Genomic DNA, 71,537 nt, shown 5'->3' with positions numbered 1-71,537 from the left:
CATGTTCTTTAAAAACTTAAAACAGGTATTTGCCCATTAAATTAAAAAAAAAAAAAAAGTCAAGTCAACGATTCCGGAAAAATACAACTGAAAGACTCGGTGTTGAATATTCACAAATCCCCTTTGTTAGCGATTGCCTTCACAATGGGCTTGGGGAGGGGGTGCGCTTAGACCAGACACATTTTTTACTGTCTTACATGCTGCGGAGGAAGGCACCCGAAGTCTGCATTTGTTACCACTCACAATTACAGTGCGACTCTCGCTTTTTTTTCTTTGAAGAGTAAAATTTTTTTTTCTCATAGTGAATAACTCGAAAGCTATTGTCATTCTAACCAGAGGAAGAAACATTCTCATCAGATGGACGCGCGCCCTGATGCGCTTCGGGAGGGGTTGGAGAGCCCTGGCCTTCTCCCTGTACTACTTACTGTCCAGGCTCTGGATTTGGAGCCGGGCCCCAGAGCTCCCTGGCTGCCCACGCTTCCCGGGACTGGCAGCAGCAGCCCCCCGGAGTGAAGTGGCCTCTTTCTGGGCTGTGCGCTCAGGGCGTCTCTGGCACGGGTGCTGTCGCCACCGCGACCACCCTTGTTCTTCTCAGTTTGGCCCTGAGCTCTCTCTGGCTGGCGATCCTCGAACGAAAGGGGGCAGCTGCACGCCCTGAGATTGCATGGACCCCTGTCGAGGCCAGAAGGTGTGCCGCGGGCTAGGGGTGTCATCCAGCGATCGCAGAGTGGGTTTTCGACTTCTAAAACTGGAAGTCCAAACGCCGCGGCAATCCATAGCCTCACCTCCCTGCTGACATCCATCTCATTTTCCATTTTCTAACTCTCTTTTCCAACAATTGGACTGGAACAAAGGGTGAAGAACTGTGACCCCCGGGGACAGTAGTGCATCTATGTACTTTTCCGAAAAAGAACCAGTTTTATTGTGGCGCGCGCGGGGCGGGTGGGGGGGGTATTCTCTGGAAATCTGGCTGTTCTGTTTACCATGGTCAGTGACTCGTACTATCAAGGCAAACAGGAATTTTGGGGGACCCAGTTTCTTAATCTACGAAGAGAAAACTAATGCCTGATCTGTCCCCTCATGGGACCTTTTCTATCTTCTTTAGGAATGTCCATCTTTGGTAGAGTGTTGCCATTTGTTAGAAATCAGGAGTTATACATAAACCTTCAGGAGAAGCTCTTTGGAAAAACAAAACAAAACAGAAAATCAGAAAATCAGAGCCCTGAACACTTTGGTTCCTCTTTTCCTCGCTCTTACACGGAAACCACTCCTTAACAAAACTAAAACCAAGAGGTGCTCTTAACTGCCTCATTATGCAAAGAGGGGCTGGCCCAAGGGAGTGACCTCAGCAGAACTCAGCCAACACAGCCCATTTGGTGTGTTCCTGTGCCCACACGCAAGGGGACTCGCCACTAAATTGATCATTTCATCTTTCGTAGAGGACATATCCTGCTGGCATCGACGACCACGTTGGGAAGATTAATTAATGAAGCCGGATTCGTAAATTAGGAAAGTGAGTTTCTTTGGCAAAAAGCCGTGGCTTTGTAGAATGTCCTAGGCGTGAGGAGGGGAAAGTGGAAGCCAGGTGCGCTGGCCTTGGTGCTGAAGATAAAGTCTCCTAGACCAAGTCCTTCCAACCGTTGGCCACCTGCTTTATAAAGCAAAGGGATTTTGCCTTCTCATCCTTCCTGCCCGGGGTTTGTGCTTGTTCTATTCCATCCGCCTCCCCGCCCCCACCGTGTGTGTGTGTGTGTGTGTGTGTGTGTGTGTGTGTGTGTGTGTGTGTGTGTTCAGTGTGGGGGAAGCTTCTAAAGGACGGCCTTACGGTTTCTTTTTTTTTTTTTTTAAGATTTATTTATTTATTATATATACAGGAGAGGATGCCAGATCTCATTATAGATGGGTGTGAGTCACCATGTGGGTGCTGGGAATTGAACTCAGGACCTCTGGAAGAGCAATCGGTGCTCTTAACCTCTGAGCCATCTCTCCAGTCCCATATGGTATCTTAATAGTACTTGAATTCTTTCTAGATTTCTTTGACTATTCAATGTAAGCAGCACTGTGAGAAAGTTGGGTGAAGGACACAATCTATCAAAGATAAGAACTGTCCACCCAGGTCTACTTCCTGGTGATAGTCGGGGGGCTTCACTGTCTTTGGGCCCAGATGGAGCTGATGGCATCTCGGGAAAGGAGACGGATGTTTCCTGTTCAGACTGCTATAGATGTAGGTGCTGCAAGTATCCTTGTCCATGTCGATGGGTACACATGTGCAGAGATTTTCCAGTGTGGACCTAGGAGTGTGAATTCTGGGTTACAACATGAGCGGTTGTAATGCCAACATGTTTCCCACAGCATTTCCCACGGTTTACTCTCCCCTGAGCAGGAAGCCTGGGCTCTGTTTGGAGCAGAAACACAAGGCCCCTGAAAGAGCTTCTAAGACACTCGTGCTTAGTCATTTCCTTCTGCAAGAAAGACTAAAGGAAACCTCTGTGCTGAAGTCTAGACTTCCTAAAGTTCACAGTGAACCCTGCCATCACTTCCTGGGTCAGAGGCTACACTGACTGGAAGACAGGAAATGAGGACAGCAGCATTTGAACCTGCTCTTCAACTGTGTAAAGGTACAGCAGGTTGACATCATCTCGGAAACCGAATGACCATCCAAGTCTGCTAGTGACTTGACCTTCAATTTTCCACCTCCGGAATTGTAAAAAACAAATTTGGGGTTTTTTTTTCCTTATAAATTACTCAGTTTAAGGCATGTCATTACAGCAGCAGGAACAGATTAAGATAGACCCTCTTCTGTCACCAAAGCTAGTGACAGCACATCCTTCTGACTACCTTTCCCGACCATATCTCCTCTGTCTCCCTACCCTGTTCTAAGACCTCTCCCTGCACAGTGCTACCAGGAACACACCATTGTAGTGGGTGGCTGTGTGAGCCATGCCCTGAAGCCCCACCCCTAGTGAGGAGCTGTAGCTGTTACATCTGCCTATGACCTTGAGGTACCTGCCCCTGGGGCGTGGCCACCTTAAGACCTGGGATGCACTACCCCTGCTCCTCTCTTGGCTACCTCATGATTTTGATGCTGAGATCTTGGGCCAATCCATTCAGTGTAGGACATAGCTCAGCTTTCCCGGACCCTACGATAAATCTCCCATGGTTGTGAGTTCACTCCCAAATAAATCCCTTTGATCATTAAGCTGATTCTGTGGATTGCTAGCAATTTAATCACATTACCCCATATTATGTTGAGCTGATTAGCAACTTGTTTTCTATCAGCACCTTTAATTGCCCCTGCAACCTAGCCAATTCACACGGGAGTTGATTAGGTGTGCACATATTAAGAGGGCATTATTCTAAACTTGGATGAAAATGGTTTACCTGTCAGCCTTGAGCTGCAGAGGTGGGAGAAGGCTCTGGCTGTTAGTGGAACTGGAGGCTGAGCTGCAGTGTGGTACAAACTGCTCCCTCAATTTCCTGCTTCTCCCCGCTAGGGTAGAGTATAAGTGATGTGACTGTACACTCCAGTCCGCAAGCTGAATCCCTGAGTTTACTGACCCAAGTCTGTGAATTTCCAGAAAGTTTCAAGCAACAGCTTGATTGGTTGTCAAGACAATGATGTTATGGAGCGTTTCTTCACACGTGTATCTGAGCTTTTCTCACCTTACATCCCAGATGAGATGTGCTAGCTTAATGTCACTTCGAACAACTTAAAAAGAGGAAAAACGTTCTTGCTGGTTCATGATTTCAGGAGCCTCAGTTCCTGGTTGCCTGACCCCATTGCTTTGGGTAGGTGGTGGCTTGGGGTGCCATGTCAGGGTGTGTGACAGAGGAGGCTTCTCAACTGGCTGTGGCTAGTGTTATTTGCGGCGCTATTTCCTGGGCAGGAGAGAACACGAGATACAACGAAACCCACTACAAGAGTTTTATTAGGGGAGGGAAAGGGGGAACATGCAATAGGCCTACTGAAAATGAATAGCTCCGAACGGGTGGAATCTGCTTTTATAGGTCTCCCCCATCCCCCCAAACCCCACCCCTGCACTCGCATGCGCATATGGGTTTATGCATGCACATGGATTACGTGACCACCCTGACCATGTAGTGCACAAGTTACACAGGATGTAAGGCCCTGGGGTGACTATATTATTTTGCCTGACTGCTAGGACAGTGCATGCACAGTCATGTAGCTAGGAAGTGGCTACGAATTATGACAGCTAGAAAGCTGAAACCAAAAGAAGGAGCTGGGTTCAAGTGCTCCCTAATGACCAAACTTCCTTCCGCTAGACCCCATTTCTTAGTGGGTCCACCATCACCAATAGTACTTCCTTGGGGACCAAATCTTTATCACACATGCCTTAGGGAGACATCTAAGGTCCAAACCATAATGAGAGATGCCTAGATGTTGCTTCAAGGAATGGAAGACTCCTGGGGGAGGGATTGAAACACTACTAGCAAGGTCATTGTCATCACTACTAACACAGGTCCATATCCAGACACCAAGAATAAGCTCTGGACACACATCTACCCACTCAGCAACAGTCGATGCTGTTTATTATTAAGTTGAAGGGAATAGATGCATGGGATGGACCTTCGGGGCTGACCCACAGAAGGGAGCCAAAAAGACCTGGGCACCTCAGAGGTCTCCCAGTCAGAGATCATCATTCCTTTCAGCTGTGTTAAGCCCCACAGAGCATATGTTCTGTCTGCATCTTCTCCCCACCAAAAGCAAGTCTGGCAAAAGGAAACAAGAAGTCCTCACATTCCTGACTGAGCAGATTGAAGATGCCCGTTCCCAGACCCTGATGGCATCACTGTCCTAGGTGCCACCTGGCCCCTTTGAGGCCCCAGCCATGCTGGGGAAGGGCAGGGGGTTGGGAGTGGCTGAGGGATTTAGCTCTCCTTTGTCCCCAAACTCTCTTGTTTGGGTGGGGCTGCATCTGTTGTGGGGGATGGCTGTCCTGTAATGAGGCCAGTTTCCTAGCTGCTTCTGCCTCTGGCCTCGTTGGCACCATACCAGCCTTGCTTGGGTGGTGTGCACTCTGTGCCCTCTTTATGAAGCAGGCTGGGCTGAATTCTTGAGAAGGGCCTTCTCTGGGCCATCACTCTGACTCTTTTTTATTTCCAGTTGCGGTTCTCTCCTTCTGGGACTCTCATGCAGTGAAGGTAAAATGAAACCCTAAGTGTGCCTTCTGCATCAACACTGACATTTGTTGAACACGTTTAAATTATTTCACGTGTGTTGCTTCTTAACTAGTTTCCAGAAACCGGACACCCTGCTCCTTTACTTCAGATGACATCCCTGAGCCCTGCAAAAAGATACACTGTTGCCAGCTTACTATTGTTGTTGCCGTCGTCATCGAGATATCAGAAATTAGGTCAGAAATTAGGTAATTTAAACTGACTTCTAATGTATATGGGCCTCTGATAGAAACTGCCCAAAGATCAGAAATACAGGAGCAGTGTTCGTAAATACATGCGGAAAACTTTGCCTCCTTTGTTGAGGACTGACTTCCTCCCCAATTTATCATTAAAGCAAAACTTCATATCAGAAAATTTCTCAGCTGTTCTGAGAGTCAATCCTTCATGACTTTTTGAACTAGAACTATTCTTTTAACTAATTACAATGAAGTCAAGAACAATAAAATGCTTGCTCAAATCATTCTGTAGTCTTTCTCCCAAGGAGAAGGAGCACAGGCAGCCAGTCTCTCTCATGGCTCTGATTTTCATGCTGCCCTCAGGTTATTTTTGGAAAGGAAAAAGGCAAAAGAAAGTGGGATTTGTAGGTGTTGCAGGACTGACTGACAGAGAACCACCGTGACCAGCTTCTCAGAACCACCGTATCTGCACTTTCGGATTCTCTGCTTCTCAAACTCACTTTCTCCCTGGCTGCCTCCACCTCACTTCCTCTCTTGGTATTGTGCCCACACAGCTGCCGTTAACTGCTAAAGCAGATCCCCTTCACATCCAACAGCTCTCTACCTGGCATCAGTAACCAATGTGGATGTCCCAAGAATAGGAGTCACCCAGGCCTGATACCCTGGCATCCACATTACAGGACTGAGGCCATCCAGATAATTGCTCCATCTAAGTGTGCAAGGCGAGGGCATCTGGTGTATTTAGTACACTCACTACATACTATAGCCATCCACAATCTTTCTTTTTACACTATCTCATCACCTCCAGTAAAACCCTGCAATTCTTGATTGCCGTTCCCAGAGGACATCACTCCTATTTCCAGGCAAACATGGTTCCGCCTGGTCTGCATATATGCTGGGGAGTTCATGTCAATGGACCCATGTGGTATGTCTCTCTATGTGACTGGATCCTTCCACTTAGTCTCATCCGGCCACACAAGTATCAATACATGATTCCTTTTCTTTGCCAAATTATCTCTTTATATGAATATATTTGAGTTTGTTTCTACATTTTGACAGAAATAATAATACTATAAAACGTTTGTATATGTTTTTATGTGAGCATGTATAACTTAGTTAGGGTTGGTTTCTTTTATGTTAAGATTTATTTATTTATTATGTATACAATATTCTGCCTCCAAGTACACCTGCATGCCAGAAGAGGGCCCCAAATCTCATTATAGATGGCTGTGAGCCACCATGTGGTTGCTGGAAATTGAACTCAGCACCTCTGGATGAACAGCCAGTGCTCATAACCTCTGAGCCATCTCTCCAGCTCCTAGTTAGGGTTTCTTTTGCTGTGACAAAACACCATGACCAGGAAGCAAGTTGGAGATGAAAGGGTTTAATTGACCTACACATCCACATCACTGTTCATCACTGAAGGAAGTCAGAACAGGAACTCAAACAGGGCAGGAATGGAGGCAGGAGCTGATGCAGAGGCCATGGAGGGGTGCTGCTTACTGGCTTATTCCCTATGACTTGCTCAACCTGCTTTCATATAGACCCAGGACCACCAGCCAAGGATGGCACCACCCAAAATGGGCTGAGACCTCCCCTATCTAATTACGAAAATGCCTTACAGCCTAAATTTTTAAAAATTTTTAACTATACATTGCATCTTTTTCATTTTTTTATTACGAAAATTTCTACTCACTCCACATACTATCCACAAACCCCCCCTCCTCCCTCCTCCCACCCCCAACCCTCTTTCCCAAGCCACCCCGCAACCCCACATCCCCCAAATCGAGGTCTCCTGTGGGGAGTCATCAGAGCCCAGCACACTGAGCCTAGGCAGGTCCAAGCCCCTTCCCACTGCACCAAGACTGTGCAACAGCCTAATTTTTTTTTTTAGCTTGTATTTATTCTTTGTGGATTTCACATCATGAATTCTGATGCCATATGTCCCCATCCCCTCATATCTGCCCTTTGCCCTTGCATCCCCTGCTGCCCCAAAAAACAAAATACAGAACAAAAACCAAACCAAAGCAAATAAAACAAAAAAGGAGAAGGGTCTTGCTTGGAAGCTGTAGTATGGCCCATTGAGCCACACAGCTTACCCTTTAGTCCGTCTTTACATGCAAGTGTTCATTACCAGAAGTCATCGGCTTCTGCTACATCACCAGTAATGGGCTCTCTCTGGAGTTCCTCTTGGCTATCCTGTTGCCCTGCTATAGCTGAATCTTATGGAGGCATTTTCTCAGTTAAGGTACCTCCTTTCAGATGACTCTAGTTTGTGCGTCTGTGGGAAGAATTCCCCCAGAGCTCCACCTGGTCTGGCTCCAGAGGGTTAGCACCCAGCCTTAATCCATCTTTTGTTTCTCTTGGTGCCCGCTCTGAAGTCACTGGAGATGCAAAGCCTATGCAAATTTGGCCGAAGAAGAACCAGTACAACACAGGTATTCTTGAGCTGTCAATTTTCATTTGACTTTTTTCCTTTGGGAAGCTTAGATGAGGGATGAAGATTGACTTGCTAAAAGGTGTAAATTGGAGAACAATAAAAAGGGCCCCTTGCTAAGCTACAGTGGACCAATCCATAGGGAAAGGCTAAAGATTCATCCTCTCTTTCCTTCTCCATCTCTGTCTCTGTCTCTTGGTTCCATGGACCCCTGAGAACCTACACTCACACCGGGTATACAACATACTGCCCCCCAAGTTGACATAAGACTAGCCAGCACAATGTATTTCTGTGGGGGCATAAATCAAAGGATAGGGCATGATAAATCTCTGTTAAACTTTTTCTAAGAACCAGTACCATTTGGATCTCACTGCCAGTGTGCGGGGTTTCAGGTTTTCCATATCCAGCATTTCTTATGATCTAATCTCCTCCTCTCTCTCTGCCCCCTTCTCTCCTCTTCTTCTGAGACAAGGTTTTCCTGAGTATTCCAGGTTGGCCTCGAACTAATCCTTGAGCCTCCAGAGTATTTGAATTACAGCTGTGCACTAATATGCCTGGTTTAATTCTTTTTTATTTTTTTCACCTATTCATCGTGTGTGTGTGTGTGTGTGTGTGTGTGTGTGTGTGTGTGTGTGTGTTCACACGTGCCTGTGCATGTTTTTTGTATTCAGGTCAAAGGTTGACTTTGAGTATATTCCTTCCTCTATCATTCTCTGCTTTAGTTTTTGAATCAGGGTCTGTCCTTGAGCCAGGAGTTCTCTGATTGGCTAGACTAGCTGGCCAGTGAGCCTCGGGAATCTACAGGTCCCTGTCCTGAGGTCACAGGTGTGTATCACAGTTCACTTGTGCAGTGGGTGTTTCTCCCACTGAGTTTCTCCAGCCCAGTATCCGGTTAACTCTTTTCTTAATAGGCCCCACTCCCCAACATTGGTGTGAAGGGTTCACTCATAACGGGCCATCTGCATTTCTGCCTGGCTCATGATGATGAGCATCTTCTGTATTGATTGGCCATTTGAATATGAACATTAGAGATCTATTCAGACAGCATAGGGATTAGTTTAGATAGCCATCCTGATTGGATACTCCTAGGCTGTGAGTGGGGCACGTCTTTGGGTGTGCCTTCAAAGGCTTTTGCAGATTAACCAAATGGATCAGACCTGCCCTGACTATGGGTGGCACCATCACCAGGCTGGGATCTCTGAAAGAATAAAAAGGGAGAAAGGAGAATGGCAGCTCATCACACGTACTCCCCTTCTCTGTCTTCTGGCCCAAGGAGATGCGAGACATCCAAGCCACATACTCCCTTCTCCACCATGTTTTCTCTGCCATGAAGGACTGTCGTCTCTTGGACTGTGAGCCAAGTAAATCCTCCTCCCCTTAATCTGCTTCTTGGCAGGCATTTGTTCACAGCAAGGGAGAAAGAGCTGTTGCGGACAGTCTACCCACTTGAAAATTAAGCTATTTATTAGTGAGCCACTGATCGTACATATAAAGAGTCCCCTTCCCTTAAGCAGCTTGTTTTTTTACTTTTCTTTCTTTCTTTTTTTCTTTTTTTTTTTTTTTTTATTTTTTTGGTGTTTTTGTTTGTTTGTGTTTTTTTGTTTGTTTGTTTTTCAAGACGGGGTTTCTCTGTGTAGCTTTGGTGCCCTTCCTGGATCTTGCTCTGTAGACCAGGCTGGCCTTGAACTCACAGAGATCCACCTGCCTCTTCTTCCCACGTGCTGGGATTAGAGGCATGAACCACCACCGCCCGACTTGTTTTTTTTTTTTTTTTTTTTTTTTTTTTACTTTTTTGATGATGCCCTTGGGAACACACACAGTTTGAGTGTGGCTGAGTTTTGCCTGGTTTTTCTCTTGTTGCTTATACATGTATCCTTTCTGAGAAACCATTGCCTAGAGTTATGAGTTAAAAAATAAAAGTGTCCTTGATCCTCTAAGACATTTTCATGTCTACTCTACAGTGTTTCTCTAATATGATGGTCAAATGACATGTGTCCCATCAAAACGCTGAGTAAAAGTTTGACTATCACACAGATGAGTAGAGGGTCCATTTGTTCATTTGTGAAACCTACTCATCTCAGTAATTGGGTTACTTAATGTTTGCGTGCTTTCTCCCCCCTCCCCCCCCCACCACTTTGAGTTCTAAAGCAAAATTCTTTTCACAAGACAGTGAGAATTCTTAGAAGGAAGGCAGAGTTAGAACAGTCATGTAGTGGAGTTGGAGCTACAGTAGCTTAGAGTGAAGGATTCCCTTGACCAGGTTGAGGTTAGATAAACAAGGGTGGGAATCAGAAACAAGGAGGGCCTTTGGGGAATTCGGCTGCATTCACATGCCACTAGAGCTGTGTCTCCAACTGGGTTTTCAAATGTCTTGGGTGGGAGGGGAGGAGATGGGGCTGGAAGGAGCGCCTCTGAATGGATTTGAGGCTGGTCTTAGGAAAGCCGGTGAAACATTCTAAAGCAGTCTTTTGGCTCCCTCTGGTGGGATAGTCCGGAATTACTCATACAGAATTACCCAGAATCAGGTAGCACGGAACTCACCTTGCTTGGAAAACAGAAAAGTAATCTTAAATTAGTTAGCCAGAACCCTTTGCTGTAGGATAAGGATGGAAGACATAGCTAAGGACTTTAAATAAACCTCGTTAGACCTAATTTAAGTGATTAAAATGACTAAGCTCTTTGCTAAAAGGATGTGACATTTTGGCAATATTCCAGCTAGCTTTGATAGTTATCACTTCCTATCCCCCTATGCCTTAGCATTAAACAAAATCCTCACACAGTAAAACTTTCAGGAACGCCTATCCCCTCTCCCACACGGCGTTAAGAGACTTGTGAAGGTGAGGTACGCCCTCCATCGGTTTCGATAAAGCCCCACAAGTGAATCTTCCCTTTGTTCGGAAGCCATGCCCACGCAGGGGCTGTTTCTCCGCCTTTTCGAGTTGGAAACCTTCCTCCCTCCACGAGATATTAGTTACACACCTATAACGGGTTTATTAATAACAACAGTTAAGCTGACGCACATTTTACCCTTCCTCCTTCCCTCTGGGGTCCACGGAGCCCGCCGCCTGGAGGTCAGAGCCAGTACTGCAGAATTGTTCCACGCGGGCTTCTTTTCCCTTCACTGGCATAGGCTGTCGGGCTCCCAGTGCCCTGGTGATTCTTCTTCCCCTCCCGCCTTCCTTTTCATGATTCTGCACCATTAGTTATTAAATGGGGCTACATGGTGCCTTGAGCTCACTCCTCGCTGCAATGTCGCAGGAAAAGGGACATTAGTCACAGGTCGCTGGGGATGCGTTTTGCTTTGGTTGCCTGGGGGGTTGGGGGTGTTCCACGGGGAAGGCATCAGAGCTGCTTTCTTTTTCTTCCCTCTCTCCTTCTCCCCTCCCTCTATCCTTCCCTCTCCCTTTCCTCTTCCTTCCTTCCTTCCTTTTCCTTCCTTCCCCTTCCTTCCTTCCTTCCCCTTCTTTCCTTACCCTCCCTTCCTTCCTTCCTCCCTCCCTTCCTTCTCCTTCCTTCCTTCCCCTTCCTTCCTTCCTTCCTTCCTTCCTTCCTTCCTTCCATTCTTTCTTTTAACCAGGCTGTCCTCGAACTCACAGAGATCCTCCTGCCTCTGCCTCTGGAGTCCTGGGATTAAAGGTGTGTGCCACTAAGTCTGGCTTTACAGATGGTTTCTCGCACTCTCCCAGCACATCTGAACACTTTCATGCATCTCAGCACCCAAGAGGCCGGTTCCAACCTGACGACGGGCAGGTGGGAGATACACATCTGCTCAAAGTCACCTCAAGGGTGGCTTCAGAAATGACCTCTCTGAGGGTTTGTCTCTTTGGCTTGATTCAACCCCTTGTTATTTTTTAAAATTGTATTGAAATGAAAATAAAGAGTTACAGAAAAACCAGGTCCATGCTCCACAGACCTCATTCCTGTTTCTTAGCTATATTGTTTAAAGAAAATCTTTACTCATACTGCTTTTTTTTAAATCACCTTTTTGTTTAAAACCTGGTGTTTATGTCTTTATGTATCAGGCATCTTTTGCTGGATCCTGAACACTCTGTCAACAGGGGCTTTTCTTTACCGTGGTGTAGAAAAGGTAGGAGGCCAGAAAAAGGCAACCTGTGTGACCTGCACAAAAGCGGCACGCACTGGAGACGGGACTCACCGGGTTATAAAGCAGCTACTTGTTTCACAGACCTGTTGCCTAGGTGCCCTCCTGTCCTGTGTCGCTGTCTGTCGCTGTGGTCACACCATGCGCGTCTTCGTCACTGATCGATTGCTGTGAAGAGACACGATGACCAAGGCAACTTAGAGAAGAAAGCGTTTAGTTGGAGGATTGACGACAGTTTCAGAGGGTTAGTTCGTGAACGTCATGGTGGGGAGCATGGCGGTGGGCAGGCATGGTGCTGGCGCTCACACACACACACACACACACACACACACACACACATCTGATTCTGGCAAGTCGCTGGCAGAGAGCCAGTCTGAGCCTAGCACAGGCTTCTGAAACCTTATGGTCCATACCCAGCAACACACCTCCAACAAAGCCACACCTCCTAATCCTCCCCAAACAGTTCCACTAACTGGGGACCAGGCATTCACATATATGAGTCAATGGGGCTATTCTCATTCAAACCACCAGGATGAGTAAAAACAACTTGGGGAGGAAAGGGTTTATTTCATCTCATGGATCTCAGTCCTTCACTTAGGAAAGCCAAGGCAGGAACTCAAGGCAGAAATAGGAAGGCAGGAACTGAAGCAGAGACCACAGAGGAGTGCTGCTTACTGGCTTGCTCCTCGTGGCTTGCTCAGACAGCTTTCTTGTGCAACCCAGAACCACCAACCCAGGGATGGCATTATCCAAGGTGGTCTGAGAACCCACACCAATCATTTCACCAACAAAATGCCTCCCAGACTTGCCCACAGGACAATCTGGTTGAGGTTCCGCTGCTCGGCTGTGTCAAGCCAACAGGGACTAGCCAGGATGCCCCTTCCTTCCTCTGTACCTTTTATTCTCTCTCCTTCCTGTTTGCTCTCTTTTCTTTCATCCAACACAGTGCCCACATAATGTGGGCCTGCGATAGTTTTAAAAATATGCATGAGCGAGGTGAAGAGCAGGGCTGGCGGGCATGGGCCCAGGGAGGTGGAAGGAGGGAGGTGGGCAGTGGATGCCTCCTCTTTCCAGTGGGCACTAGTCTGTGGCAGTGGGTGACATCCTCGTTCATGCACGGCCATGAATAGATCATAAACAGCCTTTCTGATTCTCCCCAGCTGGGTCTAGCAGGCAGGAAGTCTTCATCTTGTCTGCCTTGGGGTTGTTTCTCATGGGGCTTGTTACCCAAGCAGCACACCTCTGGCCTTCTCTGCGTGGGTCTCTTGAGGCACATAAAGACACATTTTTATGAGATGTTTATTCAGTGTGACAGTGATGGGACATAGGATGTTCAGCTCCAGGGACGGGACGTGATCTAGTAATGGGCTGCTACTTAGAAAATTAGCCCAAATTTTAGTAGTTTAAAGCAACCCCCTTTAGGTGTTCTCGCCATGTGAAATAAGACTGCTGCTTTAAAAAAAAAAAAAAAAAAAAAAAAAAGACTTTTTGAGATTTTACTCACTTTGATTTCATGGGTATGGATGGGTTTATGTCTATGCACCACGTGCATGCAGTACCCAGAGAGGCCAGAAGAGGGCATCAGATGCTTTGGAATGGGAGTTACTGGTGATTGCTAGCTGCCATGTGGGTGCTGGAAACTGAACCTAGGTCCTCGGGAAAACTAATCAGATCTCTTAGTTCTGAGTCATTTCTCCAGCACCAAGACTACTGCTTTTTGGTTGTTGTCTTGGTGGTGTTTGCTTGCTGTTTGTTTTGAGACCAAATCTTGTTCCCTGTCTGGGGTTGGCCCTGAACTTGTGATCCTCTTGCTTTTACCTTGGGGGAAACTGAGATTACAGGACCACAGCCCCATACAGAGCAAGAGTCCAGTCACTGTAGTGGTAACTGGCACATGGAGTGAAGAGCTCCAGACAGCATCCCTCACGTATCTGGTGCTTCAGCAAGGTAGTGTAAGGCTTCTCTGAGCTGGGGCTGAGCATATTGCCCTTATGTGGCAGTCCAGCCTCGCCATCTCAGGGTAGTACTTGTTTCACATGGCAGCTGGCCTCCCCCAGAGAACAGACGCAGCACCATCACAAGCCATGGAATGTGGCTTCTACCATGTCCTGCTAGTCCCTTGGGCTTACCTAGGTTCTAGAAGGAGAACTGAGCTCTCTAATTCTGAATGGAATTGTGGCCGCTGTAATCCACCGTCATGTCTAATGTATCCACCCTCCCAGCTGATTATGGGGCTGTGTGGTGAGGTTACTCTTCCAGACTTGTGTTCTGATGGGCAAAGCCTGATTGCAGGGGTCCACGAGCCACCTTCCTCCTTATCTGTACTTGTTACAGAGCAGCTGCAAGCCTGCTTCCCGTTCCCCACAATTCCCTGTCCCCCACAGTTCCCTGTCCCCCACAGTTCCCTGTCCCCCACAGTTCCCTGTCCCCCACAATTCCCTGTCCCCCACAGTTCCATGTCCCCCACAGTTCCATGTCCCCTACAATGCCCTGTCCCCCACAAGCCTGTCCCAGTCTCCTCAGGGTAAAACACTAGATGACAAGTTGCCCTGCTCACCTCCTCCTCTTTCTTCACTTCAGTCTACTCTTCTCTCTTCATTCAGGTGAATCCGAGTCTCTCATCCCTTCAGGCTAGTTCCCTTTCTATTTTCTGCCCTTTGCTGTTCTGGCCTCTCCCATGCAGACCCAGAAACACACCCCATCTCCCCTAAGTCACAGTCTCTCCCCTTTCTCAGATGCAGCTCGCTTTCAAAGAGTTAGTATGCGCGTGTGTGTGTGTGTGTGTGTGTGTGTGTGTGTGTGTGTGTGTGTGTGTAACAAGTGTACAGGTGCCAGTGGGGGACAGGAGAGGGCATTAGATCTAGAGCTGTAGTTACAGGAGGTTGTGAGCCCTGAAACAGATGCCGGGAACCAAACCCTGGTCCTCCGCAAGAGCAGCCAGTGCTCTAACCACTGAGCGATCACTCTAGCCCTACAAATACAAGTCTTATCTAAGCCACTATTGTTTAAAAAAAAAAACACTAAAAAATTAATTGGACACATTAAGCATTTTACTCATTTCCTGTATTTTTAGTGATTGACTTTGAATTGTAAAAATGGATCTCAACAGAGAGACAGAAGGATCTGAGAGGAGAACAGAGGTGAGGAGTAATTAATACATACAATCCATATCCATATTTCACCAAAAAGGTCAGAAGGGAGACTTTAGAAATTATTATTATTATTGTTATATGGGTTAGTTGTTTACATGTGTGTGTGCAAGAAAGAGATTGAGAGACAGACAGACAGACACACATACATACATACACACACACACACATACACACACACACACACACACACACACACACACACACACAGTGGGGGAACATGCATGTGGACATCACAGGAGAGTCTGTGCTGTCTTCCTACCCTGTGATCCTGGGGTCAGCTCAGGTTATCAGGCATTCTCGGTGAGTACTCTACCTGCTGAGCCGTCTGCAGATTGGAGTTTTTAATGCATGACATCATGGGTTCTAGTACCTATTACTATCATGTCATAAAGGACGGTGCAGGCAGGTTTATGTGTCATAATTATAGCTTTCTAGAATGCTCTCCTAGATGGTCTAGATAGCTGTGGAGAGTTGAGAAGATGCTCCTGGGATCTCAGTCATTGGCCATTTTTCCTAAATGTCCTCGTTAGGGTTACCATTGCTGTGACAAACACCATGACCAAAAGCAAGTTGGGGGTGAAATGGTTTATTCGCCTTACACTTCCACACCATAGTCCATCATTGAGGAAGTCAGGACAGGAACTCAAACAGGGCAGGAACCTGGAGGCAGGAGCTGATGCAGAGGCCATGGAAGGGTGCCACTTACTGGCTTGCTCCCCTTGGCTGGCTCAGCCTGCTTTGCTATAGAACCCAGTCCACAGCCCAGGAACAGCATCTCCCACAATGTGCTGGGCCCTCTCCGACCAGTCACTCAATTAAGAAAACGCCCCACAGGCTTGCTTGCAGCCTGATCTTATGGAGGCATTTTTTTCAATTGAGGTTCCCTCTTCTCAGATAAGTTGACATAAAACTAACCAGAACACCAAACATGGCTGTTTTTCTGGAAAAACTTGCGCCCCCCCCCCAACTGTATTCATTATGCTTTGGAAAATACCTTGTGAGACTGGTCCAAAATAGATCAGTGAGTCGAAGGCATAGGAGAAAGTTTCTGGACTCTTGACGGGCCCTGACAGAGAGCCCTCTGCCGACACTGGCTGTTGGGCCCGGCCAAGGCTTAGAGGTTAGGTGTGCCTCGGCTTGCCCTAGATGAGAGGCATATCCAGGATTAGGTACAGGGCGTCTGGGTCAGAAAGTGTTGCCCGCTTCTGAGCATCAGCCCTCCACCGCCCCTGAGAAGTTGCTGACAGACAATTAGAGCTGTTGATTTATTAGTGGCTACCGTCTCTGAAGGGAATTGAAGACAGGCTGGCCTGGCAGCAGGATCCAGTTTTCTACCCAGAGCAGAAGGATAACACAGTGCGTCTCAGCACTGGCTCCCAGGCTTGGCGGCGAATTCCGGGCACCGAGAGGAGCACCTATCTTGTGCTCTGAGCACATCAGCATCCAGCTTAGTATTTGCTGACTGACAGATGATGCCAGGCCTCGCTGGGAACACACTGGGAGTGTGAAGGAGGCCTGCGGATGGATGGTACTTCTGGGTATGCGTTCTTGCCGATTTATTTGGTCCTTATGGCTCACATACTGGCCCTTATGAACCAGCTGTCCTTGGTTCATTTCTACTCCTTAAACTGACAGGAACCAGCTGTGGGGAACCACAGGCCAAATCCCAGCTCCTGTGGGTTTTGTTTTCCCCATCTGGGCAAGTTGGAATTAATTACAAAGATCCTGTTTGGTACCCAAATTCAATTTTATTTCAACTACACTCCAATAGCATGCAAATAGCAATTCCGACTTATTCTTTCGTACCAGGCAGTGTGAGAACCATCTGTTTTACGTCACTCATTCAGCAACGTTCTAAGGTAAGTCTTGGTTTTCGTCATCCATGAGTTTACATACTGGGAACCTGAGGTACAGAGAAGTTTTTTCAAAACTCCCTGAGATCGCACAGCTATTCAGTGTGAAGCAGGATTCACTCAGTAGCAGCTTCAGAGGTTCAGTTTTCAGCCACACTGTGGAGCCACACTATGAGACCCTGGTGTGGGGATGAGAGTCGTGTTTTCCTCCGAGAGACTTGTTTAGGGTTGCAGAGAGGGGGTAGGGATCTCAGAGAAAGCCAGGGTTTGTCTCTAAAATTTGTCTTCCTACCCTGTACTGGAGTAGTCTCCAGTGCAGTTTGTAATGGCAGACTCTTGGAAGCAGAAGTGGGCATGTCCAATGGAGGAATATTGGTTAGCCCGGCATGGAACAGCCATATGGGGTGACAGGCCTGAAAAGCACAAGGCAGAGTCCTTATGTGGAAGGTGTTCAAGATATAGTGAATGTGGAAAGTCTCTTCAAAACATCGAACATTTCCACAGAGTTACGTCTCTATGGATATTGATAATGAGGCAGAAGAGTGAACAGAACTTGCAGCCTTTGAGGCTGAGCATAAGAGTGTAAATAATCTAATAATGTCAATGTGCTGGGCTGGGCTGGGCTGGAAGCTGTTATCTACTGCTGGAAGGAATGTGCAGAGGAAATGAACCTGGCAGCTTTGAAATGTGTGTGCCCCTCAGCCCAATAAATACACATCTTGAGCAACCCTGATGATGCCTCATTGGTAGAGCATGCTCTTATATACAGGAAGCCCTGGGTTTATTCCCCAGGATTAGAGAGACACACACAAAGAAACTCAAGAAAGGAGTCTCTATACTACATTCGCTATAACAATAAAACATCAGAGACGATCTGAATTTTGACAATGGAGGAGTAAATAGACTGTAATATACTGGCCTAGCAGATAGCACCCAGAGAGTTAAGCAAATCTGTTAATGCCACATATACCTTTAAAAATTTTAATTTAATGTGTCTTCCTGTATGCATGTCTGTGTATCACATGTGTGCAGTGCCCCCAGAGGCCAGAAGAGGCCCTGAAGTGGAGTTATAGATAGTTGTGAGATGCCACGTGGGTGCTGGGAATTGAACTTGGGACCTTTGGAAGAGCAGCCAGCACTCTTAACTACTGAGCCACCTCTCCAGCTTCACACTGCATGTATCAACATGCAGAGACATGAAAAATGCATGTGTGGGTGTAGGAAGTTGTAGACCAATATGCACAGTAATTACTGCTTATGTAAATAATATAAAGGCAGCCACGGTTCTGTCCTGGTTGCTTAAGGAGAAGAAGAGAAGAGATTAGAACATCAGAGAGGAATAAAGGGGCAGAATTTAACTTACAGAGAGAGAGAGAGAGAGAGAGAGAGAGAGAGAGAGAGAGAGAGAGAGAGAGAGAGAGGGAGGGAGAGAACATATTAGTACCTTCTTCTTTACTAATTCTATTGGTAACTGGTACAGGCTACTTTAAGCTACACATTTCTGTGTCAAAATTGTTTAAGCCATTACCTATGTACTCCTATTGCTCTTGTATGTACACATGTGTGTATGCGTGCTACATGTATGTATGTGTTCTACACGTGTGCAAATGTAGGTTACATGTACGTATGTGTGTGCTACATGTATGTATGTATGCATGTGATGAATCATGCCTCAGCCTACTGAGTGCTGATATTCCAGGTCTGTACCACCATGCCTGGCTAAGATGCTTGTTTACTTCAGCTCCAAATGTGCCTCTGTCCTGCTGGTCCGCTCCACAAGCTGGGTCCCATCAAGCGGCTACCCCCCACTGGATCCCTGCCTTTCCACTCCCACCGTACAGAATTTCTAAGCCTGACCCAGGAACAGCAAGAGGGAGTTGGCGATATCAAAACTAGCAAGCTCATAAAAATGCACCAGGGGACCCTTGATGGACCGCAGCTGCCAGCCGAGAGGACTCAGCCTGAGGGGACCCTCAAAACACAGCTCACGAGCGCTCTGGTGTTTCCCAGCAAAAGTAGTTTTTTCTCTGTCACCCTCTCAGGAAAGAACTCACCAGGTGTGTTCCTGGCTGCCATGCCTTCTCTGCCCCTGAAGCAAAATGCAACAAAACTATTTTTCTTAAAAACCTTCAGAAAAAACTTTGGTGCTGTGTATGATGCTCTAAGCAAAATGTGTTTGGCGTGAACGGGATATGATGTTTCCTTTGGAAAAAGACACAGGACGGCAGAGAAACAAACCTCGTTTATTGGCTTCTCCTCATCTTTATTCTATAGCTCCACGGCCTCTTCCACATGTGAGTGCCCTTGACCCCTGCTCGAACCCAGCAGGGTCTCTGCAAGGTCCTTCCCTCCCTCTGCCATGCTCACTCTTGTTACCCCTCAGCTCTCAGCTCAGCTCCATCCTTCAGGGCCTCCATGGTCGTGGACGATTCGACAGCAGATATAAATGGCAGGTCTCATGTGTGTAGCCAAGAAGTCGCTCAGCTCTGTGGCATGGGCCCCTGGTCCTAGCTACTATGGAGGATGATGAGTGCAAATCCAGCCTAGGCTATAGAAAGAGACCCTGGCCGGGCGTTGGTGGCGCACGCCTTTAATCCCAGCACTCGGGAGGCAGAGCCAGGTGGATCTCTGTGAGTTCGAGGCCAGCCTGGGCTACCAAGTGAGTTCCAGGAAAGGCGCAAAGCTACACAGAGAAACCCTGTCTCGAAAAACCAAAAAAAAAAAAAAGAAAAGAAAGAAAGAAAGAGACCCTGTCTCAAAATAAAAGGTGAAATACAAGGACTGAGGATATTGTTTAATAGGAGAGCACTTGCCTAGCAGGTATTCCAAAGAAATGAAGGAGGAGGAGGAGGAAGAGGAGGAAGAAGAAGAAAGAAGAAGAGGAGGAGGAAGAAAGAAGAAGAGGAGGAGGAAGAAGGAAGAGGAAGAGGAAAAAGAAGGAATTACCATCTAAGGGTCTATGAAGGCAGAGCTGGTCCCCTTGGTGGCAGTGGCAGCTCAGTCACCCGACAGGAGGGTCTGTTTGGTTACTGCTGACTTCGCAGACATGCAAATGCCTGGCCCAGAGGAGGTGGTCAGCACTCAGGGACTGACGAGTGGACCACAGTCAGCAGTCTGCTTATGTACCGAATAAATGCTCCCCATGCTCACAGCTAGCATGACCTTCGCCACGTGACTCAGACGACCTGTGTCAGCTGTCCTATTCTTTTCTCTAGAATCGTCTACTTTAGATGACAGCTTGTTTGGCCACCCTAGTAGAAGAACCTGGTAATCCCAGCTCTTTTCCCTACTAAACAGGTTTTTATTGAATGAAAAAATTAAAATCATTTCCAAGTATTTATATTTTTGAGCCAACTTTTATATTGTGTTTTTCTTTTTCCCTCTTTTTCCTTTTTCAGATAGTCTCCTTGCATAGCCCAGGGGCTTGCCCTGAATTCAAGGCCCTCTTGCTTCAGGCTAATGAGTACTGGGATTACAGAGAGCAGGTATGACGCACCAATCCCAGCTGATCCAGGCTTGGTTTTTATACAGTCTAGACATAACTGAAGACAGTTTTCCCACACCCTCTCCTGATCTACAGAAAGTATTCTATCACCAGCCTGCTTTTGCCAGTGAGTTTTACAAAGGTCAGCGCTGACCTCACACATTTCTTTCTGCAGGAAGAAGAAGGAGCCAAAGTTCTACTTATATTCACGTAACATACATACACATGCAGCGTACATACACACAATGTAGCATACATGCACACATGTAACACACACATGTAGCATACATATACACACATATGCCACCAGAGGGAAAAGTAGAGCTGCTGAAGCAAATCCCTGTAACCTGGAGCCATCAATATCCACGCCCTAGGTGCCATTGCAGAGCCACAGTGGCCATAGGACCAGGCTCACCAGCATCAGCTCCCATGAAGTGCAAGGATAGGTAACAGACTTGGAAATGCCAAGAATGTAAAGGCTTCTCATTTATCTATTGAACTTTTGTCTTTTTTACTACTTAATCACGACATCTTCCACTTGTTAAGAAAATCTAGAACTGAAAACTTTACCTCCTACAGGTCAACACTTCTGCATTCTCCAGCCCATTTGGGTAACCCTCATCCAGACAATGATTATTCCCAACTTTACTTCCTACACCCACTTCCAATCCACCCTCGCGATTCTACTCAGAATGAGTTTCCAAAATGTTCACACCTGATCAGGCAAGCTCCCTACTAAACTCTTTTCTTGCTCTTGTCTCCATACTGGGTATTAAATCCAGGGCTTGACACTCGGTAAGGTTCTACCATGGAGCCACACCCCGAGTCCTGAAATTCTAATGGTTTCCCGATACATTCAGGCTGAATATCTGAACATCTTGGTAAAGAGCACATGGTTGTCTCGTTTTTCAGCCTTTTGTTTCATGATCTTCACTGAACTCTAACAGAACTACTGTATTTCACCCAGTCTAAAATCTGTCAGCTGCAAAATGCTCCATTACTTTATATGACATTAAGACAAAGTATTGTAAACCACATCAAACGTCAGAGATGGGAAAAATATGGATTTCATATCTAAATATTGTTCTTCCATTGGCTCAGTGGTGGAACAAGATCTTGTGCACACACACACACACACACACACACATATACAAACACACACAGAGACTCACTGCTTTCAGCAAAATTAAATATTAGGCAAAATTGATCTGTTTTACCCACCTCCTTTTCTCTTCACTTTTACTGAAATCTCATTTATTTATATGACATAGCTGGAGTTCAGAAGGAAGATTGTTGGAGACTTTGTTTTAAATTTCAACAGGAAGCATCATTATTCGAATGCCAGCCCTTTCCAGAGTCTCAGCTGGGTATTAGCAGAAGGGAAGGAGACCTCTCTTCTCTAACAGGTCTAGAACAAGTATTCCCAGCATCCTCTGCCAGCTGCTTCCCCGAAGTCCTGGAGATGCCACTTTGCAAGTGGTAGTTTTTTCATGCAGATGATGTAAAGCAAATTCTAGCCATATCATCCCAGCCACAAACATGTCAGTAATACATCTCTAAGCAATAGGAATTCTCAACAAAGCTGTACAAAACTATTCTACACAAAATACTAATCATAATTCCTTAATATAATGTGTATAGTAGTCTTCAAATTCATCCAAGTTATTCCATACATTATAGTTTGTTCAAATCCAAATGCAAGCAAGGTCTAAGCTACATTTCTTTTTTTTTAATATTTATTTATTATGTATACAGTATTCTATTCTGTCTGCATCTGTCCCTGCAGGCCAGAAGAGGGCACCAGATATCATTACAGATGGTTGTGAGCCACCATGTGGTTGCTGGGAATTGAACTCAGTACCTTTGGAAGAATAGTCTGTGCTCTTAACCACTGAGCCATCTCTCCAGCCCCTAAGCTACATTTCTTTTTTTTTTTTTTTAATATGTGGTTTCTTTACACAAACACACCGGATTATTTATTGAAGTCAAGCAGTTTGTCTTGGGCAACTTTTCTAATTACATCCATGTTATCACATTTTCTATGTTTCTCTGCATCCTGAATTATCTCTTCTCCTCCTCTTTCCTTCTCCTGTTTCTTCCCCTTTCTCTCTCTTCCTTCTTTGTGTTAGGGATGGGACCCAGAGCCATGAAAAAAGAAAACATTTTGCCATGGTTTCAGTAATGCACAGGCCTGCGCATGCGCGTCAGGTGTCTTCCTCAATCACGCTGAGCTACCTTATTTTTTGAGATGGAGTCTCTCACTGGGACCTACTCAAGGCCCAGGAAGTCTCCTGTCTCCATCCCACAGGTGTCTCCATACCTGGCTTTTACCTGTGTACTGGGAATCGGAACTCGGGTTCCCATGTTTACGTGGCAAAAATTTTACCTACCAAGACATCTCTCAAATCTCTTGGAAGATTCATTTTGATAAATATTCTTTCAAAGATTTATTCAGCAATCAGATGGAAACATGAAATTCATGGAAAACACTGTTAAACAAGGAGAGCAGAATGGTTTTAACTAATTTTAGGAAGATATGCCTAAAAAAAAATTCTAAGAAATACGTAAAGTCTAGAAATAGCCCTATAACATATAAACTTACTATTTTCCTTGATATTTCAAAAAAAAATATCTTCAAGGTGGTTAAAAATGTTGCTCAAAGACTCAAACATAAAAGTTTCTGGAAATTTTATTTTTTTAATTTAATTTTATTTTATTATACAATATAATTTAGTTCTACATACCAGCCACGGATTCCCTTGTTCTCCCCCCTCCCGCCCCTTCCCCTTCCCCCTAGGCCACCCCCCCATTCCCACCTCCTCCAGGGCAAAGCCTCCCCCGAGGATTGACATCAACCTGGTAGACTCAGTCCAGGCAGGTCCAGTCCCCTCCTCCCAGGCCGAGCCAAGCATCCCAGCATAAGCCCCAGGTTTCAAACAGCCAATTCATGCACTGAGCACAGGACCCAGTCCCACTGCCTGGATGCCTCTCAAACAGATCAAGCCAATCAACTGTCTCACCTATTCAGAGGGCCTGATCCAGTTGGGGGCCCCTCAACCATTGGTTCATAGTTCATGTGTTTCTATTCGTTTGGCTATTTGTCCCTGTGCTTTATCCAACCTTGGTTTCAACAATTCTCCCTCATATAAACCCTCCTCTTTCTAGCTAATTGGACTCCCAGCGCTCCACCCGGGGCTTAGCTGTGGATCTCTGCATCCAGTTCCCGCAGTCATTGGATGGGGTTTCTAGCACGACAATTAGGGTGTTTGGCTATCCTATCACCAGAGTAGGTCAGTTCGGGCTGTCTCGCGACCATTGCCAGTAGTCTATTGTGGGGGTATCTTTGTGGATTTCTGTGGGCCTCTCTAGCACTTTGCTTCTTCCTATTCTCATGTGGTCTTCATTTACCATGGTCTCTTATTCCTTGTTCTCCCCAAGCTCTCTTTCCCTTGACCCTCGACCTTCATTACCCGACTCATGTCCAGGCTGTTCATGTAGATCTCATCCATTTCTCCGTCATTGCGCGATCCCCATGTCTTCCTTGGGGTCCTGTTTTCCAGGTAGCCTCCCTGGAGTTGTGAGTAGCAGTCCAGTCATCCTTTTCCACATCTAGTATCCTCCTATAAGTGAGTACATACCATGTTTGTCTTTCTGAGTCTGGGTTACCTCACTCAGGATGATTTTTTTTCTAGATCCATCCATTTGCCTGCAAACCTCATGATGTCATTGTTTTTATTTTTTACAGTGTTTTTCAACATTTGGTTATCTGAAGTCACAAACCATCCACTGGTTTGTTCTTGAGTAAATCAGAATCTCTCCTTCTTCTTCTTCTTCTTCTTCTTCTTCTTCTTCTTCTTCTTTCTTCCTCTTCCTCTTCCTCTCCCTCCTCCTCCTCCTTATCATCTCCTCCCCCACCTCCTTCTTTTCATTCATCACACTGGCAGGAGAGGGCACATGCTTGGAGGTCAGATGACAACCTTGAGTGTGAGTTCTTGCCTTCAGCCTTGCTTGGGAGAGGGTCTATTGTTTTACTGGCCCATGTCTTCTGGGGATTTTCCTGTCTCTGCCTCCCATCTCACAATGGGAGCACCAAGATTACAGATGTATGCTACCACACCCACATGGGTGCTGAGGATTCAAGCTCAGATCTTTACACTGGTATAATATCGAGGACTATGGGGGTCCAGCCCCTCGGTAGTCCCCTCCCAGGGTCCGGGAAGAATCTACAACCAGCTCATAATTAATCTTTGATGAGAAGAAATGAATCTATGTACATGAAACTCCTTAGTCCATATACTTTATTATTCTGTGACAGTTATAAGCTTATATTCTGCTCTCATATTTAGGTCATCTTTAGCCTGATTTCTCTCTACACTTGTCTGTGATCCCCTCTAGGTTCTATCTTAATTCCTTCATCTAGTTCTGCCCCTTCTAGGTTCTCATCCATCTTGTTCCTTTCCATATCATCTCCTCTCCCATCTCCTCTCTCCTCTTCTCGTTCTACCTCATCTTGTTTTTCCCCATCTGGCTCTTTCTCATCTTCCATATCGTTCCTCTAGTACTCTCTTGTAGCCCTTCAATCTACTTCTTCCCATCTCAGTTTGTTCCTCTCAAGTTCTTACCCATCTAGTTCTTCCATTCTCTTTTCTCTTCTCTGTCCTCCACGTGCCCTGGAAGTCCTGGTATATATACACTTACAAGCAGTATTCCCTTAGCAGTGCAAAGCCAGGCTTCCAGGGTCAAACGGAGGGGTGATAAGAATCACATAGGGAGGCAATAACCATTAATTATCACTTGCAACCCCAAAGGGAAGTGACCAATGGGGAAATGAATTAACTAAAGGCTAAATTCAGGTAATATCTAAGAAGAGGGCTCTTATGTGCTCAACTATAATCTTAAACGTGGTTGGTAGAAAGTGTTAAGAATCTATAAGTTGCTAGGTCAATGGGAGAAAATAAAACTGTCTTCTTTTTTCCTGTAGCTCCTATCTATCCAAGCTATCTGCCATTTTTCTGCAGGGTGGGGGAAAGTGTGCTCAGTCGCTAGGCAACCTGTGTACAGCTAGATGCCTCTGGTGATAGTTAAAGGGAGATCTGGAACTGGTGGTAAGGTTTGGGAAAAGAGGAAGTAAGGCTTAATTGGCACATCCGCCAGGCCTTCTCAAACAGGTAGCCCGGATACTTAAGTCTGTTCTTAGAGAGTACAGAGGTATCTCTGATAAAGTACTTTCCTCCATCTGGGGATGGTTCTGGCCGGATGCTGCTAATGATGATAATTACAGGGAGACTTGAACTGGAGTTCTGGCTGAGCATAGCTGTCAGCGCAGAAGGTTATCTAAATACTCCTAGAAGTGGTTAGGTAAGGAGTTAGCGGTCTGTAAAGTTAGTAAGGCTGTAAGAAAGGAGGGTCTGAGCTGAATTGTGTAAAGCTATTACTTAATGTCCACCTGACCTAGGTGGTGTCTCCTTGTGGAATTTATCTTAAATCAGGAGACTTGCATGTGGACTGTTATTACTGCTAGTCCTTGAAAGCAGCCAAGGGAGATATCTGATTCCAGAGAAAGCCTTTCCTGAGGCTGTTCTCCAAATACCTGGAATGTGTATGTCCAGAGAGTGATCAGTCTACACTGTTAGCCTTTCTTAGGGAAAAGTCAATTGGGAAATCTATGAAGGCACACATGATTTTCATAACAGAATACAGCTGATATATAACAAGCCAAGTAACACCAAAAACTCCTTGGGATTTGGCTTCCTCTGGAGGAATTCCCTGATTCCTCCAGGTAGTGACTTTGCCATAACCAGCTGAGTTCTTATGATATTCCTATGGCCCACAGCAGTATAACAAAAGCTTTACTCAATGATCCATCTCTTTAGCCCAGAACCACTTTTATTGGATACAAACTACTCATGGAGGTTCCTGGGCAAAATCATGTGCTGTGACCTCAGGCATTCTATGTTGCTGAACTTAGTTCCATTCTGAATTTTTCCAGTTCACTGAAGACATTTCATAGCCTCGATTTATCTTAGTGACAAGAGTCCCTTGGGTTGTTTTCCATTGCTAGCATTTTTAGAGGCCTCTGACTCCAAAGACAGAGAAACCCTTTGTTCTGTCCAGGGATGACAGTTTAACATGAGATCCAGGATTGGCAAGTGCCTTAGGTCAGTGGTTCTCAACCTTCCTCATGCGGTGACCCTTTAATACAGTTCCTCATGTCGTGGTGACCCCCAACCACCACGTTATTTTTGTTGCTACTTCATAACTGTAATTTTGCTACTGTTATGAATCATAGTGTAAATATCTGTGTTTTCCAATGGTCTTAGGCGACACCTGTGGAAGGGTTGTTCAACCCCCAAAGGGGTTGCAGCCCATAGAAAGAGAACCACTGCCTTATTGGGTCCATATGGAAATGGCCACTTTGGTGATTCTATGCGGAGAGCTTCCTTTCTATTCACAACTCAGACCCAGAATCTGGTTGTAGCTGGCTTCGTTCCTGCTTGCCAGGGATGGTGTCTTCTCCTTCGCACTCCATCTTGTGACTCTCCTCAGGCCAGTGCCACCTCAGGCTCACCGTTTTCATTTCCCTGCTCTTATGTTTGTTGGAAGCCCTGCAGAGAGAAGAATGAGATTAGTGAGTTGCCTAGGCTACCAACTGGAAGCATCTTAGAGTAAGATGCCCTTTCTGCTCCATCCCCGTCCTGACCCTGCTACAAGGTTCCAGCCCTGATACCAGGCTTTGGGCTCCATGGAGGTAGGTGGGGGATTAAGTGAAGCAGGACAGTAGTCTGCAGAATATCATCTCATTTTCTGAAGCTCTCAGGGAGTCTTGGATTGACTGGACCATGGCCTTGAGAAGAGCATTCTTCTCATCAGGTCCATTCTTCTATATGACACCATCCCATTTCTGAACTGTTTTTGCAAATGTAACATCTTGCTTCCCCAAACATAAACTTCCTAACCTAACTTTTAGCCATAAAAAACAGTGCGAGCAGAGGCTAGTGTGAGGATTCCAGAGCCTGGGGCCGTGACTGCTACCATCTGGCTGAGCTCTCTATGATTCAGTTTCCTTACTTTTGAAGTCCAGAATCTGAGCATGGTGACTCTTCCTCCCCCGTTGTCTGTACCACATTACGGTTTCTGAGTTTGTTCCTCTGGCCCAAATGGGATCACATCACTAGGCAAAGTATATCATGTATTGTCACTGGGGGCCTGAGAGAAAGCCCGGCGTTATGACTTACGTATGAAATGGGCTCATATTAAAATAGATCACACAGGGGCCGGCTGCGTCGGTGGGCGGCTCTCCTGAGGAACTTAGACTGGATGTGCTATAGGGAGGTGAGGCCTCTTGGAGGAAGGAGCATACTAGGCCTGTGCCTCAGTCAAGAGGCTGTGCCTTTTTTGAAGAATCTATTCTGGCTGACACCACTTCCTGTTTGCCCATAGAGCATCTGTCCACCATGCCCTTCTTCCGTGATCTTCTGCTTTAACACAGGCTCAGCAACCATGAAATTGCCTCCCATTGACAGGGACCTCTGAAACCGTGGGCCAAAGCAAACCTTTCCACTTTCAATACGGTCCCTCTCAGGTATCGGTCACAGCCATGAAAACAGCGACAAGAATGCCCAGGCACTCCAGAGCCTCATCAGCCATTTCCTCTGGCCAGGTGGCTCCTTACTGAGATGCCAGCCCTGAGCAATGGCTTGTGGAGAGTGTCCTGGACATGTTCAGAAGCACATTCCCCTGAGAAGGCATCAAGTTGTATTCTAAAGTTAATGATGCCCTAACGAATGGCTGCGAGCTGCCTTGCAGTACGTAAGGCGCCGCCGATGAGCCTGAGAGTTGGGGAAAGAGAGAACAGGATGCTCCCGGGCAGAGCAGCGCCTGCGACTGTGAAATCAATCACGCAGCCGTGTTTATATTGCAAAATGTAGAAAATAGATTATTTTAATTGCTAATTGTTCTCAAGACCCCTACCAAGATATTTTTAAAAACGTGGCCTAAATGTTCTCCTTGACAGGCACAGTGAAGGAATTACAGTCCATTCAGCCGCTGACACACTGCTGATTGAAGTACAAAGAGGAGCAATCAGGGTTGTTGGTTTTTTTCTTGTGGCTTTTAACATTTACAAAGAAAATGATTTCAAGGGGTATACCGTAGAAAGACACACGTCTGTAAACAGTTACCAATCAGCCAAATACTCCCATTACTGGAAATACCCTCTCTCCTCTCCTCTCTTACCAGCCCCTACACCCCACAATCAGCATCGAAATGCAACATGAATTATTCTTTTGTTCATGACTGGGAGGGAAGAGGAGGAAGGTTTAGACTGAAGGGCATCGAGCGCTCAGAGACACCAGGGCCCCGTCTGAGACAACTTCACAGACACAAACCTATCACTATAACACAGCCCCAGGAGGAGGTGGGACGCTCCAGATTGCGATGAGGAGCAAGGGCCAGGCAGCAGGGAGGCAGCTGGGACCAAACACCTTGACCAGGCCACATTCCTGCTGCTCCTTAGGATGGAGCCTGGAGAACTCAGGAGTCACGTGGTCTGAAGCCTCTAAGGAGTGACGAGATGGCAGCAGACAGACCGGAAGTGAGCTGACGGACCACTTGCTCTCTGTAGATTTCCTCACTTTCGAACTCTTAAAACACGGTCTTGGGGAGGATTATTAGAGACACGGGAGGGGACTGGCAGAGAAATGAGGGAAGACAAGAGAGGGTAGAAGAGGGGACAAATATGACAAATGTGACCAAAGTGTGTGTGTGTGTGTGTGTGTGTGTGTGTGTGTGTGTGTGTGTGTACACATGCATGTATGAAAATGTCAAAACGAAACCTGTTACTTTGAACAGGTAATATAGGCTATTAAAAATGCCATTCCCCTGAGTCCTGAAGCCTCTGTGGTGTCTCATGGGACGCTTGGCTGTCACCTGGAACAGACTAAGAATCCTGAGATCATTGGTCATCATGGGGAGATGATAACACTGTCTAAGACCTACACCAAAGCTGAGTCAGGCCACAGCCGCCTGTGAAGCTACCCTGGGATCATCCAGAAGACAGGCTTACTTAAAGTCACTCAGATGGATGGTGGCCTCCAACATGCCTGTGACCTGCAGAACGAACACCCGGAGGAACCACTGTCTCCACAGACTGTCCTGCAGACTGAGGGTCCACCATCCTTGCCACAGGAGGTGCTGGTCAGTCCATGTTTTGAGCTCAGTCTTCAAGCCAAAGTGAATTATGTGACCAGAAAGGCTGCTTTGCATATCCTGGGCATCATTGTTCCATTTCCTTAAAGTATAAATAACTTTTTTAAAAAACAGATTTACTTCATCTCTGCCATCCTCTCTGAGATGGTGTACTGCTTCCGGTTCCTTGAGGCACAGCCTTAGAAATTCCCAGTTAACCCTTCCCGTCACAAGCATCCTGAACTCCACTGCCCAGGGAATCTGTGTGAGGTCTTTCCAGTGAGGAAGTACACATGCCCTTGTTAGCGTTAACTAACTTGACACAGCCTAGTCAAGAGAGAGGAGAGCCATGTCTGAAGGCTATCTAGGCCAGGTCAGCCTGTGAGTGCATCTGTGATCCACAAATTCCTGCAGTAGTTCCTTTACTAGAGGAGTTTGGACCCAACCCTTTTACTTTTGTAACACACCCACCACTGGGCCGGGAGAATGAGGCAGGAGGATCAAACATTTAAGGTCAGCCTGAGCTACACAGTGATATCCTGTCTCAAAAAAGAAAAAGAAACAAAAGAAAAGGACACTCTGGTTTCTTCCTCCTTCACTCCAGCAACTTCACACACACACATACACACACACACACACACACACACACACACACCAAGGGATTACTAGAAACTTGAAACAACACATTCTAAATTGTCTCCAGTATGGAGTCAGTTGGTGGAGGCAACTCTGAGGAATCTTGAGTTTCTCCGTGGATACTATTCTATTCAGTGATTATTCCTTGTGTTATTGGGGGGTTGACCCCAGGATTTCACACATGCTTTGCTCAGCATATTCTCTAGCACTCAGCTATATGCCAATATTTTTAATAGGAATTTTAGTACTTTCTGCAAACATCATATATTCCAACCATTGGCACTGAACTCCATTGAGTATATGCTAATTGAAATTGCCTATTATATCGTGTTTCAAATACAAAGTGCTCCCCACAGAATCATGTGCTGAAGCCTGGGTTCCCAGCTGGTGACATTTAGTTTGGCGGAGGTAGGAACTTGAGGAGGTGGGATGTAGTTGGAGGAAGTAGGACACTGAGAACATGTCCCTGAGTCTGTATTTCCTGTGGTGCCCTCCTATGCTCTCTCTACTTCCTGTGTACCAGGAGGCCAACAGCCCCTACCACACGTTTCTGCTGTCACCATAGATTGAAACCTCTGAGACCATGAGCCAAAATGTCTCCTTCCTTCTCTTAATTCATAAAACAACAGCTAAAACTCTCCACATCTATTCTTATACTGTATTATATGATTTTTGTTATTAAAACCATTAGGTGGCTTATTGTTTTCTCTGAAATCATGATCTTTTATGTTTTTATTACACTGTTTCTTTAGTTCATAGTGTCTGCCATCATTTGAGTAGGAAGCTGTGATGCTTGTTCAGTTAGGTCTTTATGTATTTATTTATTTTGGTTTTTCAAGACAGGGCTTCTCTATGTAATAACCCTGGCTGTCCTGGAATTTGCTTTGTAGAGCAGGATGAACTGGACCTCAGAGACATGCCTGCCTGCCTCTGCCTTCCAGTGCTGGTATTAAAGGTGTGGACCATCAAGCCCAGCTATTCAGTTAGGTCTTTAAAGGCATTTTTTGACCCCAGGTATTTTCAATGTATGATGAGTTTACCGAAACAGCCCACTGTGATTGAAGGAACGTCACACAGGAAAAGAAAGTCCTCCATTTCCTCTTCTGACACCAGCGGTTGAGGCCTTTCTGTGCTTTTGCAGAACAGGAAATAAAACATCTGTCATCTGTCACAGTGCACAGGGCAACAGGAGCAGGTGGCAATAGAGAGGAGTCTACACTCTCTTGAGGGTGATGGGAAGTGCCAGTCCGTTCTTACCTGCCCAGACCATAACCAAGGCTGATGAAGTTTGTGTGATACATAGAGTGGCAATGGGGGGCACACGTGACAACATCTGTAACCAGTTTGATCAGGACTACTAGAGAAGTAAAGCCAGGAAACTATAAACACAACAAAGAGAAAAAGAAATCTTACAAGGAAAAAAAGACAAAGTAAAAATTCTCAAATAAAACCTTCTTGTTGCCAGCTCAGTGTGGCTGAGCTAAAAGCAAAAAGCCACAAAATTTTAACTAAGACTGAACGTGTTTTAATGTTTTGTTCACAGTTCAAGTCTATCTGAGAATATTATCTGCTCACAGAAAGGAAACAACATTCTTTAAGGGAAATCTAAGAATTCACAGTCTCCACAAATTGACCACTGTAACAACCAGCAAACCAAACTTACATGAGCGGCTGGAGAGGCGGCTGATTGGGTAAAGACACTTGCCATGCTCCAGTGGTCCTCAGCCTTCCTAATGTTGCAGCCCTTCCACACAGTTCCTCATGCTGTGGTGACCCCCATCCATAAAATTATTTTCGTTGCTACCTCATAACTGTAATTTTGCTACTGTTTTGAATTGTAACATAAATACATCTGAAGATAGGGTTTGCCAAAAGGGTCCACAGGTTGAAAACCACTAGCATACTCTGACGACCTGAGTTTGATCCTCAGAACCTATGAATATACGGAAGGAGAGAACTAACAACAGAAAAATCACGTGATACCCAAAGGAAAAAGCCCAACACAAAACAATAACCAGGAAGCATAGTCAACAGAAAAGAAAATCAGGTTCCTCCCCAGATGAACCAGGGACTGGACCTAACAGATGAGGATTCTGAGTTGGCTGATCTAACACCCTCAATGAAATAACACAAAGCCCCTGTTTCAATAACTCCGAATACCAGCAGCGTAGCAGGGAGCCTCAACAAAGACAGAAACAGCGTAGAAAACAAAAACATAAATTGAAAACTAAGAAAATGCAGGATCTAAAATAAAACTTACTTGATACTCCCCAAAGCAGATAGCTATGGCAGAGGAAAGAATATGAGAACTGGAGGGTAAATTAATGGAAATACCTCAAGGTGAAGAACAGAGTTGGGGAAAATGGGCTGAGAAAAGTGAAATAAAGCAGCAGAAGGTTGGCGAGCTGACAGATGACAATGGTGGCTAAGGCGTGTGTCTGAAATACCAGGAAAAGATGGGGTGCTGGGGAGAAGACAAGAAACAGTGAAAGCTTTGACATTGGACAAAAGACGAAGAAATATAGATACGAAGCAGAAAAGAAAAGAAAGGGGATGGAGAAATGGCTCAGAGGTTAAGAGCACTGGCTGTTCTTCCAGAGGTCCTGAGTTCAATTCCCAGCAACCACATGGCGGCCCACAACCATCTGTACTGAGATCTGCCTCCCTCAAAAAGTTAAAAGAAGAAGAAAAAGAAGAAGAAGCAGAAGAAGCAGAAGAAGAAGAAGCAGAAGGAGGAGAAGGAGGAGAAGGAGAAGAAGGAGAAGAAGGAGAAGAAGGAGAAGAAGGAGAAGAAGAAGAAGAAGAAGAAGAAGAAGAAGAAGAAGAAGAAGAAGAAGAAGAAGAAGAAGAAGAAGAAGAAGAAGAAGAAGAAGAAGAAAGAGTCACCCACATCAAGGCACACTTAACAAAAGTTGCTATCATCCCAAATGCCCCTGATTTTTATGTTGAAAAGTAGTTACCAATAAGCTTACATTAGGAGGCGACACTTTAACACATGACTAAGTAAGAAGTAAAGCCCTCGGGGATGATAGGGTAGCCCTCGTGAAAGGACTCAAGGATGGAGGTTAGTCCCCTTCGATCTCTTCCATGTCGCTGTCCAGATTCCCGGCTCTGCCCTTCTGCCTTCCTTCTGCCTTCTATCTTGTGAAGAGGCCACAGCAGGACACAGGTACCATCCTGGAATCCAGGACAGGCAGCCCCTAGACTAGGAACTTGCTGGGATCTTCAGCTTGGATTTCTCAGCTTCTACAAGGACAGTAGGAAAATAAATCCCAGTTCTTTATAAATTACTCAGCCAGTGGTGTTTGTTAGAGCAGAATGCGTGGATTAAGAAAACAATGACCCAGCGAGAGTGAGCAAACCCTGAAAACAGCAAGAAGAAAATGACATTATTTCATACAGTTTAGCAGCTGAACTTTATTTGAAAACCAAGAGCTGTTCAAGAAGGAGGGAGGGTGAGTGGAAAGGTATAAAAGAAAGAAAGGAGAAGTAATACACTTCACAGAAACTAAGGGAACACAAGCTAAAAGAAAAACCAAGTTCTTCAGGCAATTCAAAACCAGTCCCACCAGGAAACATGAACTTTGGGTGCTGGGGGCGTGGCTCAGTGGGAAGAGTCCTTGTTGGACCTGAGCACAGATCTCAGCAGCCATATCAAGAGCTCTCTGTGTGTGTGTGGCTTTTTACAGGTGTGTACCTGGAACCCAGGGGCCTTATTGAATGCAAGCCTCGCTCCATTCAGCAGGAGACTGTTTCAGAGGAATGAGGTGGGCGTGCTAGAGCAGGACAGCAGCTGTCCCTCTGGCTTTTGCACACATGAGTGTGTGTGTCACACACATGTATACCCCCCCATATACACACACAAGAAAAGTAAAAAACATGCAATTTAAAGAAACAAAAGAGCAATAAACAGGGCAAATATGCAGGTATATAAAAATAATGTTACACACTAATAATAATTACAGAGTGTCATGTGATATGGTTGTTTGAATGAAAATTGCCTCATAGGCTCATAGGGAGGGGGACTGTTTGAAAGGATTAGGCCTTATGACCCTGTCGGAGTAGGTGTGGCCTTGCTGGAGTGAGTGTGGCCTTGCTGGAGTGGGTGTGGCCTTGTTGGAGTGGGTGTGGCCTTGTTGGAGGAAGTGGATCACTCGGGTGGGCTTTGGTGTTTCAAATGCTCAAGCCAGGCCCTATATCTTCCTCTTCCTGCTGCCTACAGATCCTGATGTAAAACTCTCAGCTGCTTCTTTCTTCCTACTGCCTTCAGATCCTGATATAGGATCTGCCTGTGCGTCACCATGTTCTCTGCCATGAGGAGAATGTACTAAACCTCTGAAGCTATATGCTTTCTTTTATAAGAATTGTGGAAGTCATGATGTCTCTTCACAACCACAGAGTGCTGACTAAGACATATGATAAATTAGGGTGGACAAGATGGCCCGATGGGCAAAGCCATTTTCTGTCAAGCCTGATGACCCAATTTCAATCCCCTGGAGCCATGGAGAAGGAGAGAACCAACCCCAGCAAGCTGTCCTCTGACGAGTGTCCACACCCTTACCAAACACTAATAACTATAACTAAGAAAAATGTGTTGTTGCTAAAATCCCTTTACAGAGGGAGACAAAAACAGTATCTCCTCCTTCTCCTAAGTCCCAATGACAAACTGAGGCATAATTCCTCCAAAATTCACTCTGGGGAACCAGTGAGCTTATTGGGCTTCCTTACAGAGCATAAGTGAGGAGTTACTTACAGGGGTGTATTTCTCCCCCAAAAGGCTTCACCAGAAAGTCTCTATCCAGTGCAGATGGAGCACCCCCCTTTCCTTCTGTGGTCTGTACACTGTAGCCCCTCCCTAGGTCACATGCCATTAGGGCACACAGGTGAGAGGGAGGGAGGGATGCTCGGGTGAGAGTCTCCTGACCCTCCCCACGCCTCTGTGAGGGGATGTAAACAGTCAGCAGGCCCAGCTGGGATGATCTGTTCCAAGTGGGCACAACTGAGTACTCCAAGATGGTGGTTGTTTGGCTCTGAGGTTAGTCCTTCACAACATGGAAAATTAAGTTACTTGACCACAGTGACACAAAGTAATGGCACTGGTGTTCTGGTCAGCATTTGGTTTTGGAATCTGTGTTCCAGTTAGCGTTCTTTTAGAATCTGTGATCTAAGTTAGCGTTCTTTTAGAAGCCAAATGAAGTCATGATTTGCATGTTAGATAGTAAATGAAATATCAAATAATGTGTAGGAAATTAGAAGAAGGAAAGAGGGTAGCTAAGTTTCCAAGAACACAAAAAGAATTCTTTAAATACTTTTTAACCTATAAATAATTCAAGATTCCCAATTTGCAAACTATCTGTGTGGTTATTGTCCTCCTGTGTCCAATTGCTGGATTTTTTTTTCTTTTGTCATTTTGATTCAGATTCATGTTTATAAAAGAGCTAATTAACAGACTGAGACAAAAAGTGAACATCAATGTCAATATTTTATTTGAGTACTTTGAAGGTTAGTGTTGTAGCACAGAGTTGAGGGAGAGCATTGTTCCTTGAAGTTGACTCAACTCACACGTATCCCACTTGTGCGTTGTAAGGTTGGAAGTCGAATGTTTGAGTCGGTGAGATTCTTGACAGGAAACCACAAATCTCACCCACCGCTGCACCTGATTCCCATGCTCGGCCACTCCCGTCCTCCTTCTCAGCACTGGGATCTCATCCATGCCACCCTTTCCTTTTTCTCCCCGATGAAGCCTCACCTGTGGACATCCATGAAGGAATTAACTGCGACGACCAATTCAGGTCACTTCAGGTGCTAGGGGACCCTTCAGCCCTAGGTGTTCGTCAGTCCACGGACCTGTTCAAATCCTGCGAAGGTCCCACCCGAAGCCTTGGAAGCCAGTTGAAGAATGGGCTGCCTTTTGCCGTTGTGAAATTCCACAGCTCAAGAGGAAGTTGGGGTTGAGTTGATTTCAGGTGACTAAGAAGCTGTGGTTCCCGTGCAGCCCGTAACAACCTTAGCCTAAATGTATCGTGAACAAAACAAGGCGTCCATCTGAACTTCAGAACCAAGGCTCTACAAGGTGGAGGGCAAAGCACGGGCCTCCTGGAGATGGTCAGTGCTTGCCTGGTTTGAACTTCAGGGCCACACTGTTGATGCAAAACCTTTGGCCAGTGGGCTCGGGTCCATCGGGAAACACATGGCCGAGGTGAGCGTCACACTGCAGGGGAGAGATGCCTTTGTCACTCTTCAGGAAAACAACTCCACGTGGCTCACCCCACCCCAGAGCCTGGCAGCTGGGAAGCATGGCTTTTGTGTTAGAATTTGGTTCAATGTGGATATACGGTAGACACAGAGAGCTCTGGCAGTAGGCAGCTACTGCCCCAGTGAGCATGGGGACAAATGATTAAGCTTAGGTCTTGACTTGTTCATCTGTCAGATGGGGATCACAACCATAACCTACACCATAGAGCCATTACGAAGACAGCCCAGCACAAGTCGGGTCAGGACTGATACCATCTGGGTGGGCACTCAGCAATCACTTCTCCTTCCTGCAGCCAAAACTTAGTCCTTTGCATCTGCTAGCCGTTGTCGTCTTATGAAAACCATGCAACAGAAAACATGAGCACTAAAGAACATAACAATGAGTCTCCTTGGGCTGGCAAGATGGCTCAGTGATAAAAGCACTTGAGGTGTGATCCTGGCAACCTGACTTAATCCACAGAACCTACAGGGGGAAGGAGGAGGAAACTGACACCTGAGATTTGTCCTCTGACCTCCTCACATGTGCCCTGGAGCTTGTGTGTGTGTGTATGTGTGTGCGCACGCACGCACGTGTGCACACACACAAATGCAAACACAACAAATAACAATAGTAATAATAATTATAATAATAATAAAACACAAGCCAAGTTTTCTGTCTGGACCCAAGCTCCTCCTCCTCAGGCTCCAAGGAGTAAGGGGCTAATGAATCTGCCTGTTGGTGGCATGCTGCTGAGTAGGAAGGAGGTGGAGAGATGCCACCTTCATCTTCACCCATCTTCCTGGTGGGATGGGAGAGAGGGGTCATCACAGGTGTGGGTACAAATCTAGGGCATTTTGATGATGAAGTACACCATGCAAGAACAAGAGAGGCACCAAGAAAAGGACAGCAAAACACATCACCTGCTTGCAGACTACCTCCACGCGAGCACATCCTAAGGAACGGTCCAGGCGTCTCAGGATCCCTGCATGACTTTCATCTGAACCTGTTGTGCCGTGAGCCTCAGAAAATGAAGGCCAGCCAGTGCCAGAGCAGTACTTCTTCTCGGAACTGTGGGAGACAGTGGAGACACACAGTGGTCACAGGGCAGTGCAGACACACAGTGATCACAGGACAGACACACAGTGGTCACAGGACAGACACAAAGAGGTCACAGGACAGTGCAGACAGTGATCACAGGACTGTGCAGACACACAGTGATCACAGGACTGTGCAGACACACAATGGTCACAGGACAGTGCAGGCACACAGCCATTAGACACATGGCTGTTGGCATATCAGGAGATTCTTAGGCCTCATCCCTTTGTTCTGAGCAGGACAGGACTCCCACTTCCCTCTGCCAGATCCCTAGTTGGGCTTCATGAAGACGCAGTGCCAGGGAAATGTTCCTGCTGCTCCTTTGCTGTTCAAGACATTGTCTGGGTATAGTGAAAGGATGATTTGTTCCTTGCGGGGGATTGCCTTCTTTCTCTACATCTGACCTAAGAGAACTAAAACCACTGAGGCTATGTGAGCTCGTTTGCATGTGAGGAACCACAGATGGAATCCATGTATTCCAAAGGCAGGAAAGGAAGAGATGAAAAAGGAGTAACAGTGGTTGGGAAGGTCTGCAGGTCTGCAGGACGGAGGCACATCAGCCTAAGAGCTCATGAGACAGCCGTTTGTAACAATGGAAATTTCTATTACCAGAACACAGGCTGCCAGGGCTGCCTGCCCTGGAGAACGAAAGCTCTTGGGCCACTTCTTAGAGGTGTGATAGGCCAGCTACTCAATCTCCGGGGTGGGGGGGGGCATGGGTTCCTCACCTGGGACAGTAATATCTGCCTTGCAAGGACACTTTGAGGATTTCAGAAGACTCCTTGGTGGTGCCAGGTGGAAAACGAGGCATGTGGCAAGTGCTCATGAGCTCTCATTATGAGTATTGTCATTAATCAATTAGCCTGGCACTCTGACTAATCACTGGGCAAAGCCTGATGCTTGGGGTGGTCTCCTGGGGACAAAGGATGCTAATCACTGGAGTGGGTCAAGGGGCTGAAGAGTGGAGACCTGCTCCCAGAACACTTCACCCTCAGGACCAGGTTGCGGCTCAGTGGCAGAGCATTTGCCTGGGGCACACAAGGTCATGGGTTTGACTCCCAGCATTACAAAAGACTTATCGTTCTCTTAGAACTCACACAGGAGAGTGCCGGCAAAGCACATCAGAAACATAAAGAAAATTACAGATAGCAGAGACCACCATCTCTCCCTAAGGAAGAAATGATTTGAAGTTAAACACTGCCTAAAACTGGACAAATAAGTGATGAAGAATCTGAGGCCTACCTCAGCTGGACACAGCCTCATGGGCAACAAGGCCACATGACAGGAAGGCAAACATTTGGTCTCAGGGCCCCTCTGTGCCCCCAAATTATTAATGGTCCCTGACCAATATTTAGCAAGTGAGAAACATGATTTGGAATTAAAAACAGGATTATACAACTTTTGTTGTTGTTGTTGTTGTTGAGATAGTTTCATTATGTAGCCCAAGATGGCCTCGAACTCATGATCTTGCCTCAGCTTCCTGAGGGCTGGGACCACAAGCACATGTCACCATGCTTGACTTCATTTTAATACATAATAAGTTCATTATGTATTAACAGAACATTTTTGTGACAATTATATTTTCTAGAATGAACCAGGTGCTGTGGGATGTCTTTCTGTACACTGTGAATATATGCTGTTCCCATTGGTTAATAAGTAAAGCTGCAGTGGCCTGTGGCAAAGCAGCTTAGAGACAGGTAGAAATCCAAGCAGATAGACAGGAAGAGAAAGGAGAGACAAGGAGAAGCCATGCGGCCATTTAGGGAGCAGTATTAATGGCATGCAGGTAAAGCCACGGAACATGTGGTGACATATAGATTAATAGAAATGGGCTAAGTCTAATTATAAGAGCTAGCTAGCAAGAAAATTGAGCCATAGGCCATGGCCATGCAATTTGTAATTGATATAAGCCTCTGTGTGTTTATCTGGGTCTGAGCGGCTGCAGGACTGGGTGGGACACAGAAAAACTTTCCAACTACAACTTCATGATTGTGTTATTTCATAATTTTCCAAATATTTTTATTTGTCTGGTTCAAAAACATTTAAATAAACCGGTATCTGTGACTCTGCATTCACTGTACCCTGAGATGGTTCTAACTAAACCACAGAATGAAGAGGGGCTGGAGTGAGGTGTGGCTCAGTGGTAGAGGGTATCCTTAGCACATACAAGGTCCAGACCTCAAGTTTCAGCACCTCATTGCTCCCCTAGAAATATCTCAGGAAGCCTCGGGGCTTCTTTTTGAGAATCTCTGAAGGAATCGCTTGACTTCCAAAAGGGAAGCCACACTCCATGACATCTGTATCCTTAAAGTGTTATTTGATCCTCTGGTGCTACCAACTCATGGAGCACGGGGCAACAGTGAAGTGATGGTCTCACAGGGTTGCTAGGAGGAATTACTGAGGTGTTCAGAATAAGACCTGACACGTGGCACACACTGTCACTCTTTAGCTTTTGTTATTATTGCCTATAGCAGATGCTTATGGAATGTGAGCAACCCTGAGTCCAGCCAGAAGCAGCTAGAAGCAGCTGCACATTTGGGTTGGTTTCTCTGTAAAATTATTCACCTGAGATCACTTCTATAGATAGTGTGAGAGCACCTGCCTAACGTGCACAAGGTAGAGTTTGATCCCTAGCATGGGGGAGACAGACAGACAGACAGACAGAGATGGGGGAGGGAGAGAGAGAGGGAGAGAGAGAACAAATTCACCTGAATACTTCATCCTAGGAAAAAAATACTCTAAGCACCTCTTGACTCTTCCTGCCCTCAGCATTATATGCACTACTAACTACTAAAGGGAATTTGATAGAGAATTATGAATGCAATAAAGCTCTTTTTAAAATCGACAAATGAATCTAAGGCTAATAAAAAGTCATTAACTGGCTTTATGGGAAACAATAAACCTTTACTGGTGGAATGGGCAGAAACTTGGAGATTTTACTGAGTAATATAAGAAGCCCAAGACACATCATCGGAGACCAACAGTGTAAGCATGAAGGCAAACTAATAAGTCCAAGATACATATTTAATTGATTAGCAGGTCACATGGCTCACTCCTCACAAACTGAAGCCCCTCTGGATCATATACTCTGATACTCTGACAGAGTTCTCTCTTTCTTTTTCTTTTCTTTCTTTCTTTCTTTTTTTTTTTTGTATCTGCTTTTTGAGTTTGCTCTCCTGTGTTTCTGGATATTCCATAGCCAGCTCCTCCCATAAGCAACAGCAGAAGCAGTGGGTAATCAATCATAATTCTAAATGTAACCCTAGGAGCATTCCCATTCATTTCTGAGCAGGGATACAGGAAGTTTTAAACAATATTATATGCTACTTGGGACATGCAGGACATCAGGGTGAAATATATATATATAAAAAGCAAACTAGTATCAGGCTCCTCAAATGCTCCTAATTTAAGAAAGATTTATAACCATAAAATACATAATCTTGAAATAGGTTTTCTTTAGATAAGGTCTCACTGTATAACCCAGTCTGGCAACTTGAACTCTAGATCGCCCTGCCTCAGCCTCCTGGTCACTTGGACTGCAGATATGCCCCTCCACTCCTGGCAACAAACCCCTCCAGAAGCGGCTCATGGGGGAAAGAAGGGAGGTAGAGGAAGCAGAACAGCGCCACCAGAGTCTGCGGTTAACAAGCTGATTCTGGATCTCGAGGGAGTGGTGATACACTGCAAAGTATCGTCAGCTTGGTAACCCTCAACTCAACCCTCAGATCAATGGAGACAAAGCTCCACGGATGGGCACCACTCACTGCAGTTAAGGCAGACCCCTGAGAAGGACAATGGGAGCCTGCCAGGCATGGCAGGGGACCAGGCTCTGGAAAGGGAGCTTGTGGGGTAAACTGACCAGGTGTACCTTGAGAGGCTGGTAGTGTCTCCCTAGGGACCTGTGGCTGTGATTTGGAAGGCTGGCACCAGAAGGCGAAGACACCGAGTCAAAGCATTGTCTGAACGGCTTACAGAGACCTGGGTAATAAAGCCAGGCCTAGCGGCAGGCTGGAGGCAGTGGAATCCTGGGTAAGCTATTTAAACCTTGCCAGGCCTCAGTTCCTCACATGAGAAGAGACCACCACCGAGAGCTGCTGAGGGCTCTGCTGAAGTGAGGGTGTTCACAGCAAACTGTCAGGCAGGTGGTGGTGACCTTGGTGCGGACACACTTCCAGTTCCTGTGGAACGCGAGCTGAGTGCCAGCACTTCACAGATGTATGATTCCTGGGGTCTGGACATGACTTCAGTCTAAGCTGAAAGTTCCTTGCCCCGTGGCAGTGCTGACAGGTGATTAGGTCTTAAGAGGGAATACTGAAGTTCTCACAGGCTCAGGTCAGTTCACAAGGCAGCAAGTTGGTAAAAACAAGGCCACTCTTGTGTTTTATCTTTGTGTGCTTGCTCAACCCTCGGCCTTCTGTTTTGAACCCAAGGGGATATGGCATCATCCTCTCAGACTTCTCAGTCTCCCGAGGCCCCCAATGAACTGCTCAATAAAGTAACCAATACCAGGTGTTCTGTGTCAGCAACAGAAAGGACTCTGGCAGAAGGGCCTTCGGCAAGTTCTTTAAAGACTTGAAGCATCAGTTACAACGTCCATTACATGGACGCATGCGGCTCCTCATCGCAGGTGACAGCTTGCTTTGTACTGAACCCCATGCTTAGGACTAGTGTCCAAGAAGCTGGAGAGATGGCTGGCAGTTAAAAACACATACTTCTTTCTCGGAGAGGCTCATAACCAGCAGGAACTCCAGGGGGTCAGACATACTCTTCTGGCCTCTGTGTACTAAGGTGTGTACATAAATACATACACTAATAATTTAAAATATATAAAAATAAAGATATTTCCTAAAAAGATAAGAGTTCAAAAACATGACTTCTGTTACTTATCCACAGGGGACTTCATAACCGAAGTCTTCAGGCGACATCAGCAAGGCCAGGGCTGCTCAGCAGCAGAGAAACTGCTATGGGTGGATGAGCCAAGGAGCTTGATTGGAGCACATCGCAGTAGCTTACTGGGTGGTGTTAACAAACTACAACAAAATGGGTGGGATGCGCTTATGGGTCTGAAGGCTGAAAGTCCAAAATCAAGACCTCAGCAGGGCCATGTCCCCAGAAGGCCCCAGGAAGCCCTCTCTGTTCCTCCTCCTCGAATCTGGAAGTGACTGGCAATCCTCTGCATCGCTCCATTTCTTCGTGGCCATTTCATATGCAGTCTCCTCTTTGGTCCTGTTTCCTCTCCTCCTATCAAGACACCAGTCACATTGGAGTAAAGCAACACATTCCATCTGCAGTGACCATACTTCCACCTAAGCTTCTGGAGGTAAAGGCTTCAACATGTCTTCCTCAGAGGCACAGTGCTCTAGCCGGCTTTTCTGTGGCTGTGATAAAACTCTCTGACCAAAAGGAACATAGGGAGTAAGAACATTTATTTCATTTTACAACTCCCAGGCCATAATCCGTCACTGAAGGAAGTCATGGAGGAAGAAATGTTGCTTACTGCATGTGCTCTCTGTGCTCAGATTCAAATTCTTGCACGACCCACTACCACCTGCCCGAGGCTGGTGCCGACCACAGTGGGCTGGGCCCTCCCACATCAAACACAAATCAAGACTGCTGTGGGATGGTCTGCATGTCAAATTACTCTGATTGGTCAATAAATAAAACACTGATTGGCCAGTGGCCAGGCAGGAAGTATAGGCGGGACTAAAAGAGAGAAGAAAAGAAAGAACAGGAAGGCAGAAGGAGTCACTGCCAGCCGCCATCATGACAAGCAGCATGAAAAGATGCTGGTAAGCCACGAGCCGCGTGGCAGGGTATAGATTTGTGGAAATGGATTAATTTAAGCTATAAGAACAGTTAGCAAAAAGCCTGCCAAGGCCATACAGTTTGTAAGCAATAGAAGTCTCTGTGTTTACTTGGTTGGGTCTGAGCGGCTGTGGGACTGGCGGGTGACAAAGATTTGTCCTGACTGTGGGCAAGGCGGGAAAACCCTAGCTACTCAAGACAACTTCCACAAATGCAATTAAAATGCCTTCTTCCCTGGTGGCCTTGGTTGTGTTAAATCAATAACAAAACTAACCAGGACACACATTCAACCCATGATGTATGTACATAAAATTAACTGGCCAAGGGCCTCAAACAGCCCATCAGCTTCATCTCCTTGGCTAAATAAAATGCTTGGGCCAATTAGAAGCACTTAAGCTCTGAACTGTGTGCTGACACAGTAACAGGAACTTAGAAGAGCTGGGGGGAAAAAAAGCCAAATGCAGTGTGTGTTCTCAAGAAGGCTTAATGGAGAAACCTAGACTCTAAGGAACTTAAGTCAGTACAGAGTAAGGGTGAGCACATGCCAAGAACACACAGCATGACCACCAGCTTTCAAAAGAAGCCAGGGTTCCTGAATTTGCCTCTTAATTTTTCTGACTCGATTTCTGTTGACAAACTTTTCCCTTCATTGTGACGCTGGTGCCCAATGTGGGGCTCGAACCCACGACCCTGAGATTAAGAGTCTCATGCTCTACTGACTGAGCTAGCCAGGCCATATTCTTAATTTTCGCAGGATCCCTATAAGAATACAGTGCCCTTTATAGCAAGAAGTAGCCTAGAAAACTATGCCCACATTACCAAAATATAAATTATAGATGTTTGTATTTTTTTAGGTTGTTGGTTACAAATTGTTATTGATTATAAATGCAATCTCATTCTAAAGAAGAAAAGGGGATAGTATAGATATGATAGGATGAAAGGGTAGATTATTGAATCTATTTTTAAAGAGCAACAACTTGTTTAAAATGCTTTACATTGGTGTAGATTTTAGTTTATTGATACAAATTTAAAGTTAATTTTGTTTTACTGTATGTATATTTCTACTCTTGTTTAAGGTATTGTGTTTGTGTAGCTCATTTGAAATTGTAATGGATAATTAAAAAATAGATTAATAATTAGTCATCTATGATAATCAAACTTATAGTCATGTTAGTTACGTTTTCTAGTTATACATACATATATTTCAATTAGATAGGTAGTTTTCAAACACTTCAAAGACCTACAGAATATGGCATTTAAAATGTTTTAAAAACTTAGACTTTCTAGATAGTGAGGCAAATCTGCTCCTGGCAGCACTGATTTACTTCAAAGAGAAAGATGGGCACTGAAGACACTCTATATGAAATTTATCTCCTTCTTGGCAAAAATAGCCATTTGGGCAAGAAACTGCCTAGACTGCTTGACGAAATGTTGTATCGACTGGACATGCAGGACCCATGGGAAAGTGACCACTGAACTTTGCAACAAAATGGTCCTTCAGGTTCCTGCTTCACAGAAGAAACTGCCAGATATTCTACAAGACACAGAGAAAAGCGACTGAGAGACTTTAGACCTGTTGGCTGAAGAATAGATACCCCAACGTCACAGAGGAACTTTGGGTGACTTTCCAGGTAGCCAGCTGTCTCTGTCATTCTAGATTTTTGGAAGCTGCTTACAATGCTCCTTCTGTTTACTTAGGTAATTCTTGCTTGATAACTGTTTGTTGTATGTAATTTTACTATGTTAAAGTTAAACCCTTCCTTTTTGATTAGACAGAAAAGGGGAGGTGCTGTGGGATGTTCTGTATGCTGTAAATGTGTCGCTCTCATTGGTTGATAAATAAAAAGCTGACTGGCCAGTAGCCAGGCAGGAAGTATAGGAGGGATAAAGAGACAAAGAGAATTCTTGGACGAAGAAGGCTGAATCAGAGGAGTAGACACCAGGCCACCATCCAGGGAGCAGCATGTAATGACACACAGGTAAAGCCACAGAACATGTGGCAACATATAGATGAACAGAAATGGGCTGAGTTTAAATGTAAGAACTAGTCAGTGGTAGGTCTGAGCTAATGGCTGAACAGTTTTAATTAATATAAGCTTTTGCATGTTTACTTGGGGGACACGAGTAGGAGAGATTTGTCCCGACTGCCAGCCAGCTGGGACACAGGAAATCTTTCAGCTACATGACTCTACACAAACATTTGCAGGCACGGCATTTGTGTACCCTGCTTCCTACGAAAGAAGCTCAAGACTAGAAATAAAGAGCTAATAGGAGAGAGAGAACAATATACTCCTAACACTATCCTCTTGAATGGTAAGAATGCTCAAGGAAGGGCTGGAGAGTTGGCTCAGCAGGAAGAGGACTGGCTACTCTTCCAGAGGACCTTGGTTCAATTGTTAGCATTTACATGCAGTCCTGGGGGATCTGATGCCCTCTCCTGGTCTTCACGGGAACTGGATGCGTGTCATGCACAGACAGACACACATACCCACAAGACACCCAAACATATAAAAAATAGTAAGTAAATAAAGTGTTCAAAAATATATTTTTTAAACAAAAGAATGCTCAATAATACAGTCTTCATTTATCTTTTCACTGATTAGAACATATTCTCCAGAATTCCTCATCATAAAACACACACTTAGGCCGGGCGGTGGTGGCGCACGCCTTTAATCCCAGCACTCGGGAAGCAGAGGCAGGCGGATCTCTGTGAGTTCGAGGCCAGCCTGGGCTACCAAGTGAGCTCCAGGAAAGGCGCAAAGCTACAGAGAAACCCTGTCTCGAAAAACCAAAAAAAAAAAAAAAACAAAAAAAAAAAAAAAAAAAAAAAAACCAAAAAAAAAAAAAACACACTTAATGTCGATCCCTGAGAAAGGTTTGTCTCTAATAATACACCATTGTTAGTATGTCTGGAGTACTTAGTATGTATTCCGCCTTGCTTTGCCAGGTTTATATATATTAACTCATAATCCTCCCAACAACCCTATGAACTGGGTACACACTATTTTCATTTTACAGGTAAATGAGAAAACCAAGGCAGAGAGACATTAATTTACCCAAAGTTACCCAACAAGGGAACTGCATTGATGCAGACACCTAGACAGCCTTTACCACACTCCTGTTAATGGATGCTCTTTAAGAAGAGTGTGTCTAGAATGGAACTGATTATTATGATTTATTTGATTTTGGTACTAAATGCTGATAAGTTTTAGGCTTCCTGAAGGCCTCTCTGCTGATGTAGCAAACTGAATCAGACCAAACTGGAAAGCCCAAGTTTAATGGGTAAAACACTCCTGGGCGATTCCCCGGCCCACAGAGAGGAGACAGGGATACCAGGCTGGAAGAACCATATGTCTGTCTTCGGGGATGCTACTTATATACCCTGTGTGGGTGGTCTTGAGCCTCTCTGGGGGAGGAGCTGTGTTTGGTGGGCTTTGAAGGAGCAGGTTAAGGGAAAGAGATGGGGAGGGGAGTTGAGGTGGGTCTTCCACCAGACTCCCTCCAAACATTCCAGACTCTTTGGGTATAGGGGTGCCAGGGGTTGAGGTGGAGCTCCCACCCAAACAAACACTCCCCTAAAGCCCATATGTTAACGGTTTGGTGCTGCTGGCAGGTGTGGACCTGTTAAGAGATGGAGCCTCGTGCAAGTTCTTTAGGTCACTGGGGGTATGTTCCTGAAGAGGACTGTGGAAGCCTAGCTCTGTCCTCTTACTCCCCTTTGTTCCTGTCCATGCAGTTGGGGTTTTGCTTTACCATACACTATTGCCATAAAGATGAGACCTCCAAGACTGTGAGCCAAAATGTTTATAAGCTGATTAGCTCCTGTGCTTATTGTAGTAACAGGAAGCTAGATGGATATGTTCTTATAATAACAGGAAGCTAGATGGATGTTCTTATAGTGACAAGAAGCTAGACGGATATATTCTTATAGTAATAGGAAGCTAGGCAGATATATTCTTACAGTAACAGGAAGCTAGACCTCTATATTCTTACTTTAGTAACAGGAAGCAAGATGGATATATTCTTACTTTATTTTTAGCTTCAGTATCAGCAAGAAAATGAAACAAAAACTCAAAAGTTCTTTTTAAAAAGCAGGGGGCTGGGGATACTTTGCCTTTAAAACTAAAATGACTGAAAAGAAACAATGGAGGTTCATGAACTAACTGCCAGTTCAGGGAACTGGCTACTTGGTTAGGCTTCCAGAGTATTGATTGGGTTTCTTCTGGATGTGGACTGTTTCACTATGACTCAGAGTTGGCCACATAACTTTCTTAATTTGGACTAACACTTAATTTGTGCTTACACTATAGCTACCAGCTACACATGGCCTCTTAAGCTTAAATTTGCTAAAAACCTAACAAGCCCAGCTTCTTGGCCACACTGGCTATACTCTGGATGCTTAACAGTCACATGGAACCTGAGGCTTCTATAGGGATCAGATCTATAGTATAGACACAGAGTGTGTCCTTCACCATAGCAAGCCCTGCTGGCCAAAGTCCTTCACTCTGCTTGTCGGGGTTCAGTGATGGGGTTCAGCCCCAACCTATTGAAGAATCCCTTGAAAGGGGAAGTGAGGAATTTGAGAAATGCTAGATAGGAAATATAGAAGTAGATTAAGAAAAAGGATGGAGACACAGGACAGCTTTGGGAGGGCATACAACATACAACCAAGTTTAGACCCTTCAAAACACCTGGTAACCACGCCCCATGGCAAAGCAACTTGTGATTAAGCCTTGAAGTATAAGACACCTGGTAACCATGCCTTTGCACCCTATTATGCAGCCTTGGAGAGCAACATCAACTCTGACGCTCTGACCTTGAGTCAAACCACAAGTTGGAATCTTTGAGGGCTCCCACATCTGCTCTCTCTCTGCTCCCCTATTTTTCGATGCTGTGACTGACCCCAAACGGTGAGAGGAGAGGAGCCACTGGATAGTGGGAAGGCCACCTCTGGAAATACACAGAAATGAGGACACCAACGGGGGCACCAGGACCTTGGAGACTGAACAGTAGGAATGCATTCTTACAAGGATGACTTCTCATCTCCCAAATTGAGAAACAGGACACCTATCCAGCAGCTAAATAGTAAGAACGTCGTCTTAGACTTTTACAAGGTCCCCAGCTGAAAGGACGCTTTTCATCCTAACCTTTGACTTCTCCTTTTGACAGAAATGATGACGAAGGAATAAGCAATTTTTCTGAAACCTTAGCCTCGAGCTTTACTGCTGTGATTCTGTAAACTGTATATTTGGTTCTTTCTGTCACTTTCTAGCATTATAAAACTCCTAAAATTCTCATAATCCTCAGAGTGACAGTATCTTTTTATAGTCTAATAGCTTAATGGATGGATGCAGGATGGGGACTGGTCACCAAGGCATGATTAGAGCATTGGGCCTTTCAGCCCCACCCCCAACATGCAGGGAAGGGAGCTGATCACTCATTACCATGATTTTGGAATGAAGCCTCCATAAGACCCAAAAGGACAGGGTCTGGTGAGTTTCTGGCTAACTGAACTCATGGAAGCGTCTAGAGAATTTTCCCAGAGAGGGCATGGAAGCCAGTATCCTTCCCCGATACCCATTCTACTTATCTCTTCAAGTGTATCTTTCATAACGGTGATACCCTTTCCAATGCAGTGGTAAATGTAAGTGCTTTCCTGAGTCCCGGGTACTACTCAAGAGAAACAGGGAACACGGGAGAGTGTGCGAAGCCTGACTGAGAGCTGGTTGGTCAGGAGCATAGGTCACAACCAGGCGAGTATGCTGGGCATCACAAGCAGAGCACAGGACGTGGGGTCTGAACTGTGCCCCCAGGATCTGACACTGTCTCCAAGTAGACAAGGTCAGGTCTGAACTAACCTGGAGGATGCCCTCAGCCTGCATCTGCTGGAGAGCTGACCGCTTGCTGGAGGACAAAAGGCCTCACGGTTTTTGATGTCGGGGCTGCAGAGGTGGCTCAGTGGTTAAGAGCACGTGATGTGCTTGTAGATGATAGGTGTGGCTGGAGGCACCCTCGTCAGACAGGCCCCAACATCTGTAACTCCAGATGCAGGGCCATTTCTGTTTTCTGAGGGCACCTGTGTACACTTGCACATACACATGCACACGCAATTAAAAATAAAGTGAATTAAAAAAAAAAAAAAGACCTCTTGGGAATCACAGAAGTCTGTGTTGACGGCTGTGATCTGACAGGGAAAAATCACGTGTTCTTCCAACACTACTGTGTGAGAACTTACTTCATTCTGGTCTTCCCTGGTGCTCCTGAGCTGGTGGCTGGTGAGTGGTAGTGGGCTCTTTAAGGTAGTTCCTTACCAGCACCGATATGCCTGGGCCATGGCCTGGCCTCCTGAGCATGCGGGAAAATCGATCCTAATCACGCCCGTCCTTGCAGGAAGGGTCTGCCTTCCTAATGCAGCGCGCATTAGCAGCCGGCTGGCCAAGAAGCCAGGCTGCTGAAAGCCCAGAGGACAGAAGGAGGCTCCGCCTAATGGAAGATTCACAGGGCTGGCTTGATTTATATTTTATTCTAAACCAATTTAAGGTTGATGCAAAAGAAAGGAAAACATCTTTGAAGTTCTGAAAAACAAGACTTCAAAGATGTTTCCTTTCTTCTTCCTTGAATCTACTTTTTTAAAGACTATTTCCTGCATATCTAAACAAAAAAAGCCTTTGTTGAAAGATTTGAGATGCTGATTGACTTAAAAGAGGCTTTGAAATCAAGGGACAATTAAATTTACTTTTAGCTCTGTAGACGAGGGCACGGTATTCGCTTCTGTTGGGCACTGTGGGGAATCAAGCCTCATAAAAGTCTGCGCTTGCTAAATTAAATTATAAACCCATTTTCCCTGGGAGAGGTATAGTTTTAATCATATGGCCACGCAAATACTATTAGGGTTTAGATTTCTTTACATACTTTCCCCTCTAAAAAATCCTAATGGCTTTATCATGAAGTCCCCATCAGAACTTTGTTCTCTCTCAGAGATACATAAAGGAAGAACATGAGCTGGGAAGCCCTGTCAGCTACATGAAATATCAGAAAAAAATCAAGACAGACAGATATCCTGCATGTGGAGCATTCCTTCCAGTGGTAATAAGAGAGGACAAAGGCCATCAATGGGCCCTGAGGGCTGGAAGCATACAGGGGGTCCCTGGATTCAGTCTTCAGCACCAAAAAATAAGAAACTTGGGTGTATTATTTATTAAGTATTATTTATCTAAGATCTCTTCACATTTGTCATCTTACCTGAAGAGTGGGCTATCACAGCACACACAATGGTACATCCCTGTCTCCTTGTTGTTCAAGTACATCCCACTGAAAGGCTGAAAGTCAAGGAGCAAGGAACATCATCACACTCAGGCAATAAAGCAGACAAACCCAAGAGGCAGACTGAGGGTGTGCTGGCCCAGTACTAAAGTGTTTGCCCAGCTTGCGAGAGGCCTTAAGCTCAATCGCCACCATTGCAAAAAAAAAAAAAAAATAATCGACCAAGAAACAAACAATAAAGCTCCAGTCAAGGAATTGCATTCATTTGACAGTGTGCAAGTATCAGCAGGGAAAAGCTGCAGTCAGCCAAGGAAGCAGCCTGCAAGCTTCTTTACAGCCTGGCCTTTATCATGCCAAATATTCAAATTGTGACATTAATAATGCTTTGTATTTATGTACCACCTTTCATCCAAGAACATCAAAGTCCGTGAAAAAGCATGAACACCAGTCCCATCTTCTGCCATCCTGGAAGATTTCACTCTCTCATCTCAAAAGGGCTAAAGCAACAGGAGTCTAAACACTCGTCTAGGACACTTTGAACTCTCTAATTAAAGATGGAATATAAAGAGTTCAGTGGTAGAGTACTTCACTTGTATGCAGAGACCCTGAGATGGATCCCTGATAGGAGGGGTGGAGGGAGAGGGTGAGGGACAGAGAGAAGGGAAGAGAAAACACAAATACATCAAAAGCACTGTTCAGTGGATTTGCGGTTGTGCCGTTAACACACACCATGCAGCGTCAACACTGTGTAGAGTCAGTCGGGGTTAAATGATGAGCCAGGGTCCCAGTGCTTGGTCATCGTGTAGATGAAAGCACTACATCCACAGGATTCAAAGAAGATGTAGGCTTTCAACAGGTGAAAGGGGTACGAGGGGAATTAGAGCAGTGAATGAGTGTAATCCATACCTGGTGCCCTCTTCTGGCCTCCTTGGGCACCTGCACACACATGGTACACATAAATTCATGCACACATGCACACACACACACACACACACACACACAAATAAAATAAATAATCTTTAAAAAATTTTGTCAAATCCCTTTATCATCCCCTCAGTCAACAAAATTACAAAGAGAGTTTGCACAAGCTAAAGCCATGTCATGGTGGCAAGCATTGCCCAACCACACAGACGACAGGATTCAGAGCACGGCATGCTGGCTGAGTGGCAGAGCTGCCCGGGAATCAGCTCTCCTGCCTCTCTAGATTCACCAACTTAAAAAACTCCCCATAGCGCTAACTGCATTATTTTAAAAAGTTTCCTGGGGGATGTTCAAATCCACTTGGTGAGTCTACCAGATAGACACACCTGGATGCTCTTACTCTCTAAAAGCCTCAAACTTAAAAGTCTGGCTTGGTGGCACATGGCTGCCATCATAGCACTGGGGACGCTGAGGCAGCAGGATCATGAGTTCAAGACCAGCTTGAACTACATAACCAGACCCTGTCTAAAAAGCAAGGGAGGGAGGGAGGGAGGGAGGGAGGGAGGGAGGGAGAGAGAGAGAGAGAGAGAGAGAGAGAGAGAGAGAGAGAGAGAGAGAGAGAGAGAGAAAGAAAGAAAGAAAGAAAGAAAGAAAGAAAGAAAGAAAGAAAGAAAGAAAGAAAGAAAGAACATTTAGCCACCAAAGTCTGAATGAGTCCAGTGAGCTGTTCATTCACAGTGACACCTGACTTGAGCACTGTGAACATCCCTGCCATGGAAGCTGATCTGCAAAGCCCTGTCCTCAGAAACCAAGCTGCCTACAAAATTAAAAACACAATTTCATTAATATAAGAGTCAGGGGGTGGCCGGGCGGTGGTGGTGCACGCCTTTAATCCCAGCACTCAGGAAGCAGAGCCAGGTGGATCTCTGTGAGTTCGAGGCCAGCCTGGTCTACAAAGTGAGTTCCAGGATAGGCACCAAAACTACACAGAGAAACCCTGTCTCGAAAAACCAAAAAAAAAAAAAAAAAAAAAAAAAGTCAGGGGGTTGCTGTAACAATAATAAACAGTAAATAAACTGAATAATCCAAATGAACAGGAACTATTACTTAATCTATGTCCTGCCATGATGCCTATCTGCTGATGTCTCCTCATCAACTCCCTGATGTAGTCCAAGCCTTTTATATATTGGGAACAGAACAGCTTCTATTTTATCTGTTTGTCCTAGTACTTACTGATAATCTGAACATAATCAGTGCTGGACTGGGTGCTAATGTTGCACATGGGAAAAACTGACTCACAAGTTAATTACCTTCCCCAAATTAAAACCAAAGTTTCTTGTACTGCCCTGATGACAAGACCCTATGAGAAGACCGTCATACTTTGTGATGAGAGCCACAAGAGAGAACTAACAAAGGACCCTCCCCTGGAAGCGCGTCCGTGAAGCTTTCTGAGCAGATTGTGTCTGAGACTCGAGGGCGGGTATCTTTATTCTTTTAACCTTTCCTTATTAATGTGTGTAGCTGATAGATGCTGGTTATAGAAAAATGCCAAGCACTACTGGGCTGAGCTTTGAAGAATGGGTAAGAACGGAGCAGAAGAGAAATGGAGTGTTTCAGACAGGAAGGACATGCAAATATCGATGATGTGGGAAGGTAGGAGAAGCCAGACCACACTGGGCTGTGAGCGGACTGTGATGAAGAATGGAGACCTGCTCCCGCTGACCACAGGGGTTGGAGGGGCACACTTTGAACTTGTTCACTGGCTGTGCTCATGGTCAGAGCTGTTGTGCCCACTCTTAGCACTGAGGGAAAGAGAGGAGGAGGAAAAGGAGGAGGGAAGGGTGGAGGGGAGAAGGGAAACAACCATACACAATAAAAAACCAAAATGACTGGAAGGGCAAAGAGATATCAGAGGCAAGAGAAGGTTAGGGGCTGTCAGTCATTCATCCAGGTCTGGGCGGTGCTATTGCTCCGCTGGAAACTGAAAAAGAAAAAGAAAGGAAGGAGGGAGGGAGGGAGGGAGGGAGGGAGGGAGGGAGGGAGGGAGGAAGGAAGGAAGGAAGGAAGGAAGGAAGGAAGGAAGGAAGGAAGGAAGGAAGGATGGATTCAGAAGCCAGAATTGAAATGACTGCCCGCACAGGGAAAGGGAACAGGGTCAGAAAGAGAAGGAACGTCAACATCACCCTGTGATTTCAAGTATGGCTGGACCAGCGACAGCTCCTTCTCCTTTGATTCTGTTTGTTCTCCCATGCTAGAGGCAGAGGACATGTTTGAAAGGATGGCTGCATGCAGGTAATCTTATTCAAGAGGAAGGGTCAGAGCAAATGGAAAACAATGAAAGAGGTGAGGAGCCCCTGGATTGGTGGCTGTGAGGACACAATCCCCAGTAGGCCTATGGGGCAAGGAAAGAGACAATCACCAGATTTTGGTGAGGCTGTGGCTGCCAGGAGTGCACATGTGAGCTGCCTCATAGAGAGGATGCTGGGTCCTGACTGATTTCTCTACCCTGCTCTCTGAGGCTCATGGCATCTCCTGGAGCCTCATGTCAATCAGAAGCCACAGGGCAAGAAAGCTGGTCCTCCTCGTGGGGTTTAAAGCAGGGAGACCAGACCCAGAGGGCAGAGAAGGACCTGAGAAACTAACTCCTCTCCTGTTGATACCTGACTCTTGGTTATCACTCAGCCAGGGTGCAAATTCTTTCACTGGCTGCAAGCACTGCTAACACACCACCACTGCCGGATTAATACACACACACACACACACACACACACACACACACACACACATACATATGCGCGTGCCCACGCACATGCACGCGCGCAACTGAATTTTAATTAGGAGTCACCAATCAGGAGGCTTTGGGAGTCTCTCTTCCCTTGGACTAACGAAGCTGGCTGATGCTTCCAGCTCTGCACAATTCTAAAGTTAAATGTGGAAATGGAGCAACTGGACGGGATTTACAACATTAGTTAAAATAATGGATGATACTCATTTTGTAAAAGGGCCAAGTGCGAAGGATATTGCACCATCTGCTTCAGAAGCCCACAGATTTATTCTCCTAAACATCTGGCAGCCTGTCTCCAGGCTCCCTGTACACACCAAACCCCGCCTGGCTGGTTACCTGGGAATTAGGCTAGTCTTAGGACATGCTGGGGTTACCCCCAACCTCTCAGAGCATCGCGTGCGCTTCCCTTGTGCTGTTCACAACAGTGAGAAAAAAACAGTCTTATTCCCACCCACAGGAAGTTGAACAAAAATATAACTTCAAATAAATATTTCACAAGAATCTGTAAGGACCTGCCAGCTTGTCTGGTGTCTGTGGCATCAGAGAAACTGAGCCCGTGGTCATGTTTAAAGGACCGAAGCTGCCCGTACTTTGCATGGGTACCAACAGGCTGGTCACACAACACTGACGAACCGCTACGCTGTGGGATCTACTTCAAAAGTGAAAGCGTCTCACAGGAACAGCTCAATAGGAAAACCCCAGCGGCTGTCTCCGTCCCTGGCATCACTCGTGGTGACCCGCAGTGCCAGCACAACGCTGAGACTGACCAGTGCAGTTGGGTGTGTCCGCCTCTGACACGCAACATTCACCCGCATCCCTTGTTTGAATGCCTGTGCTAGCCAGGCACCAGAGCAAGTACCAGGAAACAGAACACGGGGGCAACTGCTGTGAGAGAAAACACGGAAGAGGCAACCTAGGCAGGGGCTGAGAAAAGGGCAAGTGATCTGGGGTGGGGAAGCTAGCTCTTAAGAGCACTTCCTTGCTCTTCCAGAGGACCCAAGTTTGGTTCCCACAACCCACATCAGTGGCAGCTTACAATAGTCTGTAACTCCAGTTCCAGGGATTCCCATGCCGTTTCAGGACCCTGAGGGGGCACACACACACACACACACACACACACACACACACACACACACACCATATATAATAATAAATCTTAAAAGGAGGGTCTGAATTAATTATAAGGACAAATGGCTGAGGGAAAGAAACCCAAGACACAGGGGCCTTGAAAAGAAGAAAGCGGAGCATTGGCTTGCTGTGAGGACAATGTGGCCATTGTTCAGGGAGCCGGGGGAAACATGGCTGCATCCGAGGCAGGGGTTCAGGTAGGGACCACTGCTGGGAGGGCCCAGTTAGCACTTAAGTATTGTGCATTTACTTTCAGAGCCATGGTGAGCTTCCAAGTGATTATGAGCTGAGAAGTACCATGGTCCACTTTCTTCCCAAAAGACTCCTTTGGAAAGGGAAAGAGAAAGCAGGAAGAAGAGAGGAGGAGAAAGAAGGAGGTGGATTGAGAATGTTCGCCTGGTCAGCAGGGATCGGGCAGCAGAGCGCATGCGTGGCACTAAAGGGTGGAGAAGGGTTCTCGTTTCTTTAGGCGGGTGGAAACTGTAGGTCTAATACAGAGACTGCTGGAGGCTGACCAGATCCTCGCAGTGCACATGAAGGGTTGTAGGCACCTCTCCTCCAATCCCCCGCCCCAGAACATCTTATCAGAACACTGCACGTCATCCTGCTTACCGCTTCAGTTCCCTTCTCTCTGGTGACATAGAACTGCTCGGGGGTCAGTTTCCTCTGCCAATCAGTCTTGCTGAGCGAGAGCTTGGACTTTGTAAGCGACCCTGCATTGTTAAGGAAGGAATTGGCTTTATTGGAATAAAGCACTGTCCCTCCCCACGTTGGCTTGCTCTGTCACCCCGAGGAAGGAGCCCAGCTCTTGCTCTCTCCACTGCGGCTTCATTCTTCACAGAAGGCTCAGGCCCAAGATGCCTCCTCACTCATTTCATTAACAAGAACTGTGAGGAGCAGAGAGCCCCTGCCTGTCTGCTCCTCCTAGGGCACAGAACCCAAAGAAGTGGCTCCGGTAGGAAATACTACCAAACAAATTCTCCAAGGTTCCTCACAGTGGAAGTGGATTCTCTCCCCCATTTCTGCATTAAACAATTTCAAGTCTTTTTTGGTTTAGTTTTCCTTAGAGAGCCCATAATAACCCCTTTGAAGTCGGGCACATCAGTCTTTCTGGCCGTCCTGACCCGTCCTGACCCTTCTGGGATCTGCTGATTAGTCACGTGACTTTGAAAAAGCCTTTCGTGCCTCCATTTCATTTTTGCAATTTAAAAAATTTACTTAAAGAAATTATCATGCAGAGTCATGGATTTCCTTAAGGCATTTCTACACATATGCTGTCTTTTTTACTGCCCCTCGAATTCTCCTCCCCATCTCTCTGTTCCCTACCCTCCTTCTGCTTGTACATACATTCTGTTACCCTTCCCCCAACAACCTTCTAAGACCTCTCCTCAACTCCACATCTTCTGTCTATTTTTATGACCTGTATCTTGATTCCCCCCACACACAAATATATTAAAATGTATAATTAAAATAGAGGGTCTACATATGAAAGGAAGCATGAGGCAGTTGTCTTTCCTGGTCTGGGATGCTTTGCTTAACATAATGAGTTCAAGTTCCATTGATTTTCTGGCAAATACCATGATTTCATTTTCTTTAGAGTTGAATAAAGTTCCAGTATATGTGTGTGTGTGTGTGTGTACTGTGGTGGCTAAAGAAACTCCATTTTATGATAGGCATCCACCTTGGTATCTAATAGCTGTCTCTGACTCAAGTTCCTCAAAGCTCTGGATTTCTTGCCCACCCCTCAAAACCATGCAGCAGTGACCATCTGCTTGCAGTGATATGAGTAACTCCTGATTCTGGCTTTTGTAACTTGCTGATGCAGATATTCAAGGACTACTTTGAGGTCACCTTGACAACCTAATCTTGGTAGAGTAGTATAGCTCATTGGCCTCCCTAACTGGCTTTTGTAGATATTCAAAGACCTAGCTTTAAAAGCCAAAGGTTTCCTTCACTTACCTCTAGATGGCACTTAGAGACTGTGGCCCTGATAGCAGTTTTAATCAATTTGGCTAATTATTATTTGAATTGAGTCTGGTGGTTTTTTCCATCTGAATTGAGTTTGGTGGTCTTTTCCAAGTGGTTTTGAACTCCACAACAATACCACATTTTCCTTATCCATTCAACTGCTGGACATCTAGGCTGTTTCATTTCTTAGCTATTGTGTATAGTGCAGCAGTAGACATGAATATGCAAATATCCCTGAGGTAGGACTTTGAATCCTTTAGATATGTGCCTAGGGGTGGTGCAGATGGTCCACATGCTAGTTCTGAAAAGTGGTTTCCATCAGGACCCAGCTGAGAGCAGTGAGGGACAGGATAGAGATGGTCTTTGAGGGAGGAGTTATTAAACTCCTTCCCTAGCTACTTGTAAAGGTATCTTTAATTTTGTCTGCCACAGGGGTCTGTATTTTAAAAATTCCCTTGCATAGAGATCCCTATTGTATCATCCCCAAAGTGAATCTGTCTATTATCTGTTTGCTTACGTCTGTTTTAAGATAAGGTCTTGGACAGTTCAGGCTGCCACACCCACTATGTAGTCTAGACTGGCCTTGACCTCCAGATACTTCTGTTGAACTTCAATCTATTACTGTGCTTCATGATTTCTGTCCATCCTTTGCTCCTCTTTCTCCTGCTCCTTATTACTTCTGTCCTATTATATTTATATGGACACATGTACGCAAAGCATCTAGGACAAGACTACATTTAGTTAAGGTGGGTCTAAAGCTGTCTCAGTTAGGGTTTCTATTGCGGTGGTCAAACACCATGGCCAAAAGCAAGCTGGGAATGAAGGGCTCATTTCATCTCACGACTCAGGTCCCCCTCCATCCCTGAGGGAAGTGGGGAGCTGGAGGCAGTACTGGAGCAGAGATGACTGAGGGGCCCTGCTTACTGACTTGCTCTTCCTATCCACCCCAGAACCACCTGCCCCCAAATGGCATGGCCCACGGAGGACTGGGCCCTGCCATGGCAATCATCAACCTAGAAAATGCCCCTGACAGATTTGCCTACAGGTGGTCTCTCGTGGCATTTTTTCAACTGAGGGTCCTCTTCTCAAATAACTCTAGCTTGGGTCAAGTTAACAGTAACAACAACAACTAAACAAACAAAACCCAACCCGGACCAAAAGCCTAATTCTGATAATAAATGTTTTCACTGTTCAACACTGGAAGGCGTTTATCATCGTTCAGCACTTTAGCATACAAATAAGAAAAGACAGACTCAAGTGATTACTAAACCTGCCTGGGGGGGAGGAGGGGTCCTGCCCTAGGCTTCCTTTCTGCCTCCATATTGCCCTCAACATCTCCAGATCCCAGCCCATGAGGCAGACTCCCAAACTTTGATTCCCCTCCATCATAGGTGGGCCTGCTGTGCCCCCTCCATTCATAACCACCACCCGGAAATGTGCACTCCAGCCATGATGGTGGGTTCGTCTTTTTTCTCCCTGCACCTGTTTTCACGACACAGTTTGATGCTCTGTTGTAAAGTTCATACGCATTAAAGATCAGCATATCTTCATCTCCAATACTGGAAGAGGCGTAGGGGGAAACAAAAGGAGAGGGAAGGAAGGGGGGTTCCGCTCTGTGAGTGTCTGTCTCCACAGTCTCCACAGTAAGCCCTTATGAACACACACAGGATAGACGGACATCTCCAAGTCAGACAGTGGGTCCCCACTGGCAACTAAATCCGTCTGTCTCCTTGACCTTTGACCTCTCAGCCTCCCAAACTGTAAGGAATACACGTTGTGTATGCCCCCTACTTAGTATTTGTTATGGATGCCCCCACTCACACATCAAAGGCAGTAAGGGGCAGAGAGCTGAGGCTGGAACAACCAAGGCTGTAACCACAGAACCATGCCTCTCATTCTTAATGGATGCAGTTTGTTGACCTGGACCTTCATGCTTTACTTAAGTAGCCCTTAACTGTTTGGGTTGAGGCCAGTTTCCCATCCTGAGAGTAATGCTGTTAAGAAGGTCTTAGCTTTGTTCTTTTGAATTATTTCCGTAGAAGAAACTCCCTGGAGCGGCTGTCTGGTAAGTTACACAGCTCCCGCTATGTACTGGTGTCTAGCCAACTTTAGCGTGGCTGAAGACTCTCAGCTCCCAGGGCTATTCATCAGGCTGCTTTTGACAGCGCCAGTTCCACCAAGTTTCCGCTAAAGTCACTCAGCTATAAGGACTAGCACAGCTCCTGCGGGTCTCAAAAGGTCTCGCTGAGATACCAAAGGAGCGAGGCAAGCTCTAACCGGAAGTCGTGTTGATCAGTTAACAGTCCACAATCTCAGGGCATATATTTACTGAACACTAAATTTTTAAAGTAGCAAGGGTCTAAAAAGACTTCTACAAGAACCGGCACTCTTCGGCAGCATAAGATATAAAACTGGGTTGGAAAGAAGGTCAAGAGAGCAGCTGCCCAGCGCCAAACCACAGGGGCACGAAATTGATGACTCTTACTCCTTCCTCCCCGGTAAGATGGAAAACTGCCTCAACTCACAAATGGGGATCAAAAGCACTTACCTACCACCCCATCCCCGTTCTGTCTCTCCTCCACTAACAATGACTGTGGGAACACAAGAATGATTAGCACACGTCTCAGGTCCTAGATCCACACAGACCGATGCAGCATGCACGGCAGCAAGCACCACCCACGAGACCGCAGTGGGCCAGTGGGCCGCTCACCCAGGACAGGAGGCCGCTGGCAGTCCTCGGAAAGGGGGTGTACAGGGCAAAGGACCAATTCCTGCTCGGGGGAGGGCGCGCGAGGGACAGCTGTTGGCCGCCACTGGGTCCCTGACTGTGGCTCCTGACACGGACGATTTTGTGCGCGAACTAAAACGTAACACATCAACGCACCGTGTGCAAGCGTGGGAAGTGAATTCGTACCCTCCCGGGATTCTCTCCGGGATCAATGCTCCCCCAACACACCAACTTCACCCACAACTCAGGCTGCAAGGGGCAGCGGAGCCACGGCGACCGGGTTCTCATGGCCTCACGGGAGGCGACCCCGGGTCAGCCAGGGCGGTGAAACCGAAAGCCACGAGGAGGCGGCGGCGACAGAAGACCTACCTGAGTCCCCGGGTCCCGACCCCGTACAAGCCCGAGCTGGCCGCCCAGGCACCTCCAGCAAGGGCAGGCCCCGCAAGGCTCGCAGCAGGCGCGCCATGACGCTGCCACCGACGGGTTCCCTCCCCACACTACCTCACCGTACTCCCTCCCTCCCCTCCGCCGGGTCCCTCCCCTCCGCCCAGGTTTCCTCTCCCACTCCCGGCTCTCCCTTCTGGCTGGTGCGTCACCCCACCCCCACTCCCTAACTTCTTCGCACCCACTTGCCCTTGACCTTCGCTGCCGTTTCCGGATCCGCCTCCGAACACCAGGTTCCAATCCCTCGCTGCCTCCTCCAACTCCTGCCTCCTCCCGCAGGGACCTCCCTCCGATTTGGGATCATTCCTAGCCTAAAACCTGCTGGGTTTCAGTTTGTTTACATTTTCCAGAGTGTGTGAAAGCCCAATCCTACCAATGACAGTTGGTTTTTGTTCTGGCTTCCTTCACTCAGCGTAATTATTTGGGCATGGCTGCTTGGCCTTTCGTGTTAGCAATTGCGCACAAATTCTTTTTTGTTCCGAGTAGTATTCCATTGTGCTAAACTGTATTCAGCCAGTTACCCATTACTTTAGGCTGTTTCTAGTCTTTTCACATCAAAATCAAAGCTGCCAGGAGCATTCCTGTACATGTCTTCGGGCGGATGGAGGTGTTGTCCCTTGTGTGGACACCTGGGAAGGGAATGGCCGGTTCACCAGCAATGTGTGAAAGTTCCTGTTCGCTCATCCCTTGCCGACAGTTGATTACCCGGGCCTTTTCTTTGGTTGTTGTTTTGTTTGTTTGTTTTTGTTTTTGATGGTCTTCCTGCCTCAGAACTGAGTTTATAGGAGCGCGTCCCCACACAGTTAGACTTAAACTAGTTCCAGTAATTAGGTGTCTCCTGCGCTGTTATTTTCCAGTGTCTGATGGTTAGCATTACCAAATATTTTTTGTGTACTTAAACAGTGGACCACAAACTCCATGGAAAATTACCTACACGCTTTGTTTTGTCCACTTATTATTAGATTACTTGTTATGATGTTTTCGAGGTTCTTTATATATTCTCTGAAAATCCTTTATCAAATATTTTCTTTACAAATTTTCCCTTCTCCAATCTGTGGGTCCTGTTTTCTATTTCCTAATTGTATCTTGGGATGAGAAGCTTTTAATTTTGTTGAAATTCATTTTGTCATTTTTTTTTATAGTTTGTGGGGCCTTGGAGGTATCATATTTAAGAAATGGTTGCTAGTCCAAGACTACAAATGTTTTTTTTTGTGTTTCATTCTGTTAATTTTATAGTTGGAGTTTTACATTTTGGTCTATTACCCATCTGAGTTAGGTTTTGTTTGTTGTAATAGGGCAACACTTTTTGCTCTCCACTGCCTGCCTTTGAATCCTTGTCAAAATCAGTGTTGGGGGGGGGGCTGCAGCTCAATGGTAGAACAATTGTCTAGACTGTGAGGCCTCAGGTTCCCACACAACCACTGGGGAGAAAAATCAGTGGTTTGGTTTTGTTTTATTTTTTAATCAGTGTAAGGGTCTGTTTCTGGACTTTCTGTTCTTTCCTGTTAATCAACATCAATATCAATGTGTTTACACCAATACTATAAATCTGCATTTCCGGAAGTGGAATTGGCTAGCATTCTTCACACTCCAGCAACCACAGAGGGAAGCTTCCTTCTCTCCTCCCCTCCCTGTGTCCTCTCTCCACTGCTTTGAAAACTTTCACCTCACCCCTGAGCAGGCCTTTCTGTCCTCCTCACCACCATTTGCCTAAGTTCAACTCACCGTCAAGAAAGACCATGGGCTGATTTCATATTCCCGGCCATGAGGTCTTAACCTGAACAAAACTCACTTAATACTTACCCTTGATTTTGTGTACTAGATGGCTTGGACTCTTCAATGCCTGACCAACTGTGCTTTTCTTGTTTTATTTTAAACAGATTTTTTAGTTTTGTTGAGAGTCACAATGTACTCACTTTTTTGCTCATGGTGATCACATGACATGTTTCTGGAAAAAGACAGAAGCAAGCACTACTGGAAGGCTGCTAGGAAAGCTAGTTGGGGTCTGCTGACTCTGCACTAACTATTTTTGCCTTTCCTTTTCTCTCTGCTCAGGAGTTAGTTGTAACGGCTGGAGTACTAACCGTTTTCTGGTAGGCGTGAAGTTAAGACTTACACCCTGGTGTTAAACAGGAGACACATGGAGTGTGGGTTTCATGAGCAGGGGAGGCAGTGGTCAAGCCCCCAGTTGTGTGTACTAAAATTTCCCATTGTATGAGAGGCAAACAAATCCATGTTTTGTTTAAACTGTGATTGTGTTTTCGTGAGGACGATACATGCGCTCTGCTGGCGACCTAGGTGTGATTGTGAGAAATTTCCCATAAAGGCTAACATCAGCTATATGTTAGCTACAATAATCTACAACATCAGTTCTCCACATATCTCACACACTGCTCTGCAAACTATATCCACAAGGAAGAAAAAACTAATGCTAATTAAGTCCCTAACAGAATGAGATGGAGTGTCCACCAAAATGATAATCCACAAAGGAATAAGATATCCCAAAGTGGGATACCAGGTCAAAAGTCAATGAACTTTTCTCTACTTAAAACTATTTGGGCCTGGGCGGTGGTAGTGCACACCTTTAATCCCAGCACTCAGGAGGCAGAGGCAAGTGGATTTCTGTGAGTTCAAGTCGAGCCTGTTCTACAGAGCTAGTTTCAGGACAGCTAGGGCTCTTACATGGAGAAAACCTATCTTTTTTTTTTTGTTGTTGTTGTTAAATTTTATTTTATTTTACAATACCATTCAGTTCTACATATCAGTCACGGGTTCCCCTATTCTCCCCCTTCCCACCCCCTCCCCTTACCCCCAGCCCATCCCCCATTCCCACCTCCTCCAGGACAAGTCCTCCCCCGAGGACTGCGATCAACCTGGTAGACTCAGACCAGGCAGGTCCAGTCCCTTCCTCCCAAACTGAGCCAAGTGTCCCTGCATAAGCTCCAGGTTTCAAACAGCCAACTCATGCAATGAGCACAGGACTTGGTCCCACTGCCTAGTTGCCTCCCAAACTGATCAAGCCAATCAACTCTCTCACCTATTCAGAGGGCCTGATCCAGCTGGGGGCCCCTCAGCCTTTGGCTCATGGTTCATGTGTTTCCATTCATTTGGCTATTTTTTTCCAATAATTGAGTAAAACTGAAATTTATTATAAGCCACAGTCATCCTAGGGACCTCCATACTATATATATAGCCTCTATGTTTCTATGGGCTGTGGTCTGATTGTTCTTTATTTTATATCTAGAATCCACATATGAGTGAGTACATACCATGACTGTCTTTCTGGGTTTGGGTTACCTCACTCAGGATGATTTTTTCTAGTTCCATCCATTTGCCTGCAAATTTCATGCTTTCATTGTTTTTCTCTGCTGAGTAGTACTCCATTGTGTATATGTACCACATTTTTTTCATCCATTCTTCCGTTGATGGGCATCTAGGTTGTTTCCAGGTTCTGGCTATTACAAATAGTGCTGCTATGAACATAGCTGAGCATGTATCTTTATGGTATAAATCAGCATTCCTTGGGTATATGCCCAAGAGTGGGATGACTGGGTCTTGAGGTAGTTCGATTCCTAATTTTCTGAGAAACCTCCATACTGATTTCCACAGTGGTTGTACAAGTTTACATTCCCACCAACAGTGGAGGAGTGTTCCCTTTGCTCCACATCCTCTCCAACATTGGCTGTCATTGGTGTTTTTGATCATAGCCATTCTGACAGGTGTAAGGTGGTATCTCAGAGTTGTTTTGATTTGCATTTCTCTGATAATTAAGGATGTTGAGCATTTCTTTAAATGTCTTTCAGCCATTTGTAGTTCTTGTTTTGTGAATTCTTTGTTTAGCTCTTTAGCCCATTTTTTAATTGGACTGTTCAGTAGTTTGATGTCTAGTTTCTTGAGTTCTTTATATACTGTGGAGATCAATCCTCTGTCAGATGTGGGGTTGGCGAAGATCTTTCCCCATTCTGTTGGCTGTCTTTTTGTCTTATTGACTGTGTCTTTTGCCCTGCAAAAGCTTCTAAGTTTCGAGAGGTCCCATTTATTAATTGTTGTGCTCAGGGTCTCTGCTGTTGGTGTTTTATATAGGAAATGGTCTCCGGTGCCAATGCGTTCAAGAGTGCTTCCTATTTTCTTTTCTATTAAGTTTAGTGTAACTGGATTTATGTTCAGGTCTTTGATCCACTTGGACTTGAGTTTTGTGCATGGTGACAGATATGGATCTATTTGTAATCTTTTACATATTGACATCCAGTTATGCCAGCACCATTTGTTGAAGATACTTTCTTTTTTCCATTGTATAGTTTTGGCTCCTTTGTCAAAAACCAGGTGTTCATATGTGCATGGATTAATGTCAGGGTCTTCAATTCGATTCCATTGGTCCATATGTCGGTTTTCATACCAGTACCAAGCTGTTTTTATTACTATAGCTCTATAGTAGAATTTGAGGTCAGGAATGGTGATGCTTCCAAAGGTTGCTTTATCATATAGGATTCTTTTAGCTATCCTGGGTCTTTTGTTTTTCCATATGAAGTTGAGTATTTTTCTTTCCAAGTCTGTGAAGAATTGTGTTGGGATTTTGATGGGGATTGCATTGAATCTGTAGATTGCTTTTGGTAAGATTGCCATTTTTGCTATGTTAATCCTACCTGTCCATGAGCATGGGAGATCCTTCCATTTTCTGATATCTTCTTCGATTTCTTTCTTTAGAGATTTAAAGTTCTTGTCAAAAAGGTCCTTCACTTGTTTAGTTAGTGTTATCCCAAGGAATTTTATATTATTTGTGGCTATTGTAAAGGGTGATGTTTCTCTGACTTCTTTCTCAGCCCTTTTATCATTTGTGTATAGGAGGGCTACTGATTTTTTTGAGTTGATCTTGTATCCTGCCACTTTACTGAAGGAGTTTATCAGCTGTAGGAGTTCCCTGGTAGAGTTTTTGGGGTCACTTATGTATACTATCATATCATCTGCAAATAGTGAAAGTTTGACTTCTTCCTTGCCAATTTGTATCCCTTTGATCTCCTTTTGTTGTCTTATTGCTCTAGCTAGAATTTCTAGTACTATATTGAATAAATATGGGGAGAGTGGACAGCCTTGTCTTGTTCCTGAATTTAGTGGTATCACTTTGAGTTTCTCTCCATTTAATTGGATGTTTGCTGTTGGCTTGCTATAAATTGTTTTTATTATGTTTAGAAATGTTCCTGTATTCCTGATCTTTCTAAAACCTTTATCATGAAGGGGTGTTGGATTTTGTCAAAGGCTTTTTCAGCATCTAAGGAGATGATCATGTGTTTTTTTTCTTTCAGTTTGTTTATATGGTGTATTACATTGACTGATTTTCGTATGTTGAACCATCCTTGCATCCCTGGGATGAATCCTACTTGGTCGTGATGGATGATTGTTTTGATGTATTCTTGGATTCGGTTTGCCAATATTTTGTTGAGTATTTTTGCATCTATGTTCATGAGGGAGATTGGTCTGTAGTTCTCTTTCTTTGTTGCATCTTTGTGTGGTTTGGGTATCAGGGTAATTGTAGCCTCATAAAAAGAGTTTGATAGTGTTCCTTCTGTTTCTATTGTGTGGAACACTTTGAAGAGTGTTGCTGGAGAGCTTCTCTCCAGGTTCCACCAATCCCCGCAGTCCCACAATCCATGTATAAGATAATCACTCAGACAGTTATATTACTTATAAACTGTATGGCCGTGGCAGGCTTCTTGCTAACTGTTCTTATATCTTAAATTAACCCATTTCTATAAATCTATACCTTGCCACATGGCTGGTGGCTTACCGGCGTCTTTACATGCTGCTTGTCCTGGCGGTGGCTTCAGTGTCTCTCTCCCCTTCTTCCTGTTTCCCCAATTCTCATCTCTCTTTGTCCCGCCTATACTTCCTGCCTGGTCACTGGCCATCAGTGTGTTATTTATATAGAGTGATATCCACAGCACTTCCCCTTTTCTTTTTTAAAAAAGGAAGGTTTTAACTTTAACATGGTAAAATTACATATAACAAAACAATTATCGATCAAGAATTGCAGTTACAATATTAAAGAAGATGTACTATCTATCTTATATTTGTGAGTTTAAGGTTTTATATCTAACTTATCTTTTATCATAACTGAGGAAATTACAACTATCTAGTCTTCATCCACATCAAAGACCTGAGAAGGAACATAATGGTACCTGAGAAATGGTAGAAGGATGCAAGCAACTTTCGGGAATCTTGCAAGAGTAGACCAAGACAGCTGGCAGCCTGGACAGTCACCTAATATTTCTCAGCATTGTTGGTGCAATCAAATTGGCTACAGGCCTAGAGTATCTGACAGACCATTTTCAGAAGCAGGAATTTTGAAAGACCATCTTACCCTGTCTTGGCAGAGTACAGTGGTCGCTTTCCTTGTGTCCCGCTTGTCCAGGAAGTACAGCATTGCATTCGTACTGTCAGCCGTCAAGGCAAGGGCAGTTCTTTGTCCAGTAGGCCATTTTGTGCCAAGAAGACAAACTTTCAAATGGAAATGTTTTAGAAGCCCAACATTCTCTCGGGATCAAATTGGTGCAGCCAGGAGCAATTGTGTCTCACGTCAACAGATTTCTAAGTTATTTAAATGCCATATTCTCTAGGTCTATGAAGTGTTTAAAGATTACCTATTTATCTGAAATATATCTATGTATACCTAGAAGACTTAATTAACATGGCTACAAATATGATTATCATAGATGACTAATTATTAATCTATTTTTTAATTATCCATTACAATTTTAAATGAGTTACATAAACATAATACCTCAAATAAGAATATATATATATATATATATATATATATATATATATACAGTGTAACAAAATTAACTTTAAGTTTGTATCAATAAACTAAAATTTATACCAATGTAAAACATTTTAAACATAAACTAAAATCTATATCAATGTAAAACATTTTAAACAAGTTGTTCTTTAAAAGTAGGTTCATTAATCTACCCTTTTATCTTATCATCTCTATATCCTCCTATATATCTATATCATATCCCCTTTTCTTTTTTAGAAAGAGATCACATTTATAATCAACCTGTTTTAAATAAAAATATCGGTTTTTTCTGTCCCACACCAGAGGGCTCTTTTGATTTGGGACACAAGAATCTCTTAACCATTTTTTTTAAAGCAATATGTCTGGGTTTAGAGGGGGAGTGAGCCAATTCCACCTCTAAAGCCAGCTTGGTATATTTGGGAATTTGGGTGCAGCATCTCTTACTACTTCCTGCTGGAGGAGGGTGCTGTATCTTATGGGGACGCAAAGAAATTTTAGGCCTATGGGGTAGTCCTTGAGGCTGTATTGTGGGAGCCAGTTGCCTTGAAACCGTTCTGGATGTTGGATCATCTGGGCCATGGTGTCATTGGAGATCTTTCAGGGGGTCTTGGCTGGTCATACCTGATGTATCTTAATCTGGAACAAATCCATAGCCTCTGGCTTTCTGTGGAAACAAAAGCAGAACCTCTTTTCCAAAGTAACATATCCTTATATCCAAATTTTGAAGTCAAGATACCTTTAAAATTTACATTTTGGCATAAGTGAACAGCTTTTACAATCAAATGTTTTTCTTTAGTTAGGAATATCAAAGACAGCATAATCCAGATTTTCTGTGTGATAGCCATCTTTACGTGGCTTATTACCTTTAGTTTTTTTTTAACACTTTATTTTTAGATACTATTTGTTTATATAACGGTATATATTTTTTCTTTTAAGCCTACATACATTTTTACATGCATTATAAACTATTTCATCTGAATCAGTTCTATTGCGAACTTATTGCTTTAAACTGTAGCCTTTTAAGCCTGAAACGGCGGCACTGTGGCTGCTGGCTCCGCCCACTTCAGCTTCCCAACATGGCTGTGGTACGTTCTCTGCCAGCTCTGGGAGCCATCAATTCTCAGAAATAGTGGGTCTATGCTTCTTATCAAAGCAGGGTGTAGCCCAGAAACCTCCCTTTTTTTTTTTTTTTTTTTTTAAATACTAGTAAAGACTAAATCTACCACACAGCATAATGTGCCGCTGGCAGACACCTCATTCCCGCCATACTGCCAGTCAAACACACACACCAGGAACCCGCCAGTGTTTAAACCTGTGTTTTGTGGCGTCTAGCTGCCCATATGAGACAAGAAGCAGGAACCTGGTTTTGGCTCTGTTTAGAATTGGTTATTAAATATTCTCAGGTTTAAGGTGGAAACTCGAGCCGTTGGGCACCATTTGTTGCTGGAGAGCTTCTCTCCAGGTTCCACCAATCCCAGCAGTCCCGCAATCCATGTATAAAATAATCACTCAGACAGTTATATTACTTATAAACTGTATGGCCGTGGCAGGCTTCTTGCTAACTGTTCTTATATCTTAAATTAACCCATTTCTATAAATCTATACCTTGCCACATGGCTGGTGGCTTACCGGCGTCTTTACATGCTGCTTGTCCTGGCGGTGGCTTCAGTGTCTGTCTCCCCTTCTTCCTGTTTCCCCAATTCTCGTCTCTCCTTGTCCCGCCTATACTTCCTGCCTGGTCACTGGCCATCAGTGTTTTATTTATATAGAGTGATATCCACAGCAGAAGAGTATTGGTATTAGTTCTTCTTTGAAAGTCTGGTAGAATTCTGCACTGAAACCATCTGGTCCTGGGCTTTTTTTGGTTGGGAGACTTTTGATGACTGTTTCTATTTCTTTAGGGGTTATTGGTCTATTTAAATGGTTTATCTGGTCTTGATTTAATTTTGGTATGTGGTATTTACCCAGAAAATTGTCCATTTCTTCCTGGTTTTCCATTTTTGTGGAGTACAGGTTTTTGAAGTATGATCTGATGATTCTCTGGATTTCCTCGCTGTCAGTTGTTATGTCTCCCTTTTCATTTCTGATTTTGTGAATTTGGGTGCTCTCTCTTTGCCTTTTGGTTAATTTGGCTAGGGGTTTGTCTATCTTGTTGATTTTTTTCAAAGAACCAACTCTTTGTTTCATTGATTTTTTGTATTGTTCTCTTGTTTTCTATTTCGTTGATTTCAGCATTCAGTTTGATTATTTCCTGGCGTCTATTTCTCCTGGGTGAGTTTGTTTCTTTTTGTTCTAGAGCTTTCAGTTGTGCTGTTAATTCATTGGTATAGGATTGCTCCATCTTCTTTATGTGTGCCTTTAGAGCTATGAATTTTCCTCTTAGCACTGCTTCCATAGTGTCCCATAAGTTTGGGTATGTTGTACTTTCATTTTCATTGAATTCTAGGAAATCTTTAATTTCTTTCTTTATTTCTTCCTTGACCCATTGATGTTTCAGGTGGGCATTATTCAGTTTCCATGAGTTTGTGGGTTTTCTATAATTTTTGTTGTTGTTGAGGTCTAACTTTAAGGCATGGTGGTCTGATAAGATACAGGAGGTTATTCCATTTTTTTTTTTTTTGTATCTGTTGAGATTTGTTTTGTGTCCAAGCATGTGGTCAATTTTTGAGAAGGTTCCATGGGGTTCTGAGAAGAAGGTATATTCTTTTGTGTTAGGATGAAATGTTCTGTAGATATCTATTAGATCCATTTGAGTCGTAACATCTGTTAGGTCCTTTATTTCTTTGTTAAGTTTCAGTCTGGTAGATCTGTCTTTTGGTGAGAGTGGTGTGTTAAAATCTCCCACTACTAATGTGTGGGGTTTGATGTGCATTTTAAACTTTAGTAGTGTTTCTTTTATGAGTGTGGGTGCTTTTGTATTTGGAGCATAAATGTTTAGAATCAAGACTTCATCTTGGTGGATTTTTCCCGTGATAAATATGTAATGTCCATCCTGATCTCTTTTGATTGATTTTAGTTTGAAGTCTATTTTATTAGGTATTAGGATAGCTACACCAGCTTGTTTCTTAGGTCCATTTGCTTGGAAAGCCTTTTCCCAGCCCTTTACTCGGAGGTAGTGTCTGTCTTTGAAGTTAAGGTATGTTTCTTGTATGCAGCAAATGGATGGGTCCTGTTTTCTTATCCATTCTGTTAGCCTGTGTCTTTTTATAGGTGAGTTGAGACCATTGATATTGATGGATATTAATGACCAGTGATTGTTAATTCCTGTTATTTTTTGTGGTTGTGTTGTGTTGTCCTTCTGTGGTGTATGTTGGTGTGGGATTATCTATTGCTTGATTTTTCATGGATGTGTTTAGCTTCTTTGGGTTGGATTTTCCCTTCTAGTGCTTTCTGTAGGGCTGGGTTTGTGGACAGGTATTGATTAAATCTGGTTTTATTCTGGAATATTTTGTTTACTCCACCTATGGTGATAGAGAGTTTTGCTGGGTATAATAGTCTAGGTTGGCATCTGTGGTCTCTTAGTGTCTGCATGAGATTTGTCCATGATCTTCTAGCTCTCATAGTCTCTACTGAGTAGTCTGGTGTTATTCTGATGGGTTGCCTTTATATGTTACTTGGTCTTTTTCCTTTGTGGCTCTTAATATTTTTTCTTTGTTCTGTGTGTTTAGTGTTTTGATTATTATGTGGCAAGGGGACTTTTTTTTTTTTTTTTTTTTTTTTTTTTTTTTTTTTTTTTTTTTTGATCCAGCCTATTCGGTGTTCTGTAAGCTTCTTGTATCTTCATAGGTATTTCTTTCTTTAGGTTAGGAAAGTTTTCTTCTATGATTTTGTTGAATATATTTTCTGTGCCTTTGAGTTGGTATTCTTCTCCTTCTTCTATCCCTATTATTCTTAGGTTTGGTCTTTTCATGGTGTCCCAAATTTCCTGGATGTTTTGTGTTACGACTTTTTTGTCTTTAGTGTTTTCTTTGACTGACAAATCTATTTTCTCTATTGTGTCTTCAGTGTCAGAGATTCTCTGTTCCATCTCTTGCAATCGGTTGGTTATGCTTGTTTCTGTAGTTCCTGTTTGTTTAGTCAGGATTTCTATTTCCAGCATTCCCTCAGCATGTGGGAATTTATTGTCTCAAATTCATTTTTCAGATCT

The 71,537-nt window shown here is 45.0% G+C and overlaps 2 protein-coding genes across 4 annotated transcripts in view; both read right to left on the bottom strand.

The window, feature by feature from the left end:
- Positions 1 to 15,404, bottom strand: part of Ptf1a (pancreas associated transcription factor 1a) — a 34,585-nt gene extending 19,181 nt beyond the window's left edge. The window contains exons 1-2 of the transcript XR_005091627.1: positions 15,326 to 15,404; positions 11,969 to 12,082 (exon numbers count right to left, since the gene is read on the bottom strand). The gene's annotated coding sequence lies outside the window, so the exon portion shown is untranslated. The remainder of the gene's footprint in view (positions 1 to 11,968; positions 12,083 to 15,325) is intronic.
- An 11,292-nt stretch (positions 15,405 to 26,696) lies between these two features.
- Positions 26,697 to 60,671, bottom strand: Msrb2 (methionine sulfoxide reductase B2). 3 transcript variants are annotated; one of them, XM_028870453.2, is made up of 5 exons: positions 60,523 to 60,669; positions 56,070 to 56,170; positions 50,603 to 50,679; positions 37,381 to 37,528; positions 35,689 to 36,436 (listed from the first exon to the last, which is right to left on the bottom strand). In XM_028870453.2, exons 1-5 carry the CDS (start codon positions 60,617 to 60,619, stop codon positions 36,332 to 36,334), a joined length of 528 nt encoding a protein of 175 aa, XP_028726286.1. In that variant the 5' UTR covers positions 60,620 to 60,669; the 3' UTR covers positions 35,689 to 36,331. The 3 variants fall into 3 exon arrangements, 2 of the variants coding, with proteins under 2 accessions (XP_037061894.1, XP_028726286.1); XR_005091626.1 differs by lacking the exon at positions 35,689 to 36,436 and adding an exon at positions 41,424 to 42,796 and having other exon boundaries at positions 37,447 to 37,528; positions 60,523 to 60,671; XM_037205999.1 differs by lacking the exons at positions 35,689 to 36,436; positions 37,381 to 37,528 and adding an exon at positions 26,697 to 27,008 and having other exon boundaries at positions 60,523 to 60,671.
- Between the last annotated feature and the right edge of the window lie 10,866 nt (positions 60,672 to 71,537).

This window comes from Peromyscus leucopus, chromosome 5, assembly GCF_004664715.2.
Source record: "Peromyscus leucopus breed LL Stock chromosome 5, UCI_PerLeu_2.1, whole genome shotgun sequence".
Taxonomy (NCBI): Eukaryota; Metazoa; Chordata; class Mammalia; order Rodentia; family Cricetidae; genus Peromyscus; species Peromyscus leucopus.
The sequence above is the reverse complement of the archived record's forward strand: the minus strand, read 5'-3'. Positions and strand labels throughout refer to the sequence as shown.

Excerpts from the sequence above, each read along its gene's own strand:
- Msrb2 (XM_028870453.2), bottom strand. The coding sequence starts at position 60,619 with ATGGCGCGCCTGCTGCGAGCCTTGCGGGGCCTGCCCTTGCTGGAGGTG. Across the intron at positions 50,680-56,069 it reads GAGAGAAGGGAACTGAAGCG|CCTTTCAGTGGGATGTACTT; the intron begins GTAAGCAGGATG and ends CTTGACTTTCAG. Across the intron at positions 36,437-37,380 it reads TGGAGGTAGTCTGCAAGCAG|TGTGACGCTCACCTCGGCCA; the intron begins GTGATGTGTTTT and ends TCTCCCCTGCAG.